The sequence below is a fragment of the Lissotriton helveticus genome, chromosome 12 (assembly GCF_964261635.1).
Source record: "Lissotriton helveticus chromosome 12, aLisHel1.1, whole genome shotgun sequence".
In the NCBI taxonomy this organism is placed as follows: Eukaryota; Metazoa; Chordata; class Amphibia; order Caudata; family Salamandridae; genus Lissotriton; species Lissotriton helveticus.
The window spans coordinates 326,806,593-326,878,681 of NC_136073.1; the positions used below are offsets into that span (position 1 = coordinate 326,806,593).

Genomic DNA, 72,089 nt, shown 5'->3' on the forward strand with positions numbered 1-72,089 from the left:
CCCGCAAGCACGAGAGAACAAAAGAAGAACTAAGTAATTACAAGCATATAACAGTGGAGTAGAGGCCAAAGTCAGGAAGCAGAGAAATCGAGTCTGCGCATCAGATTACACATTTTAAAGACAAACTGCGCAGACTCGAAGTGTCTGATTTCTGCACTGTTTTTTCGCAGAGACGCCACATGCATCATCTCTGTAGCAGACTTCTGACTGGAGATTCCACCGGAGTCTTGATCGCACTGCGGTGGATGATCATCTCAACAAAGCAGCCTGGTTGTAGCTTTTTGCCCATACAATGCGCCCCTGTGTGCCTCTACTGGTGGAGCCACAATGAGCCGAGCAGCGGGTGAGAATAAAATGAAACAAAAAAAATAAGCGATACAGCCAGTCTTCACTATCTCTTTCACCCATCACTACAAGGTACTGTGAGTTCAGTGTGAGGCAAACCTGTTCAGTAAAGTGGAAATAAATACATAATATGCGTTGCTCTCCAGATAAGCCCTGAAAAATGCCTCTGTCTCCCTCCTCCAGTAGAGATGTTTGTAGTTCGAGGGATGCCAGGAAGCCCTGTGGAGCTGGGAGTTCGCTATGCCCTTGTTTCCCTCTTTCTTTGTTCCTCACTCAGCTCTTGCTGTAGTCTTTTCAGCAGTGCCTGCTAACTTGCTTCATCCCTGTATTAAACTCTGCTTCTCCAGCAGCATCCTGTCCTATTGTGCAGCAGGTTGTTTCCCGGTTGCCTTGGCAGCAGAGTGAAGTTCTTGCAGGAGGGGCACGAGGCACATACACCAACGAGCCAGGATCAAGCTGCAGGCTCGGCTCAAAGAACACAGGTCAGCCTGTCTGTAAGGACTGCCCTGCCTGCCCAGTGTCCAGAGCTGTTAATTACATGGTCATTCTTCTAGGTGTATAAGTCACTATTCTTAAACGTCTCGTCTTACTTCTGCCTACGCATCTGCGTGTGCGTCCTACTTGCAAAACATGTGACTATATTACGTATACAGTCCTGTAGGTGCTGTCTAGAGGCAGTGGCAAAGTAGATGAGAGGGTAAAAGTATCTGCTGCACAGATTGTTGTGGGTAACAAGTAGGTCACTTGTTCCAATCCCATCATTTACTCAGTCTTTCATTCTGCTGAGGTCGTTACACCAGCACCGCTGGGTGGTGCTCTTAAATACTCTGACGTTTGGCAGATAAAGTGCTGTGGCACAAGGAGAAAAAAACTCCCTTGCTGAGGGTCAGCCATTTTTAGGTTGAAGCCTGCCAGTTTATACCATCTTGGGGACATTCGGAAAGATTCCTTGGGAATGCATTCTGCCTCTTGCTTACCATTGGATTTGTGGTTTGTAACTCACATTTGCGTGCTTTCTTTTTTTGCTGACTTTTTTTGTTTTAGGCTATCCAGATAAGCCTTGAAATGCCTCACCACACTGCCTTCTTTTATTTTCAGAGGCACACACAATATGTCATCCAGGTTTTCCTGGTAACAAAGATGTATTCTTAAAGAAAGAAAAGATGTGGAGTGCGTCATTCTTATGTAAGTCATAAAAAACTGTTTGCACTAGATACAATCTGATTGCTTTTTATTATTAAAATATGTTTTGAAAACACTTGTTTTTTAATCTCAAATGCTAAATATTTCTGCACATTTTGCCTATCATTCTAATAAATATTTCAAGATAATGACTTTCATAATTGCAGTACTTTCATCCGCTGGCTGGGCGCATGTCACTATTCCCCATTGCGCCAACCTGCTCTGCGGCTTTCCGGTTACACACATGCATCAGCAGTGAACGCTTCAACCAAATGCATGTAAACAAGTGCATTTCCAATTGAATACTTTAATTTGCATTTTTTTTCATGTAAAGTGTGCACTTATAATTTATATGTGTTTGCATTTCAGGGTAAGATCAAGAAAGTAGTGTTAAAATAGTTTGTTATTAGCCGCATCTCTAAACACACCTACCTTTTTATGCAATTCAACCGCTGAGCTTTAATGGAATCTTCAGAATTCTCAACTGTCCACGAACACTGTTAAGCCTCTTTCCTGGGGTCTCTAAAAGTTCAGTAGGGTGGGGAAAACAGCCCGCCACACGTCAAGAACCATCTGCTGCATGACTGACTCTTCTCCAGTTCCACGGGCTTTTCAGCAGAACTGGTCTATCAGTTTTTTTTATCTCACAACCTGAGTGCACTTCATGGATTATATCACTGAAGTGTTAGCTCAGTTAATAAATAGCCTAGCACCCTGAGCAATCCTGGATGAGGAGCTTCATGTCAAGAGGTATTGGTTGTTTTCATTTTAGTTGTGGATGGCAGTGTTAACACGCCCCTGGTGTTTCTGCTCCATTTTATGGCACTTTTATGTTTATATTTTAGACTTTTTTTTACATTTTATGGTACCATCAAATATCAAGGACTCATATATGTACAACAGCAGCAATATGAATATTTACACACTTAACATTAGAAAAGTAACGAGCACTTTGAGAATCTGTGCACCAGGAAGCAAGAGCTATATTATTAAGAATCATGGGAGTAATTCACATTTACTATCACCTCATACTTCAGCAGTTCAAATAATCTGGGCTGTATCTTCAGTATTCATGTCAGTCAGGCCCACTTCTAAGTCAAACTCAACCAAAACATTTACCGCCCACCACTTTGAAAAGTCATTGGTCGTCACTGGTTCTTGGGATAGCATTGCAACCCATTGTTTAGCACCCACAGTGCAACTTTAAACAGAGGCCCACCTAATGGAAATCAGTACTGACCCTGTTCCTCATAGCAACAGTCCATCCCTTACCTTGGTAACCTCACGCCTCCATCCTGCAGCCTACTTATTTTTTAGTTGATAAATTTGTTTTTGATATAATGTTTTCTCTTTGACATGCTTGCCAAAATAAAAGATTTAAAACAATAAAAAAAATAAACTTGTTTCTGGATGTAAATTCATCTAAAAGTGGCAGACAAGATGTAATGAATAGCAAGATGAGGTTTCAAACACCTCTGTATCTCCTGATTTCTATGTAGGGGCGTAGCTTAGTCAGTGAGATTCGGGATGTGTGAATCTCAATTTTAGAGCGATTTCAGGGAAAGATCAAATATACAAAGTAACACAATATTCTTACACATAATACCGCTTCAGCCTGACAAAAAGACTAGATATAAGAAATCAAAGTAGACAAAAAAACATTCAATCTTCAAAGTTCATATTCCCAAACCATTCATCTTGTATAATATAGAATTTATACAAAATTAGCCCAGATCCTTTCCATTTTTTCTACTGCCTTTCGGCTTCTATTCTTAGCAAGAGCCTTTTCCATAGAGTATATTTCATGTATTAAAGTTAGCCATTCTGTCCTGTAAGGTGGATTCGGTGAAATCCATGCTCTAGCTACCACCAGTCTAGCACAAGATAGCGCTATATTTAGCCAACCAGTATTGTTAGTGCTTCTCATATGTAAAGAAAGTAAGACCATAGGTGCAGTAAGTGGGAAGCAGATCAGTTGCTTTTGAAGTAGGGTATTTTCTACTTCTTGCCAAAACGAGGCCAACATAGGGCACGCATAGATCATATGAATGAGATCTGCTGCCACCAGATCGCATTTAGGGCATTTGGTGCGATCGTTATTTTGTGACCATTTAGAGATTATGAGCGGAGTATGGTAAAGTTTAATACTGGAAAAAAATTGGGACACCAGCCAAGCATCTACCAGTCTGCTATTCTGAAGGTCAGGGGTACACAACCAGTGTTTTTTTGCATGCAGAGTATTACCATATAACACAAGGTTTTTCTTGTTGGAATTGACAATGCAATTTTAAATTGACATTAAAATGTGTACATACAATTGTTAGGTTGGCTTCAGTCTTTGTGTTTAAACAGGAAGTACATTTCTGATTATAAGAAATACAGCTCAAGCAATTTCTTCGGATATAAAGACAGGCAGAGGTTACAATAACTTCCTCATTTTATGGATGAAAATGTAACATCAGTGATAAAGTATACCAATAGACAAATATTTCAAATTGAGTTTGTCTACAAGACGTAGCTCCATCCTAGTGATTTATTTTTTACTAGCTATATTACAGTTAAGTGAGGGGTACACTATGCCTATCATGAACCCTCCAATCCTAGATATTCACTTGCTGCACACAAAGCATATTCCTTGGTGGCACATTTAGTCGCCTGCCATGGAAACAAGTGCTGTTCTGCTGCAGCTCAGGCTCCATGTACAAGATTACTTCCATATCTACCTCATCCAACGAATTCCCTGGGAATTGGCATCATGTCTACCTCCTCCACTTCCTGCTCCGATTGCCACTTGTATATGCTACACCCCTCTTTCGAAATGGAACCAATTGAAGCAACTTAAATTCATTGGAGGAAGGTGTGCCAACAAATAAACAAGGAGAGCCAAGCCAGAACTGATCCAGGGGTAGGCTATAGCTCTAAGAGACTGTGCACAAGCCAATAATTTAAAATATCAGGCATGTAAATCATGCAACAAAGATCATGTTAGAGTATCATCAGGTGTTTTAAAAAATTATTAAAATATATTTCTTTACCACATGGAAGCGATTCATTTTGGCACATCAAATTATAAGACTGCATTGAGAAGTATCTATTAAAAGTGAACGTTTTTAAAAATGAGTTAAGAAGTATTCCTGCCCCTGCCTGAATTTAAATGCTATTACTGAACTAAGAGGCAAACCAGGAGGCATGTATACCCTAGATGTGGGCTCGATTATTAATATACATGGAGCACGATCTTAGTCTATTAAATAAAACAAAAGTTGTCTTTTTTCTTTGTACAGCACACATCCTTATCTCACATGTTCGGGTGCTTTCATATGTGATGATGAACAAAAAGGATGCTGGGTGAAACAAATTGTTATCCTAGAATCACACACTTTGGTCAACCAGGGAAGCCAAAATTGATTCTGGATTTTCCAGGTCCACACTGTGCAGTTCCGCCACTAGGTCGGTATTTCTTCAAATGTTAAGGCTTTCTCATTAATTCTTGCAGGGTGAGATTAGAGCGTGGTTGAGAGGTATAATACACATTTTACATTTGCCATTTTTACATAGAGTAAACTTTGCCACCCAAGGACATAAGAGCGCTTACAACAGGCATTTTACGCAAAATGGCTGGCATCTGGAGCTACTAGGGAACATCTCCACCCATGAGAAGCTTGGCTCGTTTGGGTTTGAGGTTGCAAAAGGACCTCAAGCCGAGCCAGAGTCAGGCATCTATTTTGATCCTGGCTTGAGCTTTCAGTGGCTCGCCTTCCTCTAAAATTCATCAAAATTAACCATATAAATAAAAACATAATACTAAAAAGAAGACTGATAAATATGAATACTCAAAACGTGAGAACTCAACCTCCAAAAATCGATAGAATGACAAACCCAAAACAAGTAAACTACAAAAAAGAACAGAAACCTTCCAGTCCCAAAACGATATCCCTAGAAAACAAGTACCCTGAACAAAACCAGATTTTTGCCCTACTACCTAAAAATAATAAATCACGTTTTTTTCTGAGAAACAAGCAAAAAATCCCGTTAAAAATGAAGAAAAAATGGCATAATTAAATATCTTCCAGCTGTGGATCTATAGCTGTATCTTGACTAAATCTAAATTAAAGCTGGAATTTGCTGGGTTACTTTTAAATTAAGCAAAAAATTCCCATACTTGATTTCTGTACAATAAATATCATTCAATGGCTTTTGTGGCATGCCAAACACATGTGGTTAATGCATATTGCCATTTTATGCCAGGTGATCATATAAATTCCTTGACTACCTCCTGTTGAGCCACAAGCATTTGTTGACAAATGTTCATAAATGATTCCCCGGGCTTAGTTAAAACAAAAAAGGCATTCTTGCAAACTGTGAAGCTGCCCATGGTACATAACGTGCTGTCATAATTAATGAAGAAGGAAGACAGCCCATTTCAGACTGTGAAGTAAAACAGAATGACGGGGCCCCTGTGAAGAAGGTGAAGACGGGTATCTGAGTCTCCCATATCTTACAGATATTGATTGACCCTTGGTTGAATGGGTCCTCTTGAAGGGTTGGGGTGCCCGTGGGAGGGAGCCTGCAGCAGCCTTCATTATGCCAATAAGTCAAGAGTTAAAGGCTTCACGAGAATAGATTTAGAAAAAAGCAAACCTGAGTTCTTGGCAATTCTGGATTTGTAGACAACACATGTGGGTTTGTCTTGGTAGAGAATACAGGTGATCTGAGATAAAATAGGTTAGTGAATAGCTATTTAGTTTGGGTATAAATTGACAATTAAAAATCCCACAGGAACACCTGCACCATACTAATCAGTAATGGGATGCAGCATAAAGGGAAATTTTACATATCCTCATTATAGCAATAAACTGTAATGATCCCCTAGGGTTTCTCTTGTTCTCATCTCAGTTCACCCTAGTATGAAGGGTTTGTTGGAAAGTGGAGTATTATGTGGTGTGGGGGTTAGACCTCACCATATAATACCATCACCACACCACAAAGATGGTCCTTGGATTTACACTAATAAATCCTTAGCTCAGTCCTGGTAATGTGGCGAAGATCAGTCAGGCTTGCTAGAGGAACTCGTGTTAAGCATTTCAGAGTACCAACATGGATGATAAGTAATTTACATGACTCAAGAGCAATCTGACACCAATTTATACATATACCCGGAGCTATAGATTTTTGGACCAAAAGAAAATTCATGCAAAATAATACGGTTAGAATTTAACATTGTGGTCAATAAGAAAAATCCCTAATGACAATTGGTCACTTGCAGGACAAAATTTGTTGTACCCAGGGTGAAGGTTATGCGGGTTCCTGGACCAAGCAACGACAGTCAGTTCAATTTTACCTGGCCCGTGAAGCCTAGGTGCAGGGTTGTGCTGGCTGTCCTTGGTGCTGAACGGGAGCCACAGGAGAGTTGCTTAGACCACTGAAACAGTGGTGTGGGGGAAAAAGCTGCAAAAAGCCAACAGCAGTATTGTTGCTGATGTTGGTCATAGGTCAGGTGGAGTTCCCAATTAATGCAGCGGTGAGTAAAAGGGTTGGTTGCCGCATTGGTGTTCAACAAGATTTGGCATTGGTTAATAGAACAGAACGTAACTTCGATACATGGTGGTCCAGGGTAATGTGGTAGCTGCCTGTAACTTTGTGGAAGGCAGGAATACAGTTGCCACAATGCACTAGACCAATTAGAATTGGGAGATCTCTCAACGGGACCGGTGGCCTGTGATTGTTTGGATCCAGAGCATTGTTTTACCTGCAGTTTGCAGGAGATGAGTGCCACTAGTCCAGGTGAGTTTGGGGGTTTTTCAGGTTTCTACAGGGGTACCACTGTCTGGGGGAGAAGAGATAGACTAGCTAGTGCTAGTCCTAAATGGCCATGTGGAAGGAACCCTCTGCACTGTGCAGCCCTGGGCATGCATCCGTATATTACACCTGAGAGCCCGAGGGCCTAAGTTTAGGAACCCTCCTGGCCAACTGTAAATGACCCTGGGGAAGGATTGTATTTAGGAACTTCTCTGCCAGCCCCTTTCAACCCCCTAGAGGTGCAAAATGAATAACTCATGCTGGGGTGGAACACACACTGCATTCCCTGGTGCAAATCAAACAACCAATTTTTAACGCAACTCCAGTGCAGCCTGTGTTATTAAAAGGGGTTTGCTGGGGTCACAGCAATGCTGCAACACGAGTCTTCAATTATGGGAGGTTGTAAAATTAAAGAGCAGATTTAAAAACTTGTTATCAAAAGAGTACGTACTAAAAAATCCTTTAGACTTGGAAGTGTCCCAAAAGTAGCGAATTAGGGCATACCCCACAACACATAAAATGCATAGGTATTAACAATCGAAAACCATGTACATCTGAGTCGTATGTGATTCTGACTTCCGAATACGAACATTTACATTGTTTTGCCAGTCTGCATATCACATTTGCAATTAATGCAAGTGTAGTTTACCTCCATGTGTTTACGTCCAATAAATGCATGGCCATGCTGTCTAGTCTTTCTGCTTATGTGGATCCACTCAATCTGTGGTGCTTGTCTGTTCAGGGATATCACAAAAACGTGCCTAACCCATTGGTTTGGGCTGTTTTTATTGTAAATGTTTTGAACCTCATCCAGTTAGGCCAGCAAGTACCGGATTCATGGAAGGGTGCTGAAGTTGTTACGGTTTTTAAAAAGGGTGAGAGAGAGGACCCTGCCAACTACAGACCAATTAGTTTAATTGATGTTATTCAAAAAGTAGTTGGTAGGGTAATTGTAAATAGGATTGAGGGCTGGCTTATGGAAGAAAATATTTTGTCCCACTTCCAAGCTGGATTCAGAAGCAATGTTGGGGCCATTGATCAAGTTTTCAGATTTTGTGCAGTTTTTTGGAAAACAGTGTCAATAGCCAGAGGGAGCCTTTACCTGGCTTTTATTGACCTTAAAACTGCTTTTGACGTAATACCCCGTGTTAAACTTTGGAGTGTTCTACGGGATATGGGGTTCCCATCCTATCTGCTAAATCTTATCATTAAACTCCATGAGGGTACTTATGCGAAGATACGATGGGGGGCACAGGGACAACTCACTAAGAGTATACCTGTTAATAGAGGGGTGCGGCAGGGGTGTGTGATGGCCCCTACTTTATTCTCCCTTTTTATAAATGGGGTGGTGAAACATCTGAATGAGACAGCGGCCGACGCCCCCATTGTGGCCGGGGAGAAAACGCCATCCCTCCTCTTTGCCGATGACACCCTTCTCTTAACCAAAACCCCCACAGGCCTTCAAACCCTTCTTGATCAGTTTAGTGTTTTTTGTCAGGAACGGGGACTTACAATAAACACAACTAAAACTAAACTAATGGTTATGACCGCCAAGAAGAAATACAGGAATATCCATTTGTCCTTGAATGGATCCCCTTTAGAGGTGGTCGATGAGTTTGATTACCTGGGTGTTAGGATTAATAATCATTTGAGATGGGAACCCCATATATGTAAAATGGTTTTAAATCTTAAAAGGGTTTCCGGCACTATTTTAAAAAACCAACGTCTCTCTGTAAGTAGGCCAGTTGCACCTGCCTTATCAGTTTATGAGGGAAAAGCAATTGCCGCAGCTGTTTACGGCTCGGAACTGTGGGGCAATGAGAATACCAACGACCACGTCCGATCAGAGAATAAGTTTATGAGGGACTTGGTGTCGCTTCCATCCTCTACCCCACTCAAACCTTTATTTTTAGACCTAGGCAGAAAGTCTATTCGGGACTTCCTTCAGCTCCGTCCCCTTTTATATTGGGTCCGTTTGAGGAGGACCCCCGAATTAGGTAATTATGCCCTAGTGTTAGATGAAATGCTAAAATTAAACACTGCAGGCAAAATAAAGTGGCTAAATGCTTTAAAAAATCTTGTAGTAAGTGTGGGTTTAAGCGACGCCTGGGTATCCCAATCACCTCCACCAAAACAAGTGGTGAAAAAATTATATTGGGATTGGATAGAGGCCAAGGCGCTACAGAACCCAAATTGGGGACATTTGACCGAGACTTTTTTGTCCCATAAATGTACCCTAAAATTGGAATTGTTTTTGGATTTTATTCAGATCCCTCGAGAAAGGACTTTATATCTTAAATTTAGACATGGAACATTGCCCCTCAAAACTGTTACATCTAGATGGAACAAGAGGAGGGAAGAGGATACAATGTGTCCAGGTTGTATAAATCCCAAGGAATCATTGGGCCACTTTCTTTTTTGCCTGTAAGGCATACATCCTACCTAGGAAGAAATGGTTAAAACCAGTGCTAAAGAATCTTGGTATTAGAGATTATAAATTAGCTTTGCGTATTCTTAGCTCTGACACCTCTTCCATGGTTGTTGTTTGTGGGGTTGCAAAGTTTTTATCATGTGCCTGGATTATTAGGACTAAGATTTTAAAAAATGCTCATCAAGTCAATTTTTCCACATAACTCTTAGATGTATTTTTGTAAATAACGAACTGTTTTATAATTATGTTTGTATTGTATGTTTGTACTTTTTATGATACATGTGTCGAATAAAAGTATAATGACTTGACTTGACTTGAAAAACGTGCAAGCAATTAGTTGCAGAATAATTTTCAGCCCATTACATCGTCTCCATTTTAGCAGTGCATATGTTGCACAGTGGCAAATTGCACCTTTTTTGCCTCCAAATCCCTTCACATTTTCTCACTGTGCCAGATGGGTAGCCGTCTATTTGAGGCGCCAAAAACAATTTAGGTATTGCCTTAAACGTCCATTTTGTATATATATTGCAACATGTTTGACCGACTTCCAAGTCATTGGAATGAAACACTTGAATGTGATTGGTATGTATTAAGAGATGCTTATCGTAGATTGGCGAACAAAGCTATATCTAAGATGGCACTGCCTTTTATTGGTTTTATTTTTTTCCGGAACTGTGTAAGCAAAAAACGTGACCTTCGCTTACTGAAAACCAACACGGCCTGTGATTTGGGCATAGAGCAGGCCTTTGGAAAATAGATGCAGTGAATTACGAATGGCCGTCCATGCCTTTTAGTCCTAGATTCCAGCTTCGTTAATCTCAAAGCTTGTTCATCGATATCCCAACGAGGATCCCTGACAGTCTCAAATATTGATACTGTGGGTAAGCAATGTGTTGTAGCCTGTATACATTTAAATTAGAACTATCATAAATTATGGTGACACCACAACCACTTGATTGGAGTATTTGAATAAAAAATCGAGTTTTACAGTGAAAATATGCTTATCTATAAATGTCTCTCCTGTGCCCTTGTTTTGAAGTGTAAAGACGTAACTTTACGCGGTGGACGGGCTATATAGAATTGTGCGGAGTATCCTTTTCTATGCAGGTATTGGACAAGAAAACGGAGTACTCTCTATAACCCTAGGAAACTGTGCAGTATACATTTAACAAAACAATGGTTCTTTCGGGGGAGAGGAGTTGAGAGTGAGGGGGAGAATTAGGAAACAATGTTGTAGAAAAGTTAAAACATTGTTACCAAAATACTAGGCCTAAAGAATAGAACAAATCGCCTTCTCTTTCTGCTTTTTCACCATTTGGTGCCTTACCTTTTATATTTTTACATCTATTACTTTTGAATGAATGGTTTGCTCTATTCTTTTGGTCCTCTTTCTTTTCCATGCACAGAGCCATAAAAAATATAAATTCACCCAAGGTGATATGGCAAGAATATGTACGCTTTTTTTTAGTTGACTTAGGTGATGCAACAGATTGCTGTCAGCATAAAAACCCCTCACAAATTGAAAATAACTGTCGAATTGGAACAAGCCAGTGTAACAAATGGCCTGCTCTGCATCGTTAGTACAGTTACCATGTTGCAAGTAAGGAAAAGGTGTGCCAAAGTGAGAAAAGTGTGCCAAACTGAGGAAAGTGTGCAAAACTGAGGAAAGTGTGCCAAACTGAGGAATGTTAAGCTTGCACAAGACTATGACTTCTTTCTAATCACAAAAGTATCCACTTAATATGACTAGTGTGCAAGTAAATCCTCACTGGACCCCCATAGCCCAGAAATTGGGCATGTTAGTGTATTGTAATACAATTGCATGTGCAAGGTCATATGCATCCCTGTGCTTACTTGACAGAGCTTTACTACTGTGTTGTGCACAAAATATACATCAAAATGAACTCATACTGAGAAAATGTAGGCAACATACATTAAGAATAGAAATGTACTCTAACCTACTCTACACTACTGTTACACTCTATTCTGAACTCTTCCACCTGCCTCCTGACACCCTTAATGTGGCACACAAGCAGGCCATGTGGTATTAACTCATTGATCTGGTGAGTACAATGTAAGTCAGGGATAGCAAACGGTGTGTAAATAAGAAATACACCAGTATGCCTGGTAGTGGAACTGGATCACTTCGCGGACTATTAGGGGGCTCTATCTTAGTTGCCAACATACTCACCTGAGTTAGGGACCTCGGACCGGCTACCACTCTTTGGTCTTTTTCCGGTCGACAGCTAGAGACACCATTTAGGGCAGTGCGCTCTCTAGTTGTCAAAGGCATTTCTCTATAAGTCTGAACAATAAACCAAAGCACACAGCAGCAGACCAAGGTTTCGCATATCAACTTTGCCTGTTTCACAGTTATTAGGTGGTGCTGCTACTCTCACCATCCGCTGCCAGGGATGTATATCATAGCAATAGAAAAAAGAAGCAGAGAGGCGCACTCAATGAAATTAGTAATGCAAAACGTCCATTAAAAATTCAAATCTTCCATTTCCTTGAGTATATTCTTTATTTTCGTTCACATAAAAACGGCACAGCCAACGCGTTTCATCCCCAATTGTGCCTAGGGAATTTCGTCAGGGCTGAAAAAAGACATTTACATACATAAGTACTTGATTTATCCTGTGTTAAAAATTACATATAAAATGGAACAAGTCCAGGCTAGTAAGTGGAAAATATGATCCTTGCAACAAGACAAACTAGCAAAATATAAAATGAAACCAGAACAGACCAATAGATCCAGATACATTGAAAAGGTTTAGTATCTGCCATATGACAGAACTACTTATCCCCTTACAGGTGCATATGCTCCCTCACCAGTGCATTGCAACCACACAACCAATTCGAGCAATCATGCTTAGAACTGATGGAAAAAGAACCCAGGCTGTTTGGAGAGATAAACGCCTGGAGAACATTATAAAATCCATAAGGATTAACATTTCCATAGGGGTGGTGTGTGGTCAAGACGACCATAGTCCAAAGTCCACCAAAAAAGATAACCCGTGAGAAAAAAAGGGAAGAAAACCATTAAGACACCCTTTATAAAATTGAAGAAAGTCCACACCTCAGTGACCCAAAAGAACTTGAAGAACCCCAAATAACGTGACTACATAAGTTGCATTATGTCGCTCACCATATACGTAACAAGCCGGTTAATGCGGTGGTCCTAGAGAAGGATGCTTGTGGAAGCTGATGTAATAAAGGTCACAGTGGGTCACGGAGTTTTCCTAGAGCAAAAATACAATATTATGGTATATACTAATGGCTCTTATTAGCCCCCATGCTGGGGCAAGATATCCAATACATGACAAGACAAGATGAATTTCTCTATGTGCCCGTAAGGGTGAATGATGTCCCGACATGCATGCTTGTCCATGATTGTGTATTTAGAGGAGGACCCCGTACACATAAGTGTAAGTGCAAACATATCCTAAATCAGGATATGCCCCTGGCAATAACCAGCGAGAAGAGGGAGTCGGATAACCCAAGACCAAAATAAAATAAAACGGTACCATGTTATATCGTTCGTAACCATAAGTGACAATATACCTGAGCAAAATGAGCCACTCAGGTCCGGTTCAGACTAGAAAATCGCGTCCCGCCGGTTAACTGAAGATGTGACTAGGAATGGACCAGGTATCAGTTGATCCTGGGCCCCTGTTTATAGTCACTGAAAAGAATCAGAAAAATATATATTAAGTAAGGTGCCGCATATAATTACACGGCAGGCTTAAAAGAGAAAACGACCAAGTCATCAGGCATATACTAGGGGTTAAACCACAAGCAGATATGAGTTACAGTATAAAATATAAGTGCCCATTATGATATCTAATGGACAGTCGGTTACTATAGACCAAATTGCCAGTAAGTTGATAGCGCCACTGGATCCAATAGATCGGGCGCAAAGGTCGGTGGTGAAATGTAATAAAATGAATATGCAAACATGAGGGTCATTACGATGATCACTAAGTGTTTATCTCGTCTGGAACAGTAAAATTAATATGCAAACATGAGGGTCTTTACGATGATCACTAAGTATTTATCTCGTCTGGAATGTAGGATATAAAGGGTTCCACATAACCCCCTCCCCTGCCAGGAAACGCATACCAATATAAAAAACATCAGCCCCCATAATGTACAATTGTTCTTCCCGCTTACATGTGGTAACTTGCGGGGATTGAGCTCCAAAAGTAAATCGGCGTGCTCCGGGCACAATCCGGTATCTGTAGTCAGGTCTCCGCGTAGTAGTGAACAGTACCTGCAGGTTACCGAACATATTAGAATATCCACTGATGCGGACAAAACAAAAACAAAAACGATCACGCGACAACGGGAGACATATGCACATTACTCGCGTACCTCTGATATGGTAGCTGTTCGTCGCTGCTCCTCCTCACGGATTAGTGGAAGCGAGGAGAGGTCAGTCAACGCCATATTTAAAAGTACGGCGTACCGTTGCCTTCAATTACTCACGTGATGCCGAAACCAACTGGATTCGTTTCGGAGGATGCCGTGCCCGCAAGGGCGGCCATTTGTAAGTGTAGCGGGAGGTGGCATGCTTCTAATGTCATGATTTACCAGACCTCATATTTTATCAAGGAAGCGTAACCATTATAGATATATTAATGTTACGCAAAATTACATAAAAATAGGATGCTATATATATCCCAGAGAATATTTATCTTAAAAATTATAAATAAAATACATCATAAGCATTTTAGCGTAATTTAGTACACTATAATTCGTATAATGTGCGAAAGTAAAGCACATTGTCACCCTGATAAGTTTTTAGGGGTAGAATTAGGTTGCCTAAAATCCAGATAGACGGCACGCAATCCCCGTTAATCATCGCGGCCATCTTAAATTAGTCAAAACTATGCACCCATTACCTATCAGGTGCAAATTCAAAAGGAAAAACCAAGAGTACAGTGACGGTGAAAGATCATTTCCCAAGTGCAGTGCTTTTCATAAAAAGTGAAGTCATACTTACAGTGCATTTAGTAAAGAAAGATAAAAAAAGAAAAAGAAAAGAAGAAAAACAGCCGGGTTGAGGTACCGTGCCTTTGAGAGATAAACATGCCACATTGGATCCAACCCCCTGCTGAGTGTTCAGACATGTGGTTGATGGATTCCCCCTAGGAAAGAACCACTGGCAACGGTCCAATATATCACAGAATATATACAGTATATATACAGTACATGGAGAGACAGTATCACATTAATAGAAGAAACCATGTAATGTGCACTTTATACAGAGTGTGTTTTGGAAATACTACGAAGCTCAATATTTCATTTCCAAAATTGCTAAGTCTGACCAGAGGGAATTCATTATTGCAGTTAATTTCTTGCGTTATAATATGGCGTACTCTCACTCATACTGGGGTAATGGCTCAGATGGTGTTACCATTATTATGCGTTCTATGTTAAGAAATGGTGGAGCTCTTTGTCCGTGTTATGCCCCATTTGTGTCGCCCGCAAGCGACAAATCCACTTTGCTTCCCTCTGCCTAACAGCTAGTTCACGATCACCCCCCCTTTTATCTTGAGGTATATGATCAATACCATGAAACCAAAAAGAGGTATCATGTGGATGTTTCTCACCATAGTGTGAGCTAACTGGGTAACGTTTGTCTTTACAAATGATTGCCCTTCGATGTTCTTGGATTCTCATTTTAAGTGGGCGGATGGTACTTCCCACATAAATGATATTACATCCACATCTAGATCCCCTAGATGACATCATAGTTCTCTGGTCAGGTTCCGTGGATTCCCTACATCAATTCCATACGTATCTGAATAACAACAATTATAATGTAAAGCTGACCATGACACACAGTAAATTGTTATCCTAGAATCACACACTTTGGTCAACCAGGGAAGCCAAAATTGATTCTGGATTTTCCAGGTCCACACTGTGCAGTTCCGCCACTAGGTCGGTATTTCTTCAAATGTTAAGGCTTTCTCATTAATTCTTGCAGGGTGAGATTAGAGCGTGGTTGAGAGGTATAATACACATTTTACATTTGCCATTTTTACATAGAGTAAACTTTGCCACCCAAGGACATAAGAGCGCTTACAACAGGCATTTTACGCAAAATGGCTGGCATCTGGAGCTACTAGGGAACATCTCCACCCATGAGAAGCTTGGCTCGTTTGGGTTTGAGGTTGCAAAAGGACCTCAAGCCGAGCCAGAGTCAGGCATCTATTTTGATCCTGGCTTGAGCTTTCAGTGGCTCGCCTTCCTCTAAAATTCATCAAAATTAACCATATAAATAAAAACATAATACTAAAAAGAAGACTGATAAATATGAATACTCAAAACGTGAGAACTCAACCTCCAAAAATCGATAGAATGACAAACCCAAAACAAGTAAACTACAAAAAAGAACAGAAACCTTCCAGTCCCAAAACGATATCCCTAGAAAACAAGTACCCTGAACAAAACCAGATTTTTGCCCTACTACCTAAAAATAATAAATCACGTTTTTTTCTGAGAAACAAGCAAAAAATCCCGTTAAAAATGAAGAAAAAATGGCATAATTAAATATCTTCCAGCTGTGGATCTATAGCTGTATCTTGACTAAATCTAAATTAAAGCTGGAATTTGCTGGGTTACTTTTAAATTAAGCAAAAAATTCCCATACTTGATTTCTGTACAATAAATATCATTCAATGGCTTTTGTGGCATGCCAAACACATGTGGTTAATGCATATTGCCATTTTATGCCAGGTGATCATATAAATTCCTTGACTACCTCCTGTTGAGCCACAAGCATTTGTTGACAAATGTTCATAAATGATTCCCCGGGCTTAGTTAAAACAAAAAAGGCATTCTTGCAAACTGTGAAGCTGCCCATGGTACATAACGTGCTGTCATAATTAATGAAGAAGGAAGACAGCCCATTTCAGACTGTGAAGTAAAACAGAATGACGGGGCCCCTGTGAAGAAGGTGAAGACGGGTATCTGAGTCTCCCATATCTTACAGATATTGATTGACCCTTGGTTGAATGGGTCCTCTTGAAGGGTTGGGGTGCCCGTGGGAGGGAGCCTGCAGCAGCCTTCATTATGCCAATAAGTCAAGAGTTAAAGGCTTCACGAGAATAGATTTAGAAAAAAGCAAACCTGAGTTCTTGGCAATTCTGGATTTGTAGACAACACATGTGGGTTTGTCTTGGTAGAGAATACAGGTGATCTGAGATAAAATAGGTTAGTGAATAGCTATTTAGTTTGGGTATAAATTGACAATTAAAAATCCCACAGGAACACCTGCACCATACTAATCAGTAATGGGATGCAGCATAAAGGGAAATTTTACATATCCTCATTATAGCAATAAACTGTAATGATCCCCTAGGGTTTCTCTTGTTCTCATCTCAGTTCACCCTAGTATGAAGGGTTTGTTGGAAAGTGGAGTATTATGTGGTGTGGGGGTTAGACCTCACCATATAATACCATCACCACACCACAAAGATGGTCCTTGGATTTACACTAATAAATCCTTAGCTCAGTCCTGGTAATGTGGCGAAGATCAGTCAGGCTTGCTAGAGGAACTCGTGTTAAGCATTTCAGAGTACCAACATGGATGATAAGTAATTTACATGACTCAAGAGCAATCTGACACCAATTTATACATATACCCGGAGCTATAGATTTTTGGACCAAAAGAAAATTCATGCAAAATAATACGGTTAGAATTTAACATTGTGGTCAATAAGAAAAATCCCTAATGACAATTGGTCACTTGCAGGACAAAATTTGTTGTACCCAGGGTGAAGGTTATGCGGGTTCCTGGACCAAGCAACGACAGTCAGTTCAATTTTACCTGGCCCGTGAAGCCTAGGTGCAGGGTTGTGCTGGCTGTCCTTGGTGCTGAACGGGAGCCACAGGAGAGTTGCTTAGACCACTGAAACAGTGGTGTGGGGGAAAAAGCTGCAAAAAGCCAACAGCAGTATTGTTGCTGATGTTGGTCATAGGTCAGGTGGAGTTCCCAATTAATGCAGCGGTGAGTAAAAGGGTTGGTTGCCGCATTGGTGTTCAACAAGATTTGGCATTGGTTAATAGAACAGAACGTAACTTCGATACATGGTGGTCCAGGGTAATGTGGTAGCTGCCTGTAACTTTGTGGAAGGCAGGAATACAGTTGCCACAATGCACTAGACCAATTAGAATTGGGAGATCTCTCAACGGGACCGGTGGCCTGTGATTGTTTGGATCCAGAGCATTGTTTTACCTGCAGTTTGCAGGAGATGAGTGCCACTAGTCCAGGTGAGTTTGGGGGTTTTTCAGGTTTCTACAGGGGTACCACTGTCTGGGGGAGAAGAGATAGACTAGCTAGTGCTAGTCCTAAATGGCCATGTGGAAGGAACCCTCTGCACTGTGCAGCCCTGGGCATGCATCCGTATATTACACCTGAGAGCCCGAGGGCCTAAGTTTAGGAACCCTCCTGGCCAACTGTAAATGACCCTGGGGAAGGATTGTATTTAGGAACTTCTCTGCCAGCCCCTTTCAACCCCCTAGAGGTGCAAAATGAATAACTCATGCTGGGGTGGAACACACACTGCATTCCCTGGTGCAAATCAAACAACCAATTTTTAACGCAACTCCAGTGCAGCCTGTGTTATTAAAAGGGGTTTGCTGGGGTCACAGCAATGCTGCAACACGAGTCTTCAATTATGGGAGGTTGTAAAATTAAAGAGCAGATTTAAAAACTTGTTATCAAAAGAGTACGTACTAAAAAATCCTTTAGACTTGGAAGTGTCCCAAAAGTAGCGAATTAGGGCATACCCCACAACACATAAAATGCATAGGTATTAACAATCGAAAACCATGTACATCTGAGTCGTATGTGATTCTGACTTCCGAATACGAACATTTACATTGTTTTGCCAGTCTGCATATCACATTTGCAATTAATGCAAGTGTAGTTTACCTCCATGTGTTTACGTCCAATAAATGCATGGCCATGCTGTCTAGTCTTTCTGCTTATGTGGATCCACTCAATCTGTGGTGCTTGTCTGTTCAGGGATATCACAAAAACGTGCCTAACCCATTGGTTTGGGCTGTTTTTATTGTAAATGTTTTGAACCTCATCCAGTTAGGCCAGCAAGTACCGGATTCATGGAAGGGTGCTGAAGTTGTTACGGTTTTTAAAAAGGGTGAGAGAGAGGACCCTGCCAACTACAGACCAATTAGTTTAATTGATGTTATTCAAAAAGTAGTTGGTAGGGTAATTGTAAATAGGATTGAGGGCTGGCTTATGGAAGAAAATATTTTGTCCCACTTCCAAGCTGGATTCAGAAGCAATGTTGGGGCCATTGATCAAGTTTTCAGATTTTGTGCAGTTTTTTGGAAAACAGTGTCAATAGCCAGAGGGAGCCTTTACCTGGCTTTTATTGACCTTAAAACTGCTTTTGACGTAATACCCCGTGTTAAACTTTGGAGTGTTCTACGGGATATGGGGTTCCCATCCTATCTGCTAAATCTTATCATTAAACTCCATGAGGGTACTTATGCGAAGATACGATGGGGGGCACAGGGACAACTCACTAAGAGTATACCTGTTAATAGAGGGGTGCGGCAGGGGTGTGTGATGGCCCCTACTTTATTCTCCCTTTTTATAAATGGGGTGGTGAAACATCTGAATGAGACAGCGGCCGACGCCCCCATTGTGGCCGGGGAGAAAACGCCATCCCTCCTCTTTGCCGATGACACCCTTCTCTTAACCAAAACCCCCACAGGCCTTCAAAGCCTTCTTGATCAGTTTAGTGTTTTTTGTCAGGAACGGGGACTTACAATAAACACAACTAAAACTAAACTAATGGTTATGACCGCCAAGAAGAAATACAGGAATATCCATTTGTCCTTGAATGGATCCCCTTTAGAGGTGGTCGATGAGTTTGATTACCTGGGTGTTAGGATTAATAATCATTTGAGATGGGAACCCCATATATGTAAAATGGTTTTAAATCTTAAAAGGGTTTCCGGCACTATTTTAAAAAACCAACGTCTCTCTGTAAGTAGGCCAGTTGCACCTGCCTTATCAGTTTATGAGGGAAAAGCAATTGCCGCAGCTGTTTACGGCTCGGAACTGTGGGGCAATGAGAATACCAACGACCACGTCCGATCAGAGAATAAGTTTATGAGGGACTTGGTGTCGCTTCCATCCTCTACCCCACTCAAACCTTTATTTTTAGACCTAGGCAGAAAGTCTATTCGGGACTTCCTTCAGCTCCGTCCCCTTTTATATTGGGTCCGTTTGAGGAGGACCCCCGAATTAGGTAATTATGCCCTAGTGTTAGATGAAATGCTAAAATTAAACACTGCAGGCAAAATAAAGTGGCTAAATGCTTTAAAAAATCTTGTAGTAAGTGTGGGTTTAAGCGACGCCTGGGTATCCCAATCACCTCCACCAAAACAAGTGGTGAAAAAATTATATTGGGATTGGATAGAGGCCAAGGCGCTACAGAACCCAAATTGGGGACATTTGACCGAGACTTTTTTGTCCCATAAATGTACCCTAAAATTGGAATTGTTTTTGGATTTTATTCAGATCCCTCGAGAAAGGACTTTATATCTTAAATTTAGACATGGAACATTGCCCCTCAAAACTGTTACATCTAGATGGAACAAGAGGAGGGAAGAGGATACAATGTGTCCAGGTTGTATAAATCCCAAGGAATCATTGGGCCACTTTCTTTTTTGCCTGTAAGGCATACATCCTACCTAGGAAGAAATGGTTAAAACCAGTGCTAAAGAATCTTGGTATTAGAGATTATAAATTAGCTTTGCGTATTCTTAGCTCTGACACCTCTTCCATGGTTGTTGTTTGTGGGGTTGCAAAGTTTTTATCATGTGCCTGGATTATTAGGACTAAGATTTTAAAAAATGCTCATCAAGTCAATTTTTCCACATAACTCTTAGATGTATTTTTGTAAATAACGAACTGTTTTATAATTATGTTTGTATTGTATGTTTGTACTTTTTATGATACATGTGTCGAATAAAAGTATAATGACTTGACTTGACTTGAAAAACGTGCAAGCAATTAGTTGCAGAATAATTTTCAGCCCATTACATCGTCTCCATTTTAGCAGTGCATATGTTGCACAGTGGCAAATTGCACCTTTTTTGCCTCCAAATCCCTTCACATTTTCTCACTGTGCCAGATGGGTAGCCGTCTATTTGAGGCGCCAAAAACAATTTAGGTATTGCCTTAAACGTCCATTTTGTATATATATTGCAACATGTTTGACCGACTTCCAAGTCATTGGAATGAAACACTTGAATGTGATTGGTATGTATTAAGAGATGCTTATCGTAGATTGGCGAACAAAGCTATATCTAAGATGGCACTGCCTTTTATTGGTTTTATTTTTTTCCGGAACTGTGTAAGCAAAAAACGTGACCTTCGCTTACTGAAAACCAACACGGCCTGTGATTTGGGCATAGAGCAGGCCTTTGGAAAATAGATGCAGTGAATTACGAATGGCCGTCCATGCCTTTTAGTCCTAGATTCCAGCTTCGTTAATCTCAAAGCTTGTTCATCGATATCCCAACGAGGATCCCTGACAGTCTCAAATATTGATACTGTGGGTAAGCAATGTGTTGTAGCCTGTATACATTTAAATTAGAACTATCATAAATTATGGTGACACCACAACCACTTGATTGGAGTATTTGAATAAAAAATCGAGTTTTACAGTGAAAATATGCTTATCTATAAATGTCTCTCCTGTGCCCTTGTTTTGAAGTGTAAAGACGTAACTTTACGCGGTGGACGGGCTATATAGAATTGTGCGGAGTATCCTTTTCTATGCAGGTATTGGACAAGAAAACGGAGTACTCTCTATAACCCTAGGAAACTGTGCAGTATACATTTAACAAAACAATGGTTCTTTCGGGGGAGAGGAGTTGAGAGTGAGGGGGAGAATTAGGAAACAATGTTGTAGAAAAGTTAAAACATTGTTACCAAAATACTAGGCCTAAAGAATAAAACAAATCGCCTTCTCTTTCTGCTTTTTCACCATTTGGTGCCTTACCTTTTATATTTTTACATCTATTACTTTTGAATGAATGGTTTGCTCTATTCTTTTGGTCCTCTTTCTTTTCCATGCACAGAGCCATAAAAAATATAAATTCACCCAAGGTGATATGGCAAGAATATGTACGCTTTTTTTTAGTTGACTTAGGTGATGCAACAGATTGCTGTCAGCATAAAAACCCCTCACAAATTGAAAATAACTGTCGAATTGGAACAAGCCAGTGTAACAAATGGCCTGCTCTGCATCGTTAGTACAGTTACCATGTTGCAAGTAAGGAAAAGGTGTGCCAAAGTGAGAAAAGTGTGCCAAACTGAGGAAAGTGTGCAAAACTGAGGAAAGTGTGCCAAACTGAGGAATGTTAAGCTTGCACAAGACTATGACTTCTTTCTAATCACAAAAGTATCCACTTAATATGACTAGTGTGCAAGTAAATCCTCACTGGACCCCCATAGCCCAGAAATTGGGCATGTTAGTGTATTGTAATACAATTGCATGTGCAAGGTCATATGCATCCCTGTGCTTACTTGACAGAGCTTTACTACTGTGTTGTGCACAAAATATACATCAAAATGAACTCATACTGAGAAAATGTAGGCAACATACATTAAGAATAGAAATGTACTCTAACCTACTCTACACTACTGTTACACTCTATTCTGAACTCTTCCACCTGCCTCCTGACACCCTTAATGTGGCACACAAGCAGGCCATGTGGTATTAACTCATTGATCTGGTGAGTACAATGTAAGTCAGGGATAGCAAACGGTGTGTAAATAAGAAATACACCAGTATGCCTGGTAGTGGAACTGGATCACTTCGCGGACTATTAGGGGGCTCTATCTTAGTTGCCAACATACTCACCTGAGTTAGGGACCTCGGACCGGCTACCACTCTTTGGTCTTTTTCCGGTCGACAGCTAGAGACACCATTTAGGGCAGTGCGCTCTCTAGTTGTCAAAGGCATTTCTCTATAAGTCTGAACAATAAACCAAAGCACACAGCAGCAGACCAAGGTTTCGCACATCAACTTTGCCTGTTTCACAGTTATTAGGTGGTGCTGCTACTCTCACCATCCGCTGCCAGGGATGTATATCATAGCAATAGAAAAAAGAAGCAGAGAGGCGCACTCAATGAAATTAGTAATGCAAAACGTCCATTAAAAATTCAAATCTTCCATTTCCTTGAGTATATTCTTTATTTTCGTTCACATAAAAACGGCACAGCCAACGCGTTTCATCCCCAATTGTGCCTAGGGAATTTCGTCAGGGCTGAAAAAAGACATTTACATACATAAGTACTTGATTTATCCTGTGTTAAAAATTACATATAAAATGGAACAAGTCCAGGCTAGTAAGTGGAAAATATGATCCTTGCAACAAGACAAACTAGCAAAATATAAAATGAAACCAGAACAGACCAATAGATCCAGATACATTGAAAAGGTTTAGTATCTGCCATATGACAGAACTACTTATCCCCTTACAGGTGCATATGCTCCCTCACCAGTGCATTGCAACCACACAACCAATTCGAGCAATCATGCTTAGAACTGATGGAAAAAGAACCCAGGCTGTTTGGAGAGATAAACGCCTGGAGAACATTATAAAATCCATAAGGATTAACATTTCCATAGGGGTGGTGTGTGGTCAAGACGACCATAGTCCAAAGTCCACCAAAAAAGATAACCCGTGAGAAAAAAAGGGAAGAAAACCATTAAGACACCCTTTATAAAATTGAAGAAAGTCCACACCTCAGTGACCCAAAAGAACTTGAAGAACCCCAAATAACGTGACTACATAAGTTGCATTATGTCGCTCACCATATACGTAACAAGCCGGTTAATGCGGTGGTCCTAGAGAAGGATGCTTGTGGAAGCTGATGTAATAAAGGTCACAGTGGGTCACGGAGTTTTCCTAGAGCAAAAATACAATATTATGGTATATACTAATGGCTCTTATTAGCCCCCATGCTGGGGCAAGATATCCAATACATGACAAGACAAGATGAATTTCTCTATGTGCCCGTAAGGGTGAATGATGTCCCGACATGCATGCTTGTCCATGATTGTGTATTTAGAGGAGGACCCCGTACACATAAGTGTAAGTGCAAACATATCCTAAATCAGGATATGCCCCTGGCAATAACCAGCGAGAAGAGGGAGTCGGATAACCCAAGACCAAAATAAAATAAAACGGTACCATGTTATATCGTTCGTAACCATAAGTGACAATATACCTGAGCAAAATGAGCCACTCAGGTCCGGTTCAGACTAGAAAATCGCGTCCCGCCGGTTAACTGAAGATGTGACTAGGAATGGACCAGGTATCAGTTGATCCTGGGCCCCTGTTTATAGTCACTGAAAAGAATCAGAAAAATATATATTAAGTAAGGTGCCGCATATAATTACACGGCAGGCTTAAAAGAGAAAACGACCAAGTCATCAGGCATATACTAGGGGTTAAACCACAAGCAGATATGAGTTACAGTATAAAATATAAGTGCCCATTATGATATCTAATGGACAGTCGGTTACTATAGACCAAATTGCCAGTAAGTTGATAGCGCCACTGGATCCAATAGATCGGGCGCAAAGGTCGGTGGTGAAATGTAATAAAATGAATATGCAAACATGAGGGTCATTACGATGATCACTAAGTGTTTATCTCGTCTGGAACAGTAAAATTAATATGCAAACATGAGGGTCTTTACGATGATCACTAAGTATTTATCTCGTCTGGAATGTAGGATATAAAGGGTTCCACATAACCCCCTCCCCTGCCAGGAAACGCATACCAATATAAAAAACATCAGCCCCCATAATGTACAATTGTTCTTCCCGCTTACATGTGGTAACTTGCGGGGATTGAGCTCCAAAAGTAAATCGGCGTGCTCCGGGCACAATCCGGTATCTGTAGTCAGGTCTCCGCGTAGTAGTGAACAGTACCTGCAGGTTACCGAACATATTAGAATATCCACTGATGCGGACAAAACAAAAACAAAAACGATCACGCGACAACGGGAGACATATGCACATTACTCGCGTACCTCTGATATGGTAGCTGTTCGTCGCTGCTCCTCCTCACGGATTAGTGGAAGCGAGGAGAGGTCAGTCAACGCCATATTTAAAAGTACGGCGTACCGTTGCCTTCAATTACTCACGTGATGCCGAAACCAACTGGATTCGTTTCGGAGGATGCCGTGCCCGCAAGGGCGGCCATTTGTAAGTGTAGCGGGAGGTGGCATGCTTCTAATGTCATGATTTACCAGACCTCATATTTTATCAAGGAAGCGTAACCATTATAGATATATTAATGTTACGCAAAATTACATAAAAATAGGATGCTATATATATCCCAGAGAATATTTATCTTAAAAATTATAAATAAAATACATCATAAGCATTTTAGCGTAATTTAGTACACTATAATTCGTATAATGTGCGAAAGTAAAGCACATTGTCACCCTGATAAGTTTTTAGGGGTAGAATTAGGTTGCCTAAAATCCAGATAGACGGCACGCAATCCCCGTTAATCATCGCGGCCATCTTAAATTAGTCAAAACTATGCACCCATTACCTATCAGGTGCAAATTCAAAAGGAAAAACCAAGAGTACAGTGACGGTGAAAGATCATTTCCCAAGTGCAGTGCTTTTCATAAAAAGTGAAGTCATACTTACAGTGCATTTAGTAAAGAAAGATAAAAAAAGAAAAAGAAAAGAAGAAAAACAGCCGGGTTGAGGTACCGTGCCTTTGAGAGATAAACATGCCACATTGGATCCAACCCCCTGCTGAGTGTTCAGACATGTGGTTGATGGATTCCCCCTAGGAAAGAACCACTGGCAACGGTCCAATATATCACAGAATATATACAGTATATATACAGTACATGGAGAGACAGTATCACATTAATAGAAGAAACCATGTAATGTGCACTTTATACAGAGTGTGTTTTGGAAATACTACGAAGCTCAATATTTCATTTCCAAAATTGCTAAGTCTGACCAGAGGGAATTCATTATTGCAGTTAATTTCTTGCGTTATAATATGGCGTACTCTCACTCATACTGGGGTAATGGCTCAGATGGTGTTACCATTATTATGCGTTCTATGTTAAGAAATGGTGGAGCTCTTTGTCCGTGTTATGCCCCATTTGTGTCGCCCGCAAGCGACAAATCCACTTTGCTTCCCTCTGCCTAACAGCTAGTTCACGATCACCCCCCCTTTTATCTTGAGGTATATGATCAATACCATGAAACCAAAAAGAGGTATCATGTGGATGTTTCTCACCATAGTGTGAGCTAACTGGGTAACGTTTGTCTTTACAAATGATTGCCCTTCGATGTTCTTGGATTCTCATTTTAAGTGGGCGGATGGTACTTCCCACATAAATGATATTACATCCACATCCCAAAACGTAAATTACATGTGTGGTATTACAGTTGATGAAGCTGTTTATTTTGTAATTTTTTAATGTGTTATACCTGAAGTTGGTGGTTTTATTTAGGCCCGAATTGCAGATTATACACGATCCGCATGTGTAGAAGCCCAAGGGTTGAGATGGAAACCATGAGTCGCGTGGGGTAGTTGTATAACTTTCACATAGATCGTCCCTAAGGGATTTACCCTTTCTATATGAAACAAGTGGTCTGTTAGGTAATACATCCCGTAGACCCGGAGCGTTTTGCAAGATCCCCCAGTGCTTTCTGAGTACATTATGGACTTTATTGCTGTTAGCATTGTATTGAGTCGTAAAGGTTATGCTATTGTTCCTCTTCTTCCGTTTGGTGGAATTGGCATGCGGTGTCGTCAACAAAGTGTCTTCCCTCTGTAAGTTCCTTGCCTTCTGTATCGCTACATCCACCACCTTTTTGTCATAACCTCTTTTGAGGAACCTGTTGCTTGTGATGGTAAGATTTTGAGCAAAAACATGATCTTCACTGCAATTCCTGCGCATTCTTACCATCTCACCGTACGGTATGTTGTTAATTACCGAACGGGGATGGGCGCTGTCCGCATGTAATACTGCGTTACATGAGGTTTCCTTCCTGTATAGACTGCTTTGTACTACATTCTCTTTGACATAAAAATGAATGTCTAAGAAATTGATAGTTTCTTTACTGTGTGTCATGGTCAGCTTTACATTATAATTGTTGTTATTCAGATACGTATGGAATTGATGTAGGGAATCCACGGAACCTGACCAGAGAACTATGATGTCATCTAGGGGATCTAGATGTGGATGTAATATCATTTATGTGGGAAGTACCATCCGCCCACTTAAAATGAGAATCCAAGAACATCGAAGGGCAATCATTTGTAAAGACAAACGTTACCCAGTTAGCTCACACTATGGTGAGAAACATCCACATGATACCTCTTTTTGGTTTCATGGTATTGATCATATACCTCAAGATAAAAGGGGGGGTGATCGTGAACTAGCTGTTAGGCAGAGGGAAGCAAAGTGGATTTGTCGCTTGCGGGCGACACAAATGGGGCATAACACGGACAAAGAGCTCCACCATTTCTTAACATAGAACGCATAATAATGGTAACACCATCTGAGCCATTACCCCAGTATGAGTGAGAGTACGCCATATTATAACGCAAGAAATTAACTGCAATAATGAATTCCCTCTGGTCAGACTTAGCAATTTTGGAAATGAAATATTGAGCTTCGTAGTATTTCCAAAACACACTCTGTATAAAGTGCACATTACATGGTTTCTTCTATTAATGTGATACTGTCTCTCCATGTACTGTATATATACTGTATATATTCTGTGATATATTGGACCGTTGCCAGTGGTTCTTTCCTAGGGGGAATCCATCAACCACATGTCTGAACACTCAGCAGGGGGTTGGTTCCAATGTGGCATGTTTATCTCTCAAAGGCACGGTACCTCAACCCGGCTGTTTTTCTTCTTTTCTTTTTCTTTTTTTATCTTTCTTTACTAAATGCACTGTAAGTATGACTTCACTTTTTATGAAAAGCACTGCACTTGGGAAATGATCTTTCACCGTCACTGTACTCTTGGTTTTTCCTTTTGAATTTGCACCTGATAGGTAATGGGTGCATAGTTTTGACTAATTTAAGATGGCCGCGCCGATTAACGGGGATTGCGTGCCGTCTATCTGGATTTTAGGCAACCTAATTCTACCCCTAAAAACTTATCAGGGTGACAATGTGCTTTACTTTCGCACATTATACGAATTATAGTGTACTAAATTACGCTAAAATGCTTATGATGTATTTTATTTATAATTTTTAAGATAAATTTTCTCTGGGATATATATAGCATCCTATTTTTATGTAATTTTGCGTAACATTAATATATCTATAATGGTTACGCTTCCTTGATAAAATATGAGGTCTGGTAAATCATGACATTAGAAGCATGCCACCTCCCGCTACACTTACAAATGGCCGCCCTTGCGGGTACGGCATCCTCCGAAACGAATCCAGTTGGTTTCGGCATCACGTGAGTAATTGAAGGCAACGGTACGCCGTACTTTTAAATATGGCGTTGACTGACCTCTCCTCGCTTCCACTAATCCGTGAGGAGGAGCAGCGACGAACAGCTACCATATCAGAGGTACGCGAGTAATGTGCATATGTCTCCCGTTGTCGCGTGATCGTTTTTGTTTTTGTTTTGTCCGCATCAGTGGATATTCTAATATGTTCGGTAACCTGCAGGTACTGTTCACTACTACGCGGAGACCTGACTACAGATACCGGATTGTGCCCGGAGCACGCCGATTTACTTTTGGAGCTCAATCCCCGCAAGTTACCACATGTAAGCGGGAAGAACAATTGTACATTATGGGGGCTGATGTTTTTTATATTGGTATGCGTTTCCTGGCAGGGGAGGGGGTTATGTGGAACCCTTTATATCCTACATTCCAGACGAGATAAATACTTAGTGATCATCGTAAAGACCCTCATGTTTGCATATTCATTTTACTGTTCCAGACGAGATAAACACTTAGTGATCATCGTAATGACCCTCATGTTTGCATATTCATTTTATTACATTTCACCACCGACCTTTGCGCCCGATCTATTGGATCCAGTGGCGCTATCAACTTACTGGCAATTTGGTCTATAGTAACCGACTGTCCATTAGATATCATAATGGGCACTTATATTTTATACTGTAACTCATATCTGCTTGTGGTTTAACCCCTAGTATATGCCTGATGACTTGGTCGTTTTCTCTTTTAAGCCTGCCGTGTAATTATATGCGGCACCTTACTTAATATATATTTTTCTGATTCTTTTCAGTGACTATAAACAGGGGCCCAGGATCAACTGATACCTGGTCCATTCCTAGTCACATCTTCAGTTAACCGGCGGGACGCGATTTTCTAGTCTGAACCGGATCTGAGTGGCTCATTTTGCTCAGGTATATTGTCACTTATGGTTACGAACGATATAACATGGTACCGTTTTATTTTATTTTGGTCTTGGGTTATCCGACTCCCTCTTCTCGCTGGTTATTGCCAGGGGCATATCCTGATTTAGGATATGTTTGCACTTACACTTATGTGTACGGGGTCCTCCTCTAAATACACAATCATGGACAAGCATGCATGTCGGGACATCATTCACCCTTACGGGCACATAGAGAAATTCATCTTGTCTTGTCATGTATTGGATATCTTGCCCCAGCATGGGGGCTAATAAGAGCCATTAGTATATACCATAATATTGTATTTTTGCTCTAGGAAAACTCCGTGACCCACTGTGACCTTTATTACATCAGCTTCCACAAGCATCCTTCTCTAGGACCACCGCATTAACCGGCTTGTTACGTATATGGTGAGCGACATAATGCAACTTATGTAGTCACGTTATTTGGGGTTCTTCAAGTTCTTTTGGGTCACTGAGGTGTGGACTTTCTTCAATTTTATAAAGGGTGTCTTAATGGTTTTCTTCCCTTTTTTTCTCACGGGTTATCTTTTTTGGTGGACTTTGGACTATGGTCGTCTTGACCACACACCACCCCTATGGAAATGTTAATCCTTATGGATTTTATAATGTTCTCCAGGCGTTTATCTCTCCAAACAGCCTGGGTTCTTTTTCCATCAGTTCTAAGCATGATTGCTCGAATTGGTTGTGTGGTTGCAATGCACTGGTGAGGGAGCATATGCACCTGTAAGGGGATAAGTAGTTCTGTCATATGGCAGATACTAAACCTTTTCAATGTATCTGGATCTATTGGTCTGTTCTGGTTTCATTTTATATTTTGCTAGTTTGTCTTGTTGCAAGGATCATATTTTCCACTTACTAGCCTGGACTTGTTCCATTTTATATGTAATTTTTAACACAGGATAAATCAAGTACTTATGTATGTAAATGTCTTTTTTCAGCCCTGACGAAATTCCCTAGGCACAATTGGGGATGAAACGCGTTGGCTGTGCCGTTTTTATGTGAACGAAAATAAAGAATATACTCAAGGAAATGGAAGATTTGAATTTTTAATGGACGTTTTGCATTACTAATTTCATTGAGTGCGCCTCTCTGCTTCTTTTTTCTATTGCTATGATATACATCCCTGGCAGCGGATGGTGAGAGTAGCAGCACCACCTAATAACTGTGAAACAGGCAAAGTTGATGTGCGAAACCTTGGTCTGCTGCTGTGTGCTTTGGTTTATTGTTCAGATTCTTAGGAATTGACTGTTTTGCACTCTACTTTATTTGTAACATCTAACTTTACAAGTATGCCTAAATTTGTTGATGGAAGGGAGGAAATGGCTCTCAACCTGTTTGGCCCCAGTAGATCCAACGAAACATCCAACTTAGCAGAAACTGGAAAACCTAGTCTCAAAACCCTATTCCTCAAATTAGAGCGTTTGAAAAAATTAGAACTCTCACGCTGGTGGGATGGGGCTACCCTCACTCAATATCTATCGAATAAAAAAGTCCCTAGGGGCTTAAGAATCTTATTATTCCCAACTTTTGAAGATCTAGGAGAGGATCTACTCAAAGAGTGGGAGGGTAATCTGGAACTTGCATCAGAGGTCATGATGAGGATATTGATCCGTCATGCCCAAGAAAAAGGCGATAAATTGATGGCCGAGATAGACATACTGATAACGGAAATCAATGGATTGGAACAAAAAGATCTTATAGAGAAGAACTTTGCCATCCTAAAAAAAGTCATGGATGAACACCAAATTTATTTAAAAGAAAAGAAATTAAAAAAGATAAGGCGAGACGACAGGGACTACAAAGATGGTCGAATTTATACGTTCGCCAAAAAATTTGACCAGGCTCAAGGGACAGAGGAAAGAAAGAGAGTGCGTGAGGAAAGGGAAGCAAGTGAGGAAACGCGATCTGAGAGTGGCGCTTCTAATGCCTCCTTGAATAGCGTCAGATCCAATTCAATAACTGAGCTCCCTTTAGGAGAGGGGGCCTCCTCTTTCCAAAAAGAGTTGGCAAAAATACGCACGAGCAATCGCTTACAGCAGAAAAAGGAGCAAGCCAAACCCCCAAGGGCCCCACTGAGACAAGGAGGGGCGGAAGGCGGGCAACGGCCAGGTACAGAGACAGGGGCAATACCCAAAACAGGGATGGGAGCCAAACAGAAGTGATACCTCTTTCCATTCCTATCCAAGAACTTGGTGTCTCAGAATGTAATACAGATCTAAAGATTGTTAACCTGTCAAATAAAGTGCTTGATGAAAATGAACTATCTGTCCTGAGTAAAGGCCTCAGCTTTTGTCCATCCCAATATGGTGATTTGACTCTTGTACATATTGATCTTTTCAAGTTCATCAGACTTTTGAAATTAAAAGATTTTTTCTCACATCAGACACCCAGGGTTCCAGCACAGAGAGGGGCCCCTTCACTAGTACCACATACAGTAGCAGACATCCGCACTGCATTATTACTTTACAATCTAGATGAGGAACATGAACGGGACATGACTACTATGTTAAGGGACTTGGAAATAGAACAGGACTATAGCATGGACAGTCAACTTAAATGCAAGTCTACGTTCACTCCCACCTTCAATTATCATCCAAGTATTGATACCTTTCATGAAAAGGTGTCTGCAGACCTTTACAAACTGGAGGACACTGGAGCACTTTCTACCATTCCTAACCACAACATTACCGCCAAACAGCGACAAGCCCTCGAAAATCTGAAGGCAGACAAAACTATAGTTATCAAAGAGGCGGACAAAGGCGGTAATGTTGTGGTAATGAATCATGGTGACTACATGACTGAAATTAATCGCCAGCTTGGTGACAAAAATTGTTATAAACGCATTTCCCATAATCCCACCAACGCAGTGACTGGCATGATAACAGCAAAATTGCTAGAATGGAAGGAGACTGGGCTTCTATCAGAGGATGAAGCAAAATATCTCAGGGTGACTAAGCCAAGATTCCCCTGTATATACATCTTGCCTAAAGTGCATAAGGGGGGGGCCTTTCCACCGGGACGCCCTATCATTTCTGGGGTCGGGTCTCCCACTGAGAAAATTTCAGAATTTGTGGATCTCCACTTACAAAAATATGTGGTGGACCTCCCTTCCTATATAAGGGACAGCAAAGACATTCTCGCCAAGCTAAACAACTTCCAATGGTCAGATGAACTCTCATTCGTCACATTTGACGTTGAGAGTCTATATACTTGTATCCATAGAGACATGGGCATGAAGGCCTTACAATCGTTCTTGGACCGGGAACCAGCTGATAAGCATGATTTCAACAACATGATACTAGAGATGACAGACATAATTCTGAACAACAATTACTTTTTACATGACTCTGTCTGGTATCACCAAACCCGTGGTACGGCTATGGGTTCGAAGGCTGCTCCATCGTATGCCTGTATATTTATGGGCCACTTTGAAAGGATGCATGCTTGGAACAGATGTGCCTCCCCCTGGATTGAACATATCGTATTCTGGGGGAGGTACATAGATGACATCATAGTTCTCTGGTCAGGTTCCGTGGATTCCCTACATCAATTCCATACGTATCTGAATAACAACAATTATAATGTAAAGCTGACCATGACACACAGTAAAGAAACTATCAATTTCTTAGACATTCATTTTTATGTCAAAGAGAATGTAGTACAAAGCAGTCTATACAGGAAGGAAACCTCATGTAACGCAGTATTACATGCGGACAGCGCCCATCCCCGTTCGGTAATTAACAACATACCGTACGGTGAGATGGTAAGAATGCGCAGGAATTGCAGTGAAGATCATGTTTTTGCTCAAAATCTTACCATCACAAGCAACAGGTTCCTCAAAAGAGGTTATGACAAAAAGGTGGTGGATGTAGCGATACAGAAGGCAAGGAACTTACAGAGGGAAGACACTTTGTTGACGACACCGCATGCCAATTCCACCAAACGGAAGAAGAGGAACAATAGCATAACCTTTACGACTCAATACAATGCTAACAGCAATAAAGTCCATAATGTACTCAGAAAGCACTGGGGGATCTTGCAAAACGCTCCGGGTCTACGGGATGTATTACCTAACAGACCACTTGTTTCATATAGAAAGGGTAAATCCCTTAGGGACGATCTATGTGAAAGTTATACAACTACCCCACGCGACTCATGGTTTCCATCTCAACCCTTGGGCTTCTACACATGCGGATCGTGTATAATCTGCAATTCGGGCCTAAATAAAACCACCAACTTCAGGTATAACACATTAAAAAATTACAAAATAAACAGCTTCATCAACTGTAATACCACACATGTAATTTACGTTTTGGGATGTGGATGTAATATCATTTATGTGGGAAGTACCATCCGCCCACTTAAAATGAGAATCCAAGAACATCGAAGGGCAATCATTTGTAAAGACAAACGTTACCCAGTTAGCTCACACTATGGTGAGAAACATCCACATGATACCTCTTTTTGGTTTCATGGTATTGATCATATACCTCAAGATAAAAGGGGGGGTGATCGTGAACTAGCTGTTAGGCAGAGGGAAGCAAAGTGGATTTGTCGCTTGCGGGCGACACAAATGGGGCATAACACGGACAAAGAGCTCCACCATTTCTTAACATAGAACGCATAATAATGGTAACACCATCTGAGCCATTACCCCAGTATGAGTGAGAGTACGCCATATTATAACGCAAGAAATTAACTGCAATAATGAATTCCCTCTGGTCAGACTTAGCAATTTTGGAAATGAAATATTGAGCTTCGTAGTATTTCCAAAACACACTCTGTATAAAGTGCACATTACATGGTTTCTTCTATTAATGTGATACTGTCTCTCCATGTACTGTATATATACTGTATATATTCTGTGATATATTGGACCGTTGCCAGTGGTTCTTTCCTAGGGGGAATCCATCAACCACATGTCTGAACACTCAGCAGGGGGTTGGATCCAATGTGGCATGTTTATCTCTCAAAGGCACGGTACCTCAACCCGGCTGTTTTTCTTCTTTTCTTTTTCTTTTTTTATCTTTCTTTACTAAATGCACTGTAAGTATGACTTCACTTTTTATGAAAAGCACTGCACTTGGGAAATGATCTTTCACCGTCACTGTACTCTTGGTTTTTCCTTTTGAATTTGCACCTGATAGGTAATGGGTGCATAGTTTTGACTAATTTAAGATGGCCGCGACGATTAACGGGGATTGCGTGCCGTCTATCTGGATTTTAGGCAACCTAATTCTACCCCTAAAAACTTATCAGGGTGACAATGTGCTTTACTTTCGCACATTATACGAATTATAGTGTACTAAATTACGCTAAAATGCTTATGATGTATTTTATTTATAATTTTTAAGATAAATATTCTCTGGGATATATATAGCATCCTATTTTTATGTAATTTTGCGTAACATTAATATATCTATAATGGTTACGCTTCCTTGATAAAATATGAGGTCTGGTAAATCATGACATTAGAAGCATGCCACCTCCCGCTACACTTACAAATGGCCGCCCTTGCGGGCACGGCATCCTCCGAAACGAATCCAGTTGGTTTCGGCATCACGTGAGTAATTGAAGGCAACGGTACGCCGTACTTTTAAATATGGCGTTGACTGACCTCTCCTCGCTTCCACTAATCCGTGAGGAGGAGCAGCGACGAACAGCTACCATATCAGAGGTACGCGAGTAATGTGCATATGTCTCCCGTTGTCGCGTGATCGTTTTTGTTTTTGTTTTGTCCGCATCAGTGGATATTCTAATATGTTCGGTAACCTGCAGGTACTGTTCACTACTACGCGGAGACCTGACTACAGATACCGGATTGTGCCCGGAGCACGCCGATTTACTTTTGGAGCTCAATCCCCGCAAGTTACCACATGTAAGCGGGAAGAACAATTGTACATTATGGGGGCTGATGTTTTTTATATTGGTATGCGTTTCCTGGCAGGGGAGGGGGTTATGTGGAACCCTTTATATCCTACATTCCAGACGAGATAAATACTTAGTGATCATCGTAAAGACCCTCATGTTTGCATATTCATTTTACTGTTCCAGACGAGATAAACACTTAGTGATCATCGTAATGACCCTCATGTTTGCATATTCATTTTATTACATTTCACCACCGACCTTTGCGCCCGATCTATTGGATCCAGTGGCGCTATCAACTTACTGGCAATTTGGTCTATAGTAACCGACTGTCCATTAGATATCATAATGGGCACTTATATTTTATACTGTAACTCATATCTGCTTGTGGTTTAACCCCTAGTATATGCCTGATGACTTGGTCGTTTTCTCTTTTAAGCCTGCCGTGTAATTATATGCGGCACCTTACTTAATATATATTTTTCTGATTCTTTTCAGTGACTATAAACAGGGGCCCAGGATCAACTGATACCTGGTCCATTCCTAGTCACATCTTCAGTTAACCGGCGGGACGCGATTTTCTAGTCTGAACCGGACCTGAGTGGCTCATTTTGCTCAGGTATATTGTCACTTATGGTTACGAACGATATAACATGGTACCGTTTTATTTTATTTTGGTCTTGGGTTATCCGACTCCCTCTTCTCGCTGGTTATTGCCAGGGGCATATCCTGATTTAGGATATGTTTGCACTTACACTTATGTGTACGGGGTCCTCCTCTAAATACACAATCATGGACAAGCATGCATGTCGGGACATCATTCACCCTTACGGGCACATAGAGAAATTCATCTTGTCTTGTCATGTATTGGATATCTTGCCCCAGCATGGGGGCTAATAAGAGCCATTAGTATATACCATAATATTGTATTTTTGCTCTAGGAAAACTCCGTGACCCACTGTGACCTTTATTACATCAGCTTCCACAAGCATCCTTCTCTAGGACCACCGCATTAACCGGCTTGTTACGTATATGGTGAGCGACATAATGCAACTTATGTAGTCACGTTATTTGGGGTTCTTCAAGTTCTTTTGGGTCACTGAGGTGTGGACTTTCTTCAATTTTATAAAGGGTGTCTTAATGGTTTTCTTCCCTTTTTTTCTCACGGGTTATCCTTCTTTTTTGGTGGACTTTGGACTATGGTCGTCTTGACCACACATCACCCCTATGGAAATGGTAATCCTTATGGATTTTATAATGTTCTCCAGGCGTTTATCTCTCCAAACAGCCTGGGTTCTTTTTCCATCAGTTCTAAGCATGATTGCTCGAATTGGTTGTGTGGTTGCAATGCACTGGTGAGGGAGCATATGCACCTGTAAGGGGATAAGTAGTTCTGTCATATGGCAGATACTAAACCTTTTCAATGTATCTGGATCTATTGGTCTGTTCTGGTTTCATTTTATATTTTGCTAGTTTGTCTTGTTGCAAGGATCATATTTTCCACTTACTAGCCTGGACTTGTTCCATTTTATATGTAATTTTTAACACAGGATAAATCAAGTACTTATGTATGTAAATGTCTTTTTTCAGCCCTGACGAAATTCCCTAGGCACAATTGGGGATGAAACGCGTTGGCTGTGCCGTTTTTATGTGAACGAAAATAAAGAATATACTCAAGGAAATGGAAGATTTGAATTTTTAATGGACGTTTTGCATTACTAATTTCATTGAGTGCGCCTCTCTGCTTCTTTTTTCCATTTCCCTATAAGTATGTGCGCTTCGCAGACACCAGTACCTTGAGGGGTTTTCCTCTTCATGCCATTATGCTTCTTTCTACATGATTATCTGCGTATTTGCACCTTAATTTTGAAGCCATTATTTTAACACTATTTTAATGCGTTTTTAATCCATTAATGGTCAATTACCGTTGCGCTTATACATTGTATGAATTTGATGACTGAACTCTAATAGGGGGGGCTCTATCTTAGTTGCCAACATACTCACCTGAGTTAGGGTCCTCGGCCTGGCTACCACTCCTTGGTCTTTTTCCGGTCGACAGCTAGCGATGACATTTTAGGCAGTGCGCTATCTAGTTGTCAAAGGTATTTCCCCATAAGTACGCGCGCAGCGGGGATGCCAGTGCCTTGATGGGCTTTGCTCTTCATGCTATTATGCTTCTTTGCACATGATTATCTGCGTATTTGCACCTTAATTTTGCCGCCATTATTTTAACACTATTTTAATCCGTTTTTAATGTATTATTGGTCAATTACTGTTGCGCTTATACATTGTATGAATTTGATGCCTGAACTCTAATAGGGGGGCTCTATCTTAGTTGCCAACATACTCACCTGAGTAAGGGACCTCGGACCGGCTACCACTCCTTGGCCTTTTTCTGGTCGATAGCTTGAGACGCCATTGTGGGCAGTGCGCTCTCTAGTTGTCAAAGGCATTTTCCCATTAGTATGCGTGCTTTGCGGACGCGTGCAGCGGGCGTGCCTAAAGAAAGCCTGTCTGTGCCGTCAGCGCCCCTGAAGTGGCCAGCGCCAGCCATGCTGCCCGTTTTCCCCCAAAAAACCGAAAGCAGGCGGATGTATAGTAGCAATGAACTGTGGAGACTATGCCTGCGCACCTGCTCCTACTCTAGCAGATGGGAGGTGTCAGTGGACCCCTCACCTGTCTGCTCTAAAAGCGGCTACTGCGTGAGTTCTGGTTTAGTCTGCTCCTCTCAGCCCAGTTCTTTGCCTGGCATTGGTAAGAGGGGGCCCTTAATCCATGCTGCCTTGATTAATACTCGCTCATTAAGGAAACACTACCAGGAAATATCTGACCTCCTTTCGGACAAGCCAGTTGATCTCCTGTTCATTACTGCGACATGGCTGAATGAATTCTCCAATCCAATAATTACAATGGCCATTCCAGAAGGTTATAAGATCTTTAGAGCAGACTGCACAGACGGCAGAGGTGGGGTGTGGCAGTTATCCTTAAAGATAAGTGGACCTTCCACTGTGGCGAAGCTTTATTGCTGGAAGAGTGTGAAGCTCTTGATTTCAGCATCTGCATTTTGTCACATTTCTCACTGGGAGGTACTCTGGCCTTCAGGCCCCCTGGGCCAGAAGGGGCTTTTTTAAAAACATTGGAGGAGGTCATTGTTCCCCACGTCCTACGGTTCTCCCACTATCTATTTCTGGGGTATCTGAATATCCACCTAGATCAGGTGGACGCTGGGGATTCCCGGGAATTTCTAGATGCGTTGAACCTTGTCCAGCTCACTCAATGGGTTAGCCTACCTACCCATCAAGGTGGCCATATTCTGGACCCTATTTGCTCTAACTTCCCCATTATGGTGGAGAACCCTCTTCCGGTGCCATTGTCTGACCACTTCCTGTCCTATTTTCCCGGGGTGGGGTATGGAACTAACACACTAGGCCGGATGTATCAAAGCCCTGCCTCTGCTAAAATTGACCCTCTTATCTTAAATCATACCCTGGCTAGCTCACAGCCAGCACTTTCTAATGACCTAGAGGGGGTGTTCCCTAAGTTCACCAGCTGGATCTCGCAAACAATGGATCTCCTTTCCCCCTTGCCCCTTTACAGGCAGTCCGGAGACTCACCTTCAAAGCCCTGGTTCATGCATGAACTCAAAGAACCTAAACAGCAATGTAAGAAATTGGAGCGATTGTGGTGCAGGGAATTTTGTCGTTGGCAAAGCTTACTCTGAGGAAAACCCAAAAAATCTATTATACTGCTATAGCCCATGCCAAAAGCCTTTACTACATAGATCGCATCGGTCAAGCCAGTAATAACTCTAAAGAAATGTTTTCTATTGTTCAGAGCTTTCTGGCCCCAAAATCTCAATCTACTTCGCTCCCTTCTTCTAATGCCTGGTACGAGAAACGTTCAAGTTTCTTTATTGTTAAAATTCGCACTATACAGGCGTCTTTCACTACTTGCAGCAAGGCAACGGCCGCTACCTTGCCTTTGGAAATTTAAGCCCATTGATTTGCCTGACTCACTTACGGTCCTTAAGGCTTTTGAAATCAGGCTCTCCGTCCAACCCTTGCGCAGCCAGACTACTGGCTTCAGTTGCAGAGACAGTCAATCCAGAAGTTAACAAGCTTCTCAACCTGTCACTCCAGGAGGCTCTTAGGGCCATATGTATCATCAACCTGATTTGCATTTCTCAAATAGCGATTTTTAAGAAATCGCTATTTGAGAATCGCAAATAGGTATGTATGTACAAAATCGCATTTTTTTTGCAATTTCTTAAAATTCCTTAATTGCTATTAGCAAATTGCGAATCGCAATTAAGGAATACTTTCCCATTCATTTCTATGGGCTAGGAGGCCCATATGAATGAATGGGAAGTTATTCTCAATTTGCGATTCACAATTTGCTAATCGCAAATTGAGAATAATTTCAAGGGTGCAGGGGTGTCCAAAGGACACCCTGTTGCACCCCTGAAATATGCATGGGTGCACATGTGGCGCACATACATGCCCTTAGGGCATGTATGTGCGTCACATGGCACTTTGAAAAATTCAAACATTTGCATTTTTCAAGGAATTCACAACTTACCATCAACTAGAAGTTGGTGATAATTTGCGATTCCTTAAGGACATTTTGCTAAAAAAATTTGCGTCATACATTGCATTTAAGGAATCGCAAAATTTGCGATTCCTTAAATGCAATTGCAAAATAAGGAATCGCAAATGTTGCGATTTCTTGTTTTGCACCAGATTTTGCTTTATACATACCTTTTAGCAAATTCGCATTCGCAAAGGCCGAAATTCTGCGAATTTCGGCCTTTGCGAATGCGAATTTGCTTGATTCATATGGCCCTAATTCCATCGCATGGAAACAGGCCAAGATTTTGCCGCTGTTTAAAAAGACACAGCTAGATCCTCTGAACCCTGTGAGTTATCTCCCCATTTCTCCTTTACCCAGTGTGGTGAAAGTCTGTGAAAAAGTTGTCAACAGACAGCTCTCTGACTTCGTTGAAAGTGCGGGCTTTCTACATCCCACCCAATCTGTGTTCAGATCCTCCTACAGCACAGAGTCAGCTCTAGTGGAAGTTTCTGAAGCCATTCGGAAATGCTTGGATTCTGGCAGAAGGGCAGCTTTGATTTTGCTAGACCTCTCGGCAGCATTGGATACCATTCCCCACTCTATGCTGCTTGTCCGACTGACTGATATGGGTGTCTCAGGTACTGCTTCGAGCTGGTTGAAATTATTCTTAGCGGGACAGTCACAACAGGTTTGGTTCCCCCCTTTTACTTCCTCCCCACAGAGGGTGTCTACAGGGGTTCCGTAGGGATCCTCCCTGAGCCCCCTTCTTTTTAACATCTATCTTACCCCCTTGGTCCAATTGAATGCTGATCTGGGGGCCAAAATTATTGCATATGCCATGATACCCAGCTTTTGTTTGCCTGGGGAAAATCTGAGTGCGACACCTCCTCTGCAAAAAACTGCCTGACAGCAGTGTTTAATTGGCTGTCCGCTGCTCAGTTAAAATATAACAAAGACAAATATAAAATTCTCCTTTATGGAAGTTTGCCCCTCAGTTTAGGCACGCTCTTTGGCTGGATGACTGTCCACCAAGAATCTGGGGATCTGGTTTGAAGAGAATCTTTCCTGTTCCACGCAGATCAAGAGGCTCGCTGGGAACGGCTTCAGAATCCTGAAATCCCTCAGGAGATCTCTCCCTCTTCTCCCTAGAGCAGCTAAAGAAACTGTTACCCAGGCCCTGTTTCTTTCGCTTATAGATTATGCCAACGCTTTGTACATTGGCATATTGGGCTACTTGCTTAACAAACTGCAGGTAGTCCAGAATGCGGCGGACAGGCTTCTGTTTAACATCCCAATTAGAAGCAGCGTAAGACAGCATCTGCGCTCACTCCACTGGCTGCCCGTAACCGAGTGAGTTAGGTTTAAAACTCAGGTTATGGCACATCATGCCCTATATGATTCTGGCCAATCTACCTGCAGAAACCCTGTATGTTCTATACTCCAACCAGACATCTGCGTTCTGCCTCTCAACTCCTAGCTCATGTTCCTCGCTTTCGTTTGCAAAGGATGGGTGGCAGTTTCCTTGCTTTTAAGGCTTCTTTGGCCTGGAATTCACTTCCCTTGGCCCTCCGTTGCATCCAGGACCCCTCCTTTTTAAAAGAAAATTCTGAAAATGTACCTTTTTTTAAAATCTATTTCCCTTTCGCCCTCAAGGCTTGCGCCAGGACACTCTTTGGAATATCTGTGTGCGGTAAAAATTCCATTAACATAATATAACATAACTCATTTCCATGGATCGGCGCATCATCAACATCACGCACCCTCACATGCTGCATGGACTATCTGTTTAAGAGACGTCGCTCATAAGACCAGGGAAGGATTGAAACTAACGCAAGCCTCATCTTATATCTGCTCATGTGTCTTCCCATGCAAACAGTGTACATCATCCGATCCACATGCTCTTCAACTTGACTCATATTACTGGGTTTCACTCACAGTCCTCCTCAGATATTCTGGCACAATATTATCTTACTACCTGCCTCTTGATTAAAATGTTGACACATATGCCCAATATAACAACCTCATCAATTAAAAAAAAAAGACCATTGGGAATACAATGGGCAAATGTAAGATCAACCAACATACTGGATGTGACAATTGTATGACTTGGAAGGGCAAGAAAATCCAGAAAGACCACACACACGTCTCAGAGGTAGAAAGTTGTGCATGTTCAATACCGCACATGCTTCACACATATGTCATGCAAAATCACATTCTCATCTTCTAAATAACATCTTCTGATCTTATATCGATTCTCTGAGTCCATTTTTGTTTTTAAACATCATATCTAATATTTTGTTTTCTGTCCTCACAGAAATGCATGCTCTTTCGTATGCAGTTATTCACAGATCTGCATTCAATGAATGTGGTGGCAGATGGCAGTTGTGCAACCACAACTGCCATCTGCCACCACATTCATTGGGTTTGTTGGTAGTGGTACTATGCTACCAGTGGGGCTGGCCACACAGACTACCCAAAAACATAGGTTATAGGGTTTCTGAAACATGTTTGATACATTCGATTTCTGCCTATAATTCTCATAAATTAATTATAATGTGTGCTAGGTGTCTCATCCAGGCATTCATGCCGTGACACCACTTCCATATTGCCCAAACTCATTACTCCTCAATTAAGCATCACTCTTAGCAGACGCCCAGAGCAACCCTCCTTACCATGGGGGATGCACCGAGATGTCTATAGTGAGATAGCCTTTTGCCATTGTCTGATCAAAGTCCCATAGAAATGGTATCCTCTGGAAGTGGGTCTTATAATATATTGTTTTGGAATATAGAAATCCTGAGTGTCTGCATCAGTACCACCCACTTCTCAGTCCTTGATAAAGATGTGTTTATATGCTGGTACAATTTATGGTGCATTCACCTCTTTTGGGAAACACCAGTTGGCTTGGGAGGTCTCAGAAATAAGGGAATGGCATTTTAATGGCCACAATAAAATGGCGTTTACAATAGGATACCCTCTGTCCATGAGTAACATTTAGTGTTGATTCAGTGAGAAGCAAACTGTTAACTTCATTGTCGCCATATCGCAACTGGATGTAGGACCATATCAGAATGTCACAGGAGTGTGCCCACTTTTGAGTTTGTGTCCGCTAGAATTAAAACTCACAGAGGTTGATTTATCAAGGCTTTGCAAAGGTGCAGTGACAAAAAAATATTTTCTTTGTACTGCGAAACTTGTTTTGCACAGTAAAGTTGTAAAAAAAGTAACACAAGTGGCGCTCCGAGCGACTTTGTGCAGTGGCGGCCGCCACTAACAAAGGGTAGTGAGGCAGGTGGGGGAGTGCTGGAGGGAGAAAGAGAGCATAAGCGGGTGGGTGGGACACGTTAATAATAATAATAAAAAACTTACTTTAAGGTGCCAACCGCCTCCCGTGCCGCTCTTGCTGACCTCTTCCAGAGCAGCATGGGGATTGGCCTGAGCAAGGTTGGGTTTGGTGATCCCTACAGTGGTGGGGAGCAACCAGTGTTGTTTAAATACCCCTCACACACCAAAAGGCGTTTTGACAATGCACTTGTGAGTTAGTCTTACCCTTAATATACAAGACTACCTCCCTAGCACTTTTTAATGATACCAGCCGGGGACTGAATAAAGTTGTTTGGAAACCCACGCGCCAGGTATTTTTAAATTTTTTCACTCACCTCACCACTCACACTATTTTACCCACACACACCAACACATAGTTCACATGTTAGTGCTCCTGCGTAGTCGTGAGTCGTAGCACGCCGCATTCCGTAGAGGTTTGCGAAGACCCCGATGATGAAGCATGACACCAAGGGGCCTTTTGGTGTGTGAGGGGTATTTAAACAACACTGGTTGCTCCCCACCACTGTAGGGATCACCAAACCCAACCTTGTGGATTCCTTTTTGTTTATACATACCTCTAGGGGAGACAGAATCCACTTCTCCTCTCCCTCCCCCTTTTGTTTATTATATAGATTGGCCTGAGCAGGCAGGAAAGACGCTCCGCTCAGGTCAGTGAGTCTGTCGGGTTTCTCCAGCCCGGCAGCTGAATGCAGCCGGGCTGTAAAAACCTATTTGTGCATGTGCATTTTGGTCGCCGGAGATGGAAGGCCAAACACATGTACATACTTTGGAGTGAACAAGCACTCCTCCTCCCCATTCCCCACCCCTCCCTGCGCGATCTAGCTCAGAGCTGGCAAACAAAAAAGAAAACGATGCTAGAGCATTGTTTAATTTTTTGTTTGCTGGCTCTGGGCCAGACAGTTGGGTGACGCTCCTCCGCCATTGCAGAGGAGTTGCCACTGACTTTGTGTTACTTTTTTTCAAGGAGGTGTTCCATGTGTGATACACAGGCACTCATTTGCAACCATGCATGGGTTTTAATGCAAAGCCTTATCTACCAACAGTGGTGGAGTGGACTTTGCACCCCAAAATAATGTTACCTTGAATTAGACATGTCAAAGGAGAATGAGAATTATTTTTTCTCCAAACATTTCCAACATTGCATGTGTGCCGTACTGTAAAGCACCTGTGCAATGTGAGAAACATTTTAACGGCATTCTATGGATTGAATTGTGTACTAGAAGAGTACCCTTCCAGTGCAAATCCCATACTAGACATCACACATATCTTTGAAATATGTTGCAAGGGTATATGTGTGGCACAAGGCATCCTGAAAGAGTGCCAGGACAGGGGAAGAGAAAAACAGCACCATATCTATAGAGCATCATATCTCTATAGATATTGTGCTGTCCTACTTTCCCCTTTGTACGCAATGCTGAGGAGCAACTTCGATTACTGTGTTGTATTGTATGACATATTTGTAAATATACCTTACAGGATTCCAGCCATACTGTCATATCAACCCACTAACTTTACTTTTCACACAAAGATAGTAATGCAATTTGTAATGCCCCGTCCTAAACTGCTCACAAAATGTTGACACACACATTGACATATGTAATGTACACTGACGTTCATATGACATAGGCCACTATTTGATATCATCCTTTATTGTATGATCAGTCTGCAGTTCAATTTAAACTTTGTCCGCCTGAAAATTACTCATGCCCACCCTACCTTTACACATTCCTGCCCATGAATAGAAATCCTATATATTGCCAGGCTTGAATTGTGTCTCTGGTGAAAGGTAGTAGGAAAATGCATTATATCAAAAAGGAAGGAGAAAGAGGTAATCACTGCCAAATCCTTCTCTTCCTATCACAGTGAACACACATCACAAGGGATTTGCTACTATCAATAGTATTTGCCTTTTGTCTACATGGAGACCTCTCTGAGAAAAGCAAGGCCCTCATCCACATCTGGATGTGACATGCTTCATCATTGGGCTTCCCACGCCCTGGCCCCAAATGAGTCCAAGGCACGCTCTATCATGCAGAGTGTGGGAGCAAGGGTATTTAAAAATGTTGTTAACGTTTTTGGAAGTGGAGTATATAATCCATGTCAACCAGAGATGTAGTAATACAATGGTAAATCTACATAGAGCTATTCTAACTTACTATTTTTTTTGTGGATGCCCTGATAGGATTCAAAAATAAACAGGGGGATGAAGCCAGGGATATTAGTTACCCTGTCATCCCACCATGGTCAAAATGTTTCAGCCTTTCTAAATATGCCTAACAAGGTCGGTGGCCTTCTTCAGAACCTAAACTCTCTGGTCAATTATTTAACAATACTCCCCACTAGGAGGTAGTGCACTATCTGCCTTGCTGTCCTCCTTGAATGCCAATGGGACTGGTTACTAAATCCTAAATTTTAAAACCAATAAATGTGCAAGATAGGTACTCTTACATAAATATACTCCAAAGAACAATGGTTTGTGGAGAAAAAAGAAACAATTAATAAACACACACCACTATAGTTGGGTGGTTGAACATGCAAATACATGTATGTTGATGATCAAGCCATAAACTTAATGCAGGTAATAGTGATGGTCAGCATTAGTATTCCAATGTGATTGCAACAATACCACCAGTGAGAAAAAAAGCATCACCACGCTGTGTTATATTAATGCTCATGCTCATTTCATGGTAAATATTGTAAATGAAGATATTTATCTAACCCAGGTACAGTAGGAATATAGCCCAATCCAGGGAATCCAAAGGAGCATCGCTCTGCTGTCACACTATAAGAAACATGCCTGGCATCGAGTCAATCAGTGAGCATCAAATTAAATATGAAATGAAGAAATGTTCACACCCTTATAACCTTATGAAAAGATGTCATATTCAACAGTAATCGTCATTAGCCCTAGTTCATGTTCCAAAAACCTGGGTATTGCCCTTCATATTGCTGCACATCCATCATGTATTAAATAGATATTTCAAAGTCCCCCATTTCAAGAAACAGTAAACTGATAAAAAGGCTCAAAGTCCACTCCAAACTTTAGAAAGGCCCTGGGTCCCCCTACTTCCTACTCCAAGAGCCAGATGCCACAAGCACTGCCAAGTTGTGCCCACCGCTGAGAGCGTTTCTCCAAACCGCCGCCATTTTGACTGCATAGATCAAAGGTGCATGTTTCATCATGAATCACACTGAAACACTGCAGGTGTTTCCAGTATGGTTCATCCCAGAGGCAAAATTAGAAAGGCAAAGAGTTGGAGAAATCAAAAGCTAAAACCAACCGCAGTATTTTTTAAAAACCCACTTGCCAATTCTAACACCTAGGTACCACCGCAACCAGTGTTCAGTGCATGGTAAGGTTCAGTCATTGAATCACTATATACACTGAAGTGGAAACTATACTCAGAGGTTAAACAGGCGCCTTCCAAAAATCAGCTGCTTTAGGAAGGCTAAACTAAATAGGTTAATCCATTGGGAGTCATACTGAAGTGGGACATTCATTGGATTTATGAACCTCTTGAGGCACATGGAGCACAATCAGTCTTTGCTGCACTTCATGGTGGTGAGTGTTAGGGTCTCACAAATCTCTGCATTATTTGCAGTTGCTGAAAAGGCCTTTCTCAATGGTTCTTCCAATGTTGTTTGGGTATACTCACAATAGCCTTTACAACAGAGCTAGTGGTAATCCAAGGGAATCTAATTGCACAATTGACTCAACTACTGTTTTGGGTTCATTTGTGGGTGTTCCTTTTGTTAGAGTAATTTGTTTTCATAGTCACCCAGAGATATAGGTCCAGTAGCATTTAAGAAAAATCTCTATGATGTCATCGGAAAGACAAAGGCCGCTGGGTGACAAAGGCACCAATGTCATCCTTTTGCTATTTAGTGGTAGTAAAACTTTAAAATTGTAACTCAAGTATAAAAGACGTGCATGGCTCAGAGTGCTCCTGGCAACATCGAATTTATGGTTTTCGCAGTATCATTTAGCTAATTTCAAATGGTACCCACATAACCTCAACTCCAAAACACAGTGGAGTAAATGGTATATAAGGCACTTTATGTATGATCCAGTGGAGTCTCACACCTCCATCAACTCTACTGCACCACAGTACAAATGGGCACATAGACACAAGATTGCCACTGCACATGTTTTGACAGCTTACTTGACCTCACTGAATGAGGAAACTAATAAACTTAGCAAGTCTAACAGACCATTCACTCTGATCCTTGAGAAGCAGTGAGTAGATAGCCCTGAAAAAACATACAACTCTTCTGTCCTTCACTACTCTCATTTTGTGACAACTCCCAATTCCAGAAGTATTTTTGAGCTAACAGCCTTCTCTAATCGAACAAATCCTTTCTCCCCTGTCTTACAGGAAAACAGAGCTAATTACCTCGGAATCTGCAAAGTGCCCTTTCTATATGACTCTGCATGTTCCCTTCTCTATATACCAACCCTGCAGATCCAACTCCAGTTCATACACATTAAGCATCACAGAAACCTCAATTGAATACAGAAGACATAAGGACAGCCCCAAGTAGACAGAGGCAAGATGAACCCAAATCTGAGAACAGAGGGCAAGTGCAAGATAGCGCAGCATAAACATAGACCCATTGACAAACATATCCCCAAGTTCTTGTTCAACTCGTTGGCATATGGCACAAGTACCATGTAGGGTAGGAGAAAACTGGACATACATGAAGTGCAGAGGGAAACCCCGACCATTTGACCACATCACAGGCCTTCCCTGTATCTCCAGATTAATCCAGAGAATCACCACAGGACCAATAATAGACTACATTTGGGCATGCACCATCTCGCGGTTCTGCATGGAGAACCAGGGAAATTAATCCTGGGCAGCAAAGCCTCACCATACCAGTGGGGGAGTGTGGCCCTTCAGTGAATAAACTACAGCTTCAGAGGCAGTGACACACACAAGACAATAGTGAAACTGTTACACCATGACTACCACCAGAAACTGCCAATCTGCAACAGTTGCCACTACATTTTGAAAGAAATCTCATAAATTAACAGTGATAGGATACCACTGGGTAGTGTCCTCAGGATTAGCAAGATGCACAACCAGGCCATAACTATTACCCCCTAAAGAGTGGCAGTATTCCTTATTGGAGAACGGAGCATATAAAAGAACAAGGCAATGATCAATGATACGCAGGCTGAGACATCCATGGAGCCCTCCAGGGAAACAACACTTCCATAACAGAACATCACAGACAATCCACATGGTGTGTGCTTGACATCCCAGCTTTAACTTTCTGATGTGCTATCTGATGCCACCACTTGCACTACTGTTGTGTAGTTCCTATAAACCCTATGCAGGATCTGCGCGTTCGGATAACATAAACTGTTATGTTAGCCTATTTGTTTTAGCTAGCTCACAGTGCCAGTAGAATCTCCTCTAATAGGGGAGAGGATAGTTTCTGGTAAATTCAGGACATGACAACCCTGATCCCTCAGAATCATGGAAACAATATCCTACCTTTCGCTCAGTCACTCATGCTCATTTAGCTTAGTTTGTCTCAGAGATAAACAGAATAAACAGTCTGGGCATTTCAATAAGAATTTTATTGAACAGGTGTTATTCTGGTGTAAAATAGATGTGCTGTAACAACCATTATACAGTAGCAGAGATATATGATTAGCAATACTATGGAAAGTAAAGGGATGGTGCAGTTCCTCCATTTTGCAGTAATCATGAATATATACAAGTACATAAAACACATGATAATAAACAAGTACTCCTACAATGCTTCCCTAACTAGATGTTCCTAAAATGTACCTAGCATCTGTGTAGGTTTTATGCCAAGATTCCCACTAGGATGTAGTCAACCCCATTACTTGAGAATGAGATAATATGGGACCCCGTCCTGGTCTCGAGTTGGACACCCCACGAGGGATGTTAGACCACTGCGAGCTGGAGTGTCTGCATGCAGGAACCTCAGCGTCTCTGGTCAGTGTGTCAGCCCGGAAGTCATGGTCTCCTCTGTTCTTCTAAGCAGGACATGATGTACATATACACCCACTGGTCTCCCCAGGGGTGCTATCTTGCTGTGTTACTGTGTTGGCCTAAAGGATGACATTGTGCTTGAACTTTATACATAGATATTATACAAGAGACGTTCCTCCTGCTGTCAGTCCTGCTGTGTTCCCAAGAAGCCTCATGCATAATGTATGAGTTTTGAACTAGGGAAAAACCCGCGTTCTGAATGCAGTGCATAGATAGGTAAAAGGTCCGTCCCTATGAACCGTTATGTATGTAATGTAGGGAAGGATATAGGTAAAAGGTTGCAGTGTTACCTGCGCCTATATAGGGTACCTATATCGAATATAACACTACAAGATGTCCAATGAACAGACAAAACCTTTGCATGCAAACTATTTCCAGAAAGCCAGGGAACACACATGGCCATCACAATACACTGGACAACTATCCTCACATTACACCAATACTCTTGTTCCCCAAAATCAGATTCTAAGCCCCTAGCAAGCCTCCATTCTTCTGCATACCAAGTCTCCACTCATACACAAACAGAGCCTGGAGCCCAAATTACAGTAGTGAAGCTTAAGAGCCACTTTGGATACTCAAAAATTGTCTATGTGCTTTCTAAAGACTCAAAACATGTACAGAGCCATCAGGCAGTACCCCTTGATACATTCGAGTAAAGCAATCTGGTAAATGAATGTGCAACTTGAGTTGGTAAAAATGAAGAAGACACACCACTGCCTAAAACCTATTTAGTAAAGGAAAGAGGAAAGGAGTCCATGGAGAAATCCAGCATTAATGGAAGAAAGAGGACATTCCAATGTGACTGTCAGTCCCCAATGGAGCTTAACATTCATGATGGATAACAGACATTTTCTCCATGAGGTCAAATGACCCCCACACACGTAGAGAGCCATCAGAAAGTACCCTGTCATAGCTTTACATTAAGCAACCGATAAAAAGAAGGTACTAGTCCAGGCAAGGAATTGATAGTTACAGGCACAAAGGCGCGATGAAGCAAAAGCGAGAAGGAAAAAGATCAGGTAGGTACTCAGCCTCTATGGGGAAAAGATTAAGGCCCGACCAGAGGGAGGTGACGGCTCGGAGACATTTAAAGTCACAAAGTTTGTTGAGTTGTAGGTGCAAATCATGGAATATTACTCTAGACTAGGGTGTAATGTTCCGTATACCAAATCTCTGCTAACAATTCACATCAATGACCCCAAACTTCAAGAGGGTAGTAATACCCTCAATACCCCAAGCTCGGTACAACCAAATGGAGTAACTTGCATTGCCTGGTGTTTATAAGATCTTTTCCCTGGGTTGGACCACACATGTATATAACAATCAGATTGAACTGCCTTTCTTCGAGCTCTCCCTAGCGAGAGACACTAGGGCTGCGAGCGTTTTTTACCAGAACTAACTTGTTAGAATTTGTACTTGTGAATCTGCATTTTAAAAGCTAAAAAGATCGTTTTTATGATTTTTACTGGGGGGCTTCTAAATAGAGAATTTTAATTGGGAACTTACTGAGGCACACTGACACTTCTTCCCACGCCTATACTCTCTTTCCCTGCCTCGCCCAGCCGTGTTGTTTGATTAGGTGCTGGCGGCGGCAGGCGCCATTTTAGGTGCGGCTGGGGGCTGCGCTCTAGTCGCGCCGGACTCCCACCCTCCTCACACCCTATATAATGTGTCACACGGCCAGACGGCGCAGCGGGCGCGCCGGATGCGCGCCAAAGCCAAGCCCGTCTGCGCCCGTCCGCGACCGGACACGGCCCAGGGCCACACCCCCTGTCCCTGATGGCAGAATTACCTGGAGCAGGAGCGACTTAATACGTTTCTCCTCGCATACTTGCACCCCGGGCCTTCATAGTATAAGGGTTGGGGAGATCGAAGGATGTAAACACTGCCAATTCCATTTTAGTACCACGCTCGCTTACTCCAGGGCTAGCGCCTCCTTGTTGTCCTGCGGCCTGATCAATGCCAGATCGCTTAGCTGCCATAAACACGATGTATATGACCTTCTCACTGATAAACATCTCGATCTGTTATTCATTACTGAAACTTGGCTAGAGGCCAACTCTGATCCTGATGTTGTCCAGGCCTTACCAGACGACTATCAAATGGTGCGCCTGGACAGACCCTTAGGCAGAGGAGGAGGAATTGTGATCGCCTTTAAACAGCAATGGGCCTGTAAACTCGAACGAGTCAATTTGGCAGGTTGCGAGGCAGGTGTCTTTAGCATAAACATTGATGGGAGCACGACGATTAAGGGTCTGCTAGTCTATCGCCCTCCAGGACCTATGTCCAGATTCAAAGGCAACCTTTTAGAGTGTGTTACTGAATCAGCGATCAGGAGGGATAAGTTTCTATTGTTAGGAGACTTAAACACACATCTTGACGACTCCTCAGATAAAGGAGCGGTGGAGTTCCGGGATGAACTTCACACCATACAGCTGGAACTAAAGGGGTTGCTTCCTACACATAATCGTGGGCACTTGCTTGACCCAATATTTGCTAACTGGGAGGATGTCTCAGTTGCTCCCCCAGTGCCCCTGCCTTGGACAGATCATTTCTTGGTCCCATTTGCCATCTTCCTGCCTAAATATAAAGTCAGCGCCCCCACCCCACTCAATTATCCTCGGCGTAGGTGGGCAAGATTTTCCCTGCAAAACTTTAATACGGCCCTCACTGCGGAAGGTCCCCCAGGAGGCAATGATGTGAATACAGCGAATAGGTTGCTTAATGACCGTATTATTGCTGCTCTGGACTGAACAGCCCCGCTGGGAGGACCTACCAAAGGGGCTCAGAGACAAAGGACGGCTCCCTGGTTTGGCGAGGCGTTGCGTTGCGCCAAAAGGGACTGCAAACGTGCAGAAAGGCAGTGGAGAGTGGCATACGACGACCGGATGAAAGAGGCCTATCTCGTGAAGAGACGTGCCTATCACAATAAGATCCGGATAGAGAAGGCCACATACTATGCAGACAGAATCCACGAGGCTGAGAACTCGTCTAGGGAACTGTTCAGCATATATAAAACTCTGGCTACCCCAAAAACCTCTACTCTAGAGGACGATCACTCAGTAGCAGCATGCAATCGCATTGCGAACTACTTTGGAGATAAAGTCTCTAAGATTTACTCTGCTTTTCCCCACATACCTCCTGCAGCGGAAATGTCAGCAGACTTATTGAGTGATGAAGCCGATCAAAATCTGCTACTTAATTTTACCACCCCTTCACTGGTGGATTTAGTTAAAATCTGCAGATCTGTTAAATCTGGCTCTCCTCGGGATCCCGCCTCTCCAAAAAGGCTGGGAGACAGTCTGGAAACACTAGAACCCTATATCAGACACCTGCTAGATATCTCCTTTCTATCCAGTTCCATACCAGAGGACTGGAAACAGGCTGTGGTGCTCCCCCTACGTAAGAAGCCCAACATTAGCTTCGAGAAGTTAGATAATCTTCGCCCCATCTCCTTGCTGCCTTATTTTTCTAAGGTCGCGGAGAAAGTGGTAAATAAGCAGCTAATGAAATTTGTGGAAGAAAGCAACCTCCTTCACCCTACGCAATTCGGGTTTCGGCCGCGTCACTCTACGGAGTCTGCCCTTCTTAGAGCTACCGAAACCCTCAGGCAAGGTGCTGATGAGGGACAAACCATGGCCTTAATCCTCCTGGACCTCAGTGCGGCGTTCGACACTGTAGCACACTCCATCTTGCTACAGTGTCTGAGCAAAGGCGGGGTGAGAGGGGCAGCACTGAAATGGATTTACTCATTTCTTGCAGGCCGGGGTTTCCAAGTAAGGCAGGGTGACCATTACTCTGAGCGCATCTCTCTGGATCAGGGGGTGCCGCAGGGCTCGTCCCTGAGCCCGACTCTTTTTAATCTTTATGTTGCCCCGATCGCTACCTTGGTAGAGAGTTACGGCCTCCAAATGGTATCATATGCCGATGACACGCAGTTGGTCATCTCCCTATCACGTGCGCCCGGTCCCCCGGCGGACATCTTCAGAGCTTGCATGCAAGACCTCGCGGCCTGGATGTCCGCCAACTGCCTCAAACTCAACGGAGGCAAGACCGAGGTACTGGTGGTGGGGGGAGGCCAATCGGCGTGGACGTCGGCGTGGTGGCCGTCGTGCTTGGGTCCAGCACCCACCCCTAGCCAGAAAGCAAAGAACCTGGGCATTTGGTTTGACTCTGACCTTGCCTTTGGTCCCCAGATCAATCAGGTGGTTGGATCATGCTTTGGGACCCTCAAAAGTCTCAGGAAGGTATTAAAATTCTTACCTATCAGAGCCCGCCAAACTCTGGTGCATGCTCTAGTCACGTCAAAGATGGATTACGGCAATCTTCTCTACTTAGGAACTCTGGAAAATAATTTGAGCCGCCTTCAGGTTCTCCAGAACGCCGCTGCCAGACTAGTGCTTAGATTACCTAGAAGAGCAGGCTCTGCAGCGGCCCTCCGGTCTCTGCACTGGCTCCCGATCCGTAGCAGGGTGGAATTTAAAGCCCTGTGCACGTGCCACCGGATTATCAACGGGAGAGCTCCGCTCCCTCTGAAAGGATTGCTGACACCCTATGAGCCGTCTCGCTCTCTGAGATCTTCCGGCTCAGGACTCCTGGCAATTCCTAAGGTGTCCAGAGCCCGGATGGGTGGAAGATCTTTTAGGCACCTCGCAGCATCCAGATGGAACAAGCTACCTATGGCGCTGCGACTAGAACCTTCAGAAACAATCTTTAGAGCCAAGCTGAAGACTGCTCTATTCACACAGTAGCTTTTCTGCATTTGTAAGTTCTGGTAGGCATTAGCTCCTTAGCGCGGGGACACGCCGCTGTGCGTCACCAAGCGCTCTATGAAACCCCCTAAATAGAAAATAGAAAAAATTACTTTGCCTGAAGAAAATCTAGCACAATATTGGTTCCATTTTGGCTGCCCTTTTTAAAGTTTTTAGAGTTGTACATCTTGCAGTGGTGTTAAAAATGCAAAACTGATGTGAGGCACAATAACTAAGTCATGACTCATTCAGATTTCTATTATTAATACTTGGAGTAAAGAACAAAGGCATTGAGGCATGGAGAAAGTTAGAGAACGCCCTCTAGGTGCTTTGGCATAAACCTCAACTTTCTTTGAATTTCCCGGGCTTCTGCACGTAGTCTAAGGTGGTCTGTAGCATTCAAATCCTTACAGCCAGATATTATGATGGATGAGTTGCAGGATTTTAGAATGCCATAGTCTTGTCCCACACCTGGAACACACCATTACTCCACCTTTTGTGTACAAATCACCCAGATTGATCACAACCACAGATGTCAGCTTTCTGGCAATAGGTCTGAACATTTGCTGGAAGCTGCAAATAGGAATTGGGAAGAAGGCACAGTCCTGGGCACACGTGGTGAGGATATTACAATGTTAACGTCAGTCTTAAAGCGTTATAAAAATGCAGTGGTCGACACCAGTACAAAATTCGAAACGTTTCTTTATCTTGCAGCAACAACTATGTTGATCAAAACAAAACCAGCCGACACGTGTTTCGTCACTAGGAAAGGTCCCGTGATTCATCAGGGCTGTACTGCGAGTGGATGAGTAGGTGAGCAGGCCCTATAAAACTGGTGATAATTCCAACCCGGTTGGGGGCGTGTGGAAGAATCAAGGTAATGTAACTATCGACACTGGAATGCGCGCCGTATTGAGAAAAGAGAAGCGGAAGGATAAATGTGGCCGCAGGCTAATATTGAGCGGTGCGGTCAATGCGACAGGCCAGGACTGGTGCGCGGAGGTGGAGAATCGATAGATAATGCCTAAGGGTTCAAGTGGGTGGAGATCCAGTGTCAGGCGGAGAAGCAGGTTTCAAGACGCCGGGTGGCGGTGGGCAGAATAGAGCCCAGGAGCGGGACATTTTTAGTGATCACGTAGAGTGCGCTTGCAGGATAGCGTGTGCGCCTGTGATCAGTTACGATCAAAGCCGGAAGACACTGGAGCCGCATGGGTGAGCAGGAGGTCGAGCCAGAACAAGCCAATCCTGAACAAGCTTGCATGCGAGACCAACAACCCCAAGCCTTGAATGTATAATTACCTATAAAACATTCTGATATGCATGAAGAAATATATTTTATAATCTGCACTAAAGTTGGCTTCATGTATGTGAGAAAGGCAGCTTGCTTTCAATGATACATTTATTAACAGGCTACTCCTGCTCTCCTAATGGTCAAGAAAGTGCTGAGATTAAGCATCAACTTTTCAAACTAGCTAGAGCAAACTATTTTAACTCAACTGCTGCAATCTCTGATAATATGTTCCAGTTGCAATCAAATTGGTGGGACTGTAGTTTTAATATGACTTGAAACATCATCCAACTTTCCTTTGGACCAAGAAAGAGATTTTATGAGCACTCTATAGGCAAAGAATCATTTGCACTCAGACTTTGACATTAAACAGGGCTCCTGTCTATGATAACCCAATGTCCCTTCACACAGACAATGATGCTCTGCTGATTAAGTAGGTAGCTAATCAAAGAAGATTTTAACAGGTGGACCTGGATAACATTTCTTGGTTCAGACACACAAATTCAATAAATATCATCAAACTTTGCAGATTCTTTTTACTCTTCATTATGCTTCCAATCACAAGACTGGATTTTGTTATTCAGGCTGACGTAAAGTCCCTTTACGTAACGTCCCGAAGGTCCGACTCCATCTTACAAAGGGCTGATTCCATCTTAGGTCATGGAGGCAGCAGCCATCTTACAGGCAATGAACGCTGCCGAATTCTCTGATTTATATAAAATCATTGTTAAGTCTATTTTTAAATTCAGATGTCGCCAAAGCTTATTTTTTAAAGGAACAGTAATAGCATCAAGTTCTTTGACTAATGACATAAATACAACATCTATTGCAACATTAGTCTGGGTCAAATATCTCCTCCTCACCATCTCAAGGTTAAATAAGAATACATATAGACATATAACCAAAATAATGTAGTCTAAATGAATATCCTTTTGTCTTATATATTCATAGGGAAACATCTGGATGCGAACCGTGAGCCACATAGTCTACGCCTGCCATTCCTAAACCTGTGTCAGAAGCTCCAATTTCTGATAAGATTAAGTATATAAGACCTGCCGTTGATCACTTGTCAGGAAAGGTCCTTCACCCAGATTATCGTCTGAGATTCTGCCAGAGACGGTCTCACCTGCAGCCAGCAAACTTCACACTTCAGAGATAATGCATCTTGCTTGAAGACTGAACCTAAATAGCCAAGTACCGAAGGAAGACTGACCGACTGCTACCACATTGGATGTTTTCCTTTGACGGGGAACACTATCTTCACACCTCCGCTGATAAAGACAGCCTTTACTCTCAACAAGGTATGCACTGTGTCTCTTCTCCCTAAGAAACTCTAGAATGCAAGTTGTTCTGCCTTTCATGTGCATAGTATAGCCCATAGAATTACGCATTAGGGTGTTAGGTTCTGGATAACATTTTAGCAATGCTGGAAATGTTAATTTTATTCTCGTTATTTATAATGTGTCTTCTTGCTGTTTTTATAATATTCTATGTAGTTGTTTTAGATGTCAGATAATCAAATACTGAATTGGGGAACTGAATGGACCAGAAATCCTCCTCCCTACCTGATGATTACGTTGTTTTAGATGTACTAGGAAACAGACCATTCCTGTAATAATAAAAACTTTTAAAGTAAAAGTGTTCATTCTTCTTAGTACAGTGTGTGTGATGCTGTGAATAATGAAATACGTCTGTTGCTGTTTCCACTGATCCCTTGATCCCTTTATGGGTTTGCTAGTAAGCCAAAAGCAATATTTTTAAATCAATTGCACATTGAAAAGTATCTTGCAAGGCTACAATAACTTGTCTTTCACATTGATCAGTGGTGCATTGAACCAAGTTCAACCGTGTCACCGGTAGGTGGGGAAGCACACCTTGTAGAGTTACTCCAAAGTCATAACTTACGCAACAAGGCAAACACCTATATTAGGTTGCTTTTCTAAGAGGGAAACACATAATGAATTCTGAAATCAATGAAAAGCTTCTACTTCCTGGAGCCTAGGAAATATTATAAGGTGTAAAAGGTAAGCACTTTAGTTGATCATAAAAGTGTGCATTCTGTCAATTAGTTGGGTTCTTTGGGGAATGCTTTGGTCCTTTCCTTCAATGTATCAAAACTACTTTTTTTTCTTAATAAATCATTACTCAGGATGGTGTGGAGTCATTCTCTTTCAGGGCTCTTTGATGTGTCAGTGCTACAAATATGGGCCTTTACACATGGCACTTTTATCTGCCTTAGCTCCTCATTCCTATTTCACGTCAGTTATTATGTGATTTTGTGAGTGGAGAGGGGTGATATTCTTAGTGATGGGAAATTGTGGTTCTATGATCCTGGCAGGAGAGGTGTTGTGCAGTGGCCAGTGCGGCTGATTCCAGAGAGTGGGTGTCATTGTTCGATGAATGGCAGCAGCTCAGCTCAGCATCATGTGACTCTAGGCAATAGCTCACTTAATCTCTGCGATGGCCCCAGTAGCGGATCCTGGAGGGAGTGCTGCCGGGTGGTGATGCAGGGTGAGGAAGGGGGAGGGTGGGGGTAGTAAACTCCGAATTATGGCCTATCGGAGGTAAGTATACAAATAAATTAAGCACATTTTGTTGCGCGCGCTGCATCACCAAATGCGAAGCAGCGCGCAGAGTGACATTTGTTTTATTTATTTATTTGCACCCTCCCCCCGTTAGGCCATAATCCTGAGTTAACTACCCCCACCCTGCCCCTCCCCCGCAGTCCCTCACTGCCCGGCAGCAATCCCTCCAGGAGCCGTTACAGGATGGCCCCCAGCGCCTTGAAACCCTTAAGGGTGTGATATGTTCATACTTCACAAACAGGAATTATCAGGAGACAGCTGACACATGAAATCTTTCCGTGGTTTTCGGTCCTTAGATATAGGTTATGAAAGTACTTTTATAGCTGGTCTGGAATAAAAGTACTGCCTTGAAACCTCCTCTTTTTAAATAACGGCTACAAGCACTTTTTGCTAACTTTAGATTTAAATATTGCTTCCATATGCATACCGAATACCTAGAGATGGCTTTTGGTTAGCCCATTGCTCTCTATTGGATGGCTTTGTTGTCTAGCCTTGATTTGATTGCTTATCATTCTGCTCTTCTACTTGTTTTGCCTAAGAGCATTTCCGTCTCAGAGTTTCCTGAGTGGGTTATTTGCATCCTTCCCTGCACATTTAAAGTGATTGTTCATTTATTTTCAATTTAGCACTCCATAGAGTGAATGTTTTTCCTAGTTCTCTCTTCCTCGTGCATTCTCTTTTCATTCTCCATACCCCTTGCCGATGCTGCCTTTACCCGATTAAATTACATTTAAAAAATATTATTTCAACCCATGTGCTCTTTCTTCCATCCTTTCCTGCCGATTTTGCTCCCTATTATGCTTCCCATTTTAGGATTATTATTTTTTATTTATTTGTCTTATTAGGGTCCAACAGCTGCACTGTGCTCCTGGGCCACTTGCTCCCCTTGTTGTGCTTTATGCACACTTCTTTGGAGAATACTTTGTTTGTACTGTTTTCTGTGGAAGTCCTCCATGTTAGAATGGTAAATTAACAATGCTCTCCTGAATCACAATGCATTTGCATGCACAAGTCTTGATGCATGCCAATAGGAATGTAATGGCACACATATGCACATATGATACACATTCTTTTGCATTTGTCACGATGCATACATCATAATCAATCGCCATCTTGAAATCGTTTAATTAGGAGACTTATTCAAAATTGCAAACCATGTATGTGCATGCTTTTTGATGAATGCACACTTGTAATACTCGGTAATTGCGATTAACAAAAACATTGGCTTAGGGCAGAGACCTAGTGGCATTGGCAATGCTTGCTTAAAAATATCCTGCAGGGATTGGGAAAAGGGGAAGCCTCAGCGATGTAAGTCGAAGTAATTAAAACCTATGACAGGCTAGAAGTACCATATTTTTTGTTTGAGATAGGGTCTGAGACATGGTTTTAATCGACAGGATCCCGAAACCGTAAAGAACCAAAAGAAATGATTGGACCAGTTTGGAGTAATAATAAAAGATGGAAATTTTGAATGGCGCTTGTTATTCATCAGGAAAGTTACATAAAGTTGACTGCCAGTGGAAATTGCTGTGGATATGGCAGGTGCCAACTTAAGTCTCTGGTTGCCAGTCTCATCCAGGGATGAGGACAACCTCTTCCTATGAGATTTTTTTTTTAGAACAAAATGGCTCCTACCAGTTTGCTTCTACTTCCCTGTCCATTCTCCCTTAGGGCCTAGTTACAAATGGGTTGGTTAATTCAGACCCATATCGGATGTTCAAAATAACTCAACCTTCTTTAATTTTCGGCAGGTCAATCATTCAGATTTCTGTGTGTTAAACAGCAAAATCTACATGTTCTTCCCCAATAACTAATAATAGGTGTTACGTATTGCACCCAATAAATAGTGTACCCATGATATAGGTATTTATCAGGTATAAGAAATAGCACCTAAACTCGTATCCAGGCCCTTAGTCTTTCTCTCACCCCTTCCAGAAAATTATAATTTAGACATTTCTTTTCTGCCTCTCAGTTACCTAGGAACCAAAATATAATAAAGCACAGGATGAACAGCCTATGAATTAACATGTTACTGTTTTTGGAAGTCAAGAAAAAGTAAATGGATCCACTTGTATATGTATGCTTTTTTGAAATTGGAGATAATTTATGAGAGGATCTGCTGATCATATAATAGTCATCAGAGAGCATTGTCTTAGATAAGCATTTCCAAAGATGCATTTAGTATATTACAAACTCTTCCTAATGATATCATATAGCGATGAAACACCTGTGAATTTTCGGGCACAGTTGTAAAATCACCTAGTATCACCAATCCAGGGTCAATTCTCTTTAAGTGGTTGTATCATACTGAAAAAGTTCACAGCAATAATATTTTTAAGGTCTCTACAGGAAAGCATGAGTAGAAACATTTAGACAGCTGTTTAAATTATAATACTCTTGATATGCAATAGATGATGGGTGCCTGATTATGACCATAGCTTGGTTTAATAACATATCCCTCTTATCTCAAGGCAGATATATAAAGGTTTAAATGCTTGTGTATACAGTAAGCACAAGGAGTACTAAATATGATACACAGGAGAACTCTGACTCAGGCATAGTCCAATTTGTCCATCGTCAGACATAAAATACCTCAGGCTTATGCAACATGAGGCTATCCATGGTGTTTCTTTTTGTGACATAATTTTGTATTGTTGCAGAGGTGTACAACAGGATTTCAAATGCAGGTATACAACAGTATGTCAAACATAATCAGAATACTAATGTCAATTACAACAATGGGTGATACCAGGTAGAGGAACTAGTGGCAGGGGTAGTAAGGGACAGGGCGAGAGGGCGAAGGGAGGGAGCATCTGTATTGTAAAGGGGATAGCATGGGACAGGGGTGAGGGGCTGGTATCTGATCCTTTGTCCATTCTATCAGCGTATGCCGGCCTCATCCATTGGTCGGTTGGGGCGCATAGGGTATTGGTGCTTGTCTAGTACCAGCAATGTGGTGGCCCATATAGGAATGTTGCCTCAAGTGGCGGGTAGGGAAGGAGTAGTATGTGCCAGGGGCTCGTGCGCAATGCAGGAGTAGGGACGAGGGGGGGCTTAGGTGGTTGGAGGGATGTCATCGTCTATGACACTGATAGGGTGGGCTACGAGTCCCAAGTTGAGAGCTGCTCTTGGGGGAGGAGGGGAAGGGCAGTGTAATGGGTGCAGAGAGGAAAGGCGGGGGGTGACAGGGAAGGCGACTTTCCAGGTGCTTAGTACTTGAGAGTGCTAAGTGTGTAAATGTACAGTGTTAGGGGCCTCTGCCAGTGGGGAGAACATTCATTCACCGAGTGCCTGGTGATGAAGAGGGAGGGATAGGGTGGTAGGGGAGATGAGAGCGGTGGCTGGAGGGAGGGGGGAGGTGTAGGGAAAGTGGGGTGGGAGATGGGCGGGTCCAGATGGGAAAGGAGGAGGGGAAAAGGGAAGGAGAGTGTGGTGGGGGAGTGGCAGGTGGGGGAGGGGAATCGAGGTGGGTATGAGAATCAGAAGTCTAGCCAGGGGAGAGAAGTGAGGGGGGGATCGAAATTATTGTGCCGGGTAGGGTACTGTCCATCCATGGTGCTTCAATGAAATTAATTATCTTCCATCCAGTCTATATAAATTGTCCTATGTGTATTCAATCCTCCTCAGGCCTGAATGCATTCCTAATCCACAGTTAATTTGCCATTTCACCCTATGTCTAACACAGTTGAGCTATGTAAAGATGCACATGCTGTATGTTGGTGAGTGCGACAGAAATACATTGATTAATCCATGTAACTTCTGTGGATATCCTTAGCGTGAGACTCCTGGTTATGGGTCTAGATTTATACAAATGTGCCTTCTTTGCAATGTCATTTTGCATGCTCCAGGCCTCTTTCTATTTCAGCCGATTGCATTGCCATCTGTGTTTCAATGAAACATCAATTATACTCACAACCAAACCTATAGCTTTGTGATTTCATATTCATTGTCACTAAATTGAATTCTGTTGGGACAAAAAAGTCACTTGCATGGTAATGGTACTCCTGCCCCACGTGCCCCACCAGAAGTGATCTCTGGATCCTTGTAACAAAGTTTTGGTCACAGGAGAACACAGATCAAGTGTATACCCTACAACCTACTCCTGTCTCATGGATTGCTGTCTTGCTAAGTCTGGCGAGGGGTTCCTAAAGTATACCCTCAAGTGTTGGAAAGCATCTGCCTTCACCCCGAGTTAAGTAGCATGAGCAAGGTAGTGGCATCATACTGTGTTTTCTGCAATAGGGTCCAGGAGGGTTAATGGGCCTCTTCACTCATGTTCACTAGAGCTGTGGCTTTTGCCTCACGTGTGTAAAGTTCTGCTACAGTGTGCAACTCTCCTGTGGCCTGCACTGGGTGGTATGCAGCGCCAAACAGCATTCTTAGTTGTAAATATGCACTAGAATGCATGTGTGTCAGTGAAGTGGTGCAATATATGAGAGTATCTATGCAAGGTTGCATGTGCTACCTGGGATGTATGTGTATGCTGTTTCCTATTCATGCAGAGTTGCTGTGAAGTGGTACACACCATTAGAATCAACAAGCATAGTAGCATGTGCTGACTAGAATGTATGTATGTCTGTGAAAGTGCAGAGTCAGCGTGTATGGTTGCACGCATTTGCTGGGGTGTATGTATGCCTGTGAAAGGCATGATATATCGAAATCTCTAGATTGCACTTGGGAGAACCAGGACTTGTTGGAGGAGTGTGTAGTGGTAGGGGAGCCCACCACAATGATTAGTGGATTGCTACATTCCTGAGAGCTGGGTGGGACACACCCACTAGAGGAAGGAAGAGCCAGGCTTTTCAAGACACTTCAAAATGGAGTTGTTGATTCTCAAGAAAAATCACTGGCCAAAGGGGCCTTGGCACACCTCAGAAAGTAGATGGGGCTGATAAGGGATTCATAAGGAGCAGGGAGGCTGCCTTTTTAACCCTTTGATACATGTATCACTGAGGATGACATCCACTTGTGATCCTCTAATCACTCCGATGGCATGTGTTTGGGGTTATCAGTTTTAGAGGCACTCCTGCTGTAATAGCCTGCTCTATAGAGGAAAAGCAAGACAGAGGAATAGGCACTACAAAGTGGGCAACCCCTAAAGCATGAACTTCAAGGACAGAGACACTAAATCATATTTTTATTTTGAAAAGGTTTAGAAAAAGGGGAGCTTGGAACTCCCAAATTGTCAAACTGGAGCTGTACATCAGTGCAGAGAAGCTCAGCACTACTTCTGCCTGTAGTGACAAGGACTGGGGAGTAAGAATCTGCCATTCTCCTATCCTGGATGAGGGGACATCACCAAGGAGATTCAAGAACCCTCGTCCTGGAGCATCAGCTCCTACCTGACCCAAGCCCAGTGCACCATTTGAGGAGAAGGAGATCACCTGGAGGGAGTGAAGTCCAGCAAGGATCCTGTTGAGTGAATCCTGGGAAGCGTAGTGGGAGATTCTGGTCAGTCGGAATAAGTGCACTGATTGGATTAGCTATGTGTACGTGCTGTGGTGGCCATCTATTTGGTTTGTGATCCCTGTCTGCCAGGGGTGGGTACAGTGAAGCTTAAGGGTATCAACCTGGTGTAGCATTATGGTGAAGAGAGGCCGCCACCCTGTGTAGAGCTGTGAGCTGAAGAGGGACACCGCCTTGAGTGTGTGGAGCATGACACCTGTGTTCCAGGTGGGGGTCCATGGAGGAACCTAGTAGCCATTGCCCATGATCAGTGTGCAACTGTGAACTCAAAGTCACTACATCATCATCAAACCTCAAGTAGCGATCAGGTCTGCCATCGGAGACCAACAGTACTTGAAGTTACAACAGAGGAGTGCCATGGAGGTACGGACCCTGTGCCGGTTGCAACAAGACTACTGCTCATTGCCGACACCAACCGCCGTTGACCTCAAGCCAGGATCGCTGAACATTGCTGAGTCTTCTGTCTTGTCTCCAGAAAGAGCAGGTAAGACTGAACACCAAGTCGCAGAGACCTTTGGGGGTGAATAATCTCTCACTGAAGTGCAGAAAGCGCTGGGCCACTTGGACTTTGAATAGCCATAGTGGGACTTCTAAGACTAGTATTCTGTAGCGGGATCTAGCCTGGAAGTTGCCTCAAATAAATGCGGAATAATCCCATCCGATAGCTTTCAGAGTGGGACTCAGGAGCCCATGCGTACAGTGGCAGAATACAGTTCTTTTGAAGACTATGTTATTTTTTAGTGTGTACGAAATTTCGCTTTGTGTGTGTATAAATTCTACTTTTGATAATAGCCAGTATTTGGCTGGACATTCATTATTGAAGTTACTGAACGTACTTGAGGCTACGTACTAATTGCATCTACCTCCTCCCTGAGAAGACTTGGACTGCTTGACTTGTGCTACAACTGACAGTCAAGCGCTGAAGGGGTACTTGGCCAAGCCGGCCATAGACGGTCGGACCCCAGGACCGCAGGAGTCTAAAGCCTTAGCCCCCACAATTAGGCCCAGTAACAACAGCTTGTCCCGTCGCCCTCTAAAAGGGGTTCTGACACGTTTTTACAATGGATTCGGAAGGGAAAGGAATCTTTTCAATGTACATAAAAAATGTCAGGCTGTTGAGGAAAGGTGACTCACAATATAATTCACATCTTTGGGCAATTTTACCTGCAGCTTGTATGAGTACATCTTTCAGAACATCTTTAGTAGCATATTTGAAAGTGGTGGACACAGCTGGCTTGAGTGAGGACACAGCAACACTGGTATTTACTCATGAGAACACTTCTACAACATTTCTTTTTTACTATACTGTGAAGATAAAATAATGATGGGATATTTATGAACTTTAACAAACTAACTTCTATCCCACAAGTCCATGCAAGCATAATTATTGTTTTACAACATCACTTGAAATCAAATATTGGTTTGTGTGTGTGCACATGAGAGAAAGAGTCCATGTGAGGGTAAAGGGAGGACAGCGAGCAAGTGAGAGAGCAAGAAAGAGATTAAACAAATAAACACGATAGAGAGCGTGAGGAACAAGGCAGCTGGAGTAAAATCCCAGTTTGATTTTTGTTTTTTGATATTTATCTGACTTTCTCGTTATCACCAAGTGAAACTAAAAGAAAATTAAAACGTTTTCCCCATCAGAAATAGGAAATCAGGCTGTGAATGGAAAGCACAGAGTTTAATTCTGCACCTGCCACTCACAAGAGGTTTTCTTGCGCCTGACTTTGAATGTAGTTATTTGTAGGCACGTAAGGCTACTGAATGGCAAAGTCTTTGATTCGATATTGCGATCGTATGGCAACTACATAAGTGCGTGTTGGTAATAATTATTGAATTTGGTCACTTATAGTTGGATGACCATCTTCTTAAAAGCTTTACATTGTTTCTTTCTGAGGTACCTCCTCTCATTTGGGTAAAAAATGATGCACTTTTAATATCAGGATTTGTAAACCTGAGGGCAGCATTCACTGGAAAACAATTAGCCACACTTTATCCAGCAGGTTACCATGACATTTCGCCTTGAAGTTTCTTAACACGTTATTATTTTCTCATGGGCTGAATTTAAGCCTATCAAAAAAGGCTAGCTGTTTAACCGCCCTACTACATTTAGCCAAAGTCTCTCCTTTCCAAGGAAAATAATCTTGGACAGTTTTACGGCATCTGCATAGTTTTTAGTGGAAGGTAGCTTTTGTCCCGTTGCTACTAAATGTTAACAGGTTAAGAAAAAAATGTACATTTTGGTTTCTCTCTCACACGCTTTTAATAGAGTTGACACTTTCCAACACAAACACACGTGCTGTTTCATAAAAAGTGTTTGCTTAATAATGTTTTCTTTCTCGGGGCACAAGAGGAGGAGTCTCTTTTTCAGTTTATTTCCGTCGATGTAATTGCTAAAACTTCAAAGTCTAATGCTGATGTTTTGTGAGGCACCATCCCAGACGTCACAGAATTGCAGCCAATTCTGTGCTGTCTCGGGGTGCACCTGAAAGTCAACAGAGACTGCGAGTCATATTTACGATTTAAGTGGCGCATGGCAGCGCAGCAAGTCCCCTTGCTGTGCTGCCCTGCATCACAGGGAAAGGGCAGGAATGTTCTGTATTTATCCTATATGGGCCGTTCCTGTCCTTTTCCCTTGCGCTGGCGCTGTTTGGCAGCCTAGCGGCAATGTAGGCGCACTCATAGTGCAAGGGTGCCAGTGTTGTAGGCATTATTGTTTTTGTGTAGGAATGGACACATTCCTGCACAAAAACAATCCTGAGAGGCTTTTTCCTCTTTCTATTTGTGTTGCAGAATTCAGCACAAAAAGAAAGAGGAAAAAACGAGTAAAAAATAAACATATTGGGACAGACGTATCAAGAAATGCTTTTGCGATTCTTAAATACTGCATTACCTCCGATTCGCTATTTAGGAATTCCAAAATGCAGTGTATGTAGGATTTGCAACAATTTTTTTTTAAATCCTACATATTCCTTAATAGCGAATAGCAAATTGCAATTCGCTATTAAGGAATACCTTGCCATTCATTCCTACGGGAGCTTGGCACACTTGCTGCGTAGTGCAAGTATGTCTCTTTCATTCGAATTGTATGTTCATGTGCATGGAGGCTCAACCTCAGGGACATGCAGGAAGTAGTATTTTTGTGGGTCCATTGTGAACGGCATATGACAGAACAGTGGGCCTGAGTCACAAAAGTCCTCTGAGAGTAAGTCATGACTTCACGATTGTCAGTATTCACAAATTGGCTTTTGCTCCCCCATTAACAGGATTCTCGCCTATTAAGGCGCTGGACTCCTTGACCATTCTTAAATCACTTAAATCGGGTTCCCCTAGAGACCTGTGTCTGGCTAGGCTGTTAGCAGGGGATGCAGAGGTGATCAATCCTGAGGTGAACGCCATCTTGAATCTATCCTTCCAGACTGCCACTGTCCCTTTGGCATTGAAGCAGCCAAATTGCTCCAGTTTCTGAAGAAGCCCTCCCTAGATCCGGCTATTCTTGTCAGCTATTGCCCTATTTCCCTTCTCCCGCCAGTCACAAAGGTGTGCGAGAAAGCAGTCTTTAGGCAGCTGGCCACCTTTGTTGAGTCATCTGGTGCTCTCCACCCTGCCCAATCCAGGGCATCTTACAGCACAGAGGCCGCTCTTGTTGAAATCGGAGGCAATAAGGGAATGTCTGGATGCGGGCGGCAGAGCAGCCCTGATTTTGCTGGACCGATCTGCTGCCTTCGACACGGTCCCCCATCAACAACTTCTTGCCTATCTCTATAGCATTAGCGTGTCTGGTCGTGCTTGGGATTGTCTTTAATCCTTTCTAGAGGTCCACACCCAGCAGGTTTGGCTGCCACCGTGTTCTTCGACCCCCAGGAGGGTGGCTACAGCGGTCCCACAGGGCTCTACTTTGAGAAGTCTGCTTTTCATTATCTACATCACGCCCCTGATCTATCTCGCAGAGGAGCTGGGATCATGTCCCATGCAGAGGATACCCAGCTTCTCTTCACTTGGAGTGAAAATGATCTGTCCCTGGCTGCAGGTCAAAACTGTCTCTCAGCCGTTTTCAAATGGCTCACATGGGCGCAGTTGAAGTACAACGAGGCCAAATTGGAGGTCCTCATGTATGGATCTTTCCCTCCAGCTTTTAGGGAGTCCCTGAGGCCTTCTGGGTATCCCTGGCAAATTCAACTGGCAACCTTGCTAAGAACTTAGGAGTCTGGCTTGGGGAAGACCTCAGGTTCTCCACGCAGATAAAGAGACTTGCAGGGGTCTGCTTCGGCACATTAAAATCATCCAGAAAGTTTCTTCCCTTGCTACCTAAACCAACAAAAGAAATGGTGACGCATGGCCTAATTTTGTCTCGCATAGATTGTGCCAATGGTCTGTACTTTGCTCTGCCAGGGTATCAGCTAAAAAAATTGCAAACAATACTTTTTTTGTTGTTGCTGCAAATCCCAGGAAGATCGAGGATGAAACACTATCTGTGTGAGCTCCATTGGCTCCCCGTGGCCCACCAAGTTCAGTTTAAAGCTCTCACTTTGGCTCACAGTGCCTTGCATGGCCTGGGGCCGGTATATCTTCAGAAGCTTTTTGCCTTCTATGCCCCTCACTGAAGTCTCAGTTTTGCTTCGCAACGACTGGCAGTGGTTCCTCGTATCCGCAGGACTGGCCTGGGGGGCAACTCTCTTTCTGTCAAGGCAACAGTGGCATGGAAATCCCTTCATTTGGACCTGCGGAATATCCAGGGCCTTAGGCTATTTAAGAAACAATTAAAGACTTATTTTTTCACCTAGCCACCTTATTCCTGACACTTTCTGTTGTCACAATCTCCATCCGCGCCGGGACACTCCTGAGTATTTGTGCGCGCTACAAATACCGCATAACATAACATAACAGGAGTAGTACAGTTCGGTATATTGACTTCAATTCTCCTAAATGCCTTTTGTGAATCTCTAAAGATGGTAAGTCATGATTTCGTCCCATATACCGTTTTTGTGCGGGCACACTATTCTGCTGCAAATAAGAAGGGAAATGTAGCATTGTTCCCTGTAGTCCCAGTGTCATAGCCACTTCTTCCAACTGTAACTTTTGGCATTGGCTCATGGTGATGCCACCCTTGAAATGGTGGTCCTGCTCTGACTATTTGCTACGTGCAGTGCACCACACATCCTTAGACACATTGCCAGGGCCGGACTGGCCGTAGAAGGCACGGGTAATCCCCAGGTGCGCCGCAGGGGTGGGGGACGGTCTTGGGCCCCAGGGGGCCATTTTTGTTACAGGCTCGATTTTGCAGCATAGCTGCAAAATCGACCCAGTAACAAAATCGGCCAAAAACCGGCCCTGGCAAAGAACTCGGTGGCACTTTGCCAGGGCAGGTTTTAGTTCCCAGTCCGGCCCTGTACATTGCTCCATCCGGTCACAGTGGTCACAGCATGAGAGATTTTCTAATATTGCAAGCATTGTTCATCCACAGGCAGGGACTGACTGTTGCCTTGCACTTTGGGATGAATCCCTATTGCCAACTCTACTTCACTGAGGCAGACATTGTGGTTCCAATTGTTGCTGGTAGACATGTGACCTTAAGAATCTTCATCAATGTGAATATGGTGTGCACCATCTTGGGATGTGACATTCAATGTGCACCATCACAACAGGCTTTGTCCACTCTGTAGAGTGTGAGTAGATCTGCCAAGAGATGATTTTTTTTAATTATAAAGGGTGACATTACTTGTGGCCTGCAACAGACTTGGACATCTTTGCTAACATGCTTATTTCCTAAATGGACGTGGGCCTAAGTTTGGATGTTGCTAGATTGTTGTATTGGAGCAATGAGGGCATAGCTACTTCACACATAACCAGTCATCTCAGTTCCTAGCTGGGTCACAGTTAAACATGTACATTTCCCTTATTTCCCTTGGTGTACCTTTTGGTGGATTCATTGGGCCTACAGACCCCTAAACTTTATTGATGATGGACAACACACATCTGTGTGAGTTAAGTTTTTTATTTACAAGTCTGTTGACATTGGTGAAGACTGTACCAGTACTTGGCCAAACAATCCCCACTTTCCATCGATGCCCAGTGGAGGGCCAGTCAGAGTCATTTTGGTGGGAAATGTTTTGAAGAAGAGGTAGAGTTCAGTCTGCAGGCTGATTGCAAAGTCATTGGGAACAAGACATAATATGGCAGTCCATGTCAAGGTCCAAGGTGAATGTCACAGAATGTATTGGGACAGTGGAAGATGATGTTACTGGCCATGAGGCTGAGCCGAGATCCAAGGAGAAACAGTCCATTTGGCATAGATGAATGTTTCCACTTTATTCTTTGCAAAAATGCAGATTCATCCACATCTTTGTCCTCTGATGTGTCATGTGCCTTACATGGGCTTGGTGGTAGATTGGCTGCAGCACTGTGAGGCACGGACACATAAGGGGGCGGAGATGTGGATTTAGAAGCTGCAGCAGCATTCATGTGTGCCAAACCTTGCTGCAGCAATGCAGTAATAATCAGCTGCTGGCCATGGAAGATTCCAGCTACATTGCATTGGTGTGCAGCCATTGCAGCCATTTGTTCTGCTTGCATCCGCTCCATGTTCTCCATTATTCGACGCATGCAGCCCAACTCCTGGCTACCATCGCTGGAGCCACTCTGACTAGACAGTTGTTATTGACTCTGAGTCTTGACTCTAGCAATGTCAGCCACAGAATGTCGTAGGGCATGGAGAAGGCTGTGGGTGTCTGTGATGTTCTGTAGGTGGTCCCAAATGGGACTCAGACACCCACATATGGCATCAAGTTTGGCTGCCAGGCTGTCACATGCCACCCGCACCAGATCAGCCATCTCCTGCAGGACCTGTACCACACGGAGTTGGAATGCCAGTAGTGGGTCCTCAAGGTCCAGTGAGACAGCTGACGTGATAGGTGCTTGCTGCTTTGTGGTTTGTGCAGGGGGTGGAGTTTGCACAACGCTGCTGGATTGCCCTGCTCCTGGAGATGGGATGCTGAGTGAGTCTCGCAGCTGTTGGAGGGTATCAGTGTTAATGGTGGCAAATTCTTCATCTTTATCAGTGAAGAGTGGGACAGGCTGCTGTTCAGGGGGTGATGTTTCTCCCTCTATGTAAAGGGGAGATGCATTTTAACTGTGTGTTTCATGTATGAACATGCATTGTGTGAGTTTACAATCAGACTGCATGACAATGTCCATAGTGACAGTTTGGGAGGAGATGATTATTTTTTTCCGGATAGTGATTATTAGTGCAACATCACAGATTTGACATTGTCATCTCACAGTTTACAGCTATGACACATGCGAATGGCTAATTTCTACACACAAGCGGCACCAGTTGGGTCCTCTGTTAAGTTGAGAAAGTGATGCAGTTTGTCCCACATTGTAGTCAATGTTGAGTAGCTCAGATTGATGTGTGTGTGTGCGCACTGCATTGTGGTAGAGTCTCCCCAGCAGCTTTGGAATTGCTGCCCCTTATCCCTGACTGGGTGTGAGTGTTTGATTGGTTCAGATGCTCCGTCCATCACCACCCCTTTTTGTACCACTGTGTTCGCCATAAGTTGGCAGGGTATGCTCAGACGTGAGTCCCTTGCTCACTTTGCCACTGGATTCAAGCAAGCCGGGCTGAAGTCGGCTGAAATGCCAGAAACTGGTCCTCAAAAGCTTGTTTCCGGTCCAGGGAAGACATGGCTTGGCAGTTCGGGCTGGACTGTTCCCATGAGGCACAGGGTCAGACTGATTTGCATATGGCCATGTCTGAACTGGGGTGGCAGAGTGGACTAAAGAACGGTGATGGATTAAACCCAGATCTGTTGACTGGGTGTGAGTGTTTGATTGGTTCAAATGCTCCGTCCATCACCACCCCCTTTTGTACCACTTTGTGCGCCATAAGTTGGCAGGGTATGCTCAGACATGAGTCCCTTGCTCACTTTGCCACTGGATTCAAGCAAGCCGGGCTGAAGACGGCTGAAATGTCAGAAACTGCTCCTCGGAAGCATGTTTCTGGTCCAGGGAAGGCATGGCTTGGCAGTTCGGGCTGGACTGTTCCCATGAGGCACAGGGTCAGACTGATTTGCATATGGCCATGTCTGAACTGGGGTGGCAGAGTGGACTAAAGAATGGTGATGGATTAAACCCAGATCTGTTGACTGGGTGTGAGTGTTTGATTGCTTCAGATGCTCCGTCCATCACCACCCCCTTTTGTACAACTTTGTTCGCCATAAGTTGGCAGGGTATGCTCAGACGTGAGTCCCTTGCTCAATTTGCCACTGGATTCAAGCAAGCCGGGCTGAAGACGGCTGAAATGCCAGAAACCGGTCCTCGGAAGCTTGTTTCCGGTCCAGGGAAGGTATGGCTTGGCAGTTCAGGCTGGACTGTTCCCATGAGGCACAGGGTCAGACTGATTTGCATATGGCATGTCTGAACTGGGGTGGCAGAGTGGGCTAAAGAACAGTGATGGATTAAACCCAGATCTGTTGACTGGGTGTGAGTGTTTGATTGGTTCAGATGCTCCGTCCATCACCACCCCCTTTTGTACCACCTTATCCCTTTCAGGCAGTGGGCCTTTCACTCGTGTCCCTTTACAATGGTGAGATGTTGCAAGGTGGGGTAAATATGGGTCTTTGTCAGAGTTGGGACACTTGTGCATTGTTTGTCAGCTGATGTCTTGTTTACATCAGAGGTTGTATCTACACAAGGAAGTGTCAGAGTGTGACCTGCTCCTTTAAGGAGGCACTTCAGTGACGTGGCCTGCACCATATTAATATGTTGGGGGACAGGCCTGCTATTGATCATGTGCTGTCACTTGCTTTGTCAATGTGGCTCACAGACAGCCAGGTTTGCTGGGTACTGCACATGTGCATGGGTTTGGTGCCAGAATAGTCATGAGTGAGGAGGGCCCCCTTTTTGCACCTTTGCAACAAAGGCCTCCTTACTGTTTCTATGTG

The 72,089-nt window shown here is 42.8% G+C and overlaps 3 long non-coding RNA genes across 3 annotated transcripts; 1 reads left to right on the forward strand and 2 right to left on the reverse strand.

The window, feature by feature from the left end:
- Positions 1-12,263: 12,263 nt before the first annotated feature.
- Positions 12,264-14,001, reverse strand: LOC144798804 (uncharacterized). Its single transcript, XR_013603654.1, has 4 exons — positions 13,931-14,001; positions 13,322-13,442; positions 12,906-12,999; positions 12,264-12,354 (listed from the first exon to the last, which is right to left on the reverse strand). It is a non-coding gene; the product is annotated as an uncharacterized LOC144798804 (long non-coding RNA).
- Positions 14,002-22,989: 8,988 nt separating this feature from the next.
- Positions 22,990-24,727, reverse strand: LOC144798655 (uncharacterized). The gene is made up of 4 exons (XR_013603598.1): positions 24,657-24,727; positions 24,048-24,168; positions 23,632-23,725; positions 22,990-23,080 (listed from the first exon to the last, which is right to left on the reverse strand). It is a non-coding gene; the product is annotated as an uncharacterized LOC144798655 (long non-coding RNA).
- A 10,323-nt stretch (positions 24,728-35,050) lies between these two features.
- Positions 35,051-36,792, forward strand: LOC144798803 (uncharacterized). Its single transcript, XR_013603653.1, has 4 exons — positions 35,051-35,121; positions 35,610-35,730; positions 36,053-36,146; positions 36,702-36,792. It is a non-coding gene; the product is annotated as an uncharacterized LOC144798803 (long non-coding RNA).
- The last annotated feature ends 35,297 nt before the right edge of the window (positions 36,793-72,089 follow it).